This window comes from Podarcis cretensis (assembly GCF_951804945.1).
Source record: "Podarcis cretensis genome assembly, chromosome: 1".
NCBI classification, from domain to species: domain Eukaryota; kingdom Metazoa; phylum Chordata; class Lepidosauria; order Squamata; family Lacertidae; genus Podarcis; species Podarcis cretensis.
The window spans coordinates 66,872,399-66,944,487 of NC_137170.1; the positions used below are offsets into that span (position 1 = coordinate 66,872,399).

Consider the following 72,089-nt stretch of genomic DNA (forward strand, 5'->3'; position numbering starts at 1 on the left):
GTCTCAAGCCCTCAGTGAGTTAAGGACATCCCCTGCATGTGAAGCAGGCTCCAGTGGATTGAATGGGTGAGACCAATAGCAGGTCCAAAGGTCAAGAGAGCAGTTTCTAAGCGTGCAGTAGAGGCAAGTGCGGGACAGATAGGGCTTGTCAACCTGGGAAAGTAGCCCACCTAGGAGAAAGAAAACTTTGATCCTAAACCACCACTGCCTTGCGGGATATCTTCAAGAGAAGAAAAGGCTAAAGAGTAATGTCAGGGACTCAGCGGGAGCGCAGGGAGGAGAGGAGATGGAAAGCGAGGGGGAGCAATCCGAGGGGAGCGTAGGAGAATATGACAGCAGCCCGATAGATTCCATGAGCCTCTCCAGCGAATCGGAAGATTCACAGAAGGGGGCGCCGATGGGCAGGGCAAGGGGCGACACAAGGGGGACACCCCAGAAGCAAGGGGCCAGCGGGGACTCCCAGAGCAGCAGTTGCAAATCAGGACCAGCTTCCCCACCAGAGCGTAGTGGGGGGGAGGAGTCCCAGGTGTCAGAGCCCACACATGCACCACCAGCGAGAGAAGATGAGTCAGGGTGGACCACGCCTCCATCGGAGAGCGAGTTAACGGTTAAGAGGAAAGTTGCAGGCTGGGCGCGCGCGCCAAGTTCAAAGGTACAGGCGAGCGGCACAGAAGGTAGCCCGGATAGGGAACCAGGTCCTAAAGCCCGCCGGAAGGAGGGGCAAGAATCGTCAGGGTCAGCGTCAGAGGAGTCCAGGAAGGATGAGACCCTAGCGGGCAGGAGGGCCCAGAGGAGAAAGGAATTTAGGAAGAGGTGGAGCAAAGCGAGAGTCTTAAACTGGTGTGGAGGGGGAGGAGACTCAGACAGGACTTCGCCGGTCTAAGGTCGGGACGTAGAGCTGCACGCTGCGGCTTTGAAATGGAGACTGAATCTCAATAAAGACTTTTGTACATAACTACAGCCTAGCGTTGGTCCTCTGTGAGCTGGGACCTGGAGGCAGCTCTGACAAGTAAACTCAACACAAATCTGGAGCAGAGTCCCTAAGATGGTGGGATGATGCCTTGTATGCCTCCTTATAGCAACTCCTGCAGCCAAGCTGCTGCCAAAGGTATAGCTATGCTTTTCTTTGGGCCACATCAGTCAGACCAAGATGGGGGTCTTGTCTAGGCAGCCCAGGACCTCCATACTCGCAGTCCAGGCTTGCACCCTGGGGAGGCCACTTCGGTGCTGCTAACACAGCAGTTTGACTTCATTCATTGTGTCTCGAGACAGATGGATGCCAACAACATACACATCCAGATAAATTGCAAGATTTTAAAAAATAATGAAGGGCATGTATGCACCATGTATGCCATATAATATATTATCCATTACTATGGAAAAATCCAATTGGCTGTATACCTGGTCTCCACCCCCATCGTTCACTGAGATCCTCCTCTAAGGGTCTTCTGGTGGTTCCCTCACTACAAGAAACGAAGTTACAGGTAACCAGGCAGAGGGCCTTCTCGGTAGTGGCTCCCGCCCTGTGGAACACCCTCCCTTCAGATGTCAAGGAGATAATGAACTACATAACTTTTTATGTTTGATGTTTTGCTATGTTTTATATGTGCTGTAAGCCACCCAGAGTGACTTATGGGTGGGGTATCAAGAGGAAGAGGAAGAGGAAGAGGAAGAGGAAGAAGAAGTTAATGCTAATAATAATAATATATTTGATGCGTATATCCATACTTTATTATGCACAATGATTCAAGTGCTGGAAATAAGGGACACTTCAGACATTATATTTTTGGGGGTGTATACCTAATGTTTTTGAAGTGCACAACAACAAATGTCCATTTGCAAACATATGTATCATGATGCAGCTACTCTAATCACGGAACGACGACTGGCAACCATTCCCTGTTGAGTGTATAAAGGTAAAGGTAAAGGTACCCCTGCCCGTACGGGCCAGTCGTGTCCGACTATAGGGTTTTCATGCTCATCTCGCTCAAGAGGCCATGAGCCGGCACCGTCCGAAGACACTTCCAGGTCACGTGGCCAGCGTGACGAAGCTGCAGCTGGTGAGCCAGCACCAGCGCCACACACGGAAACGCTGTTTACCTTCCTGCTATAAAGCGGTACCTATTTATCTACTTGCACTTAGGGGTGCTTTCGAACTGCTAGGTGGGCAGGAGCTGGGACCGAACGACGGGAGCTCAACCCGCCGCGGGGATTCGAACCGCCGACCTTACGATCAGCAACTCCTAGGCACTGAGGTTTTACCCACAGCGCCACCCGCGTCCAGTGTATGCTTGCTGGCAAATCATGCATCTTGGTAATGTGTGAAATACATAGGTGAAATGTACACCACCGCTGTAAATTAAATATAATTGTATAAGACAATCATTCCCAATTGAGTATTTTAATCTACAGCTCCTATTATGCCTAGCCATTGATCATGCTGGCTGAGACTGATGGGAGTTGGTGTCCAAAACATTTGGAAGGCACGACTTTGGAGCAGGCCAGTATGAAGAAATAACTTCCTAATATAGTAGTCATTTCATGTTGAGCATTTCCTGAGATTTGAACAGGAGCCGGATAATAATTACCATGCCAAACTTACTAGTTAGAAAATTTAAGTTCAGCATACTTGCAAGGAAATGGAAAACCAATATAGTGTAGTGATTCGAGTGTCTGTGGAGATCAGATCCCCACGCAGCCTCAAAGGTCACCATGTGTCCTTCACACATTTACTCTCTCCAAATCTAATCTACCTTACAGGATTGTTGTGAGGATAAACTGAGATAGCCTAGATCTATGTACACTACCCTGAGCTGATAGGAAGAAATGTGGGATGCAGATGTGGTTAAAAATAAGAATGCACTCGGCCATGGTTGGGCTGGGATTGTGTGGTGATATGATTAAAGTTAGTGAGACTGTAATCCTTATCTGGGTGTAGCTACATTATGTTTGTCTACTCTAAAGTAGGGAAAGATAATTCACAGAAATCAGTGAGACCAATTCAAGTGTGGCCTCTTAAAGGAAAACTGCTGAAAGTATCTGGGAAGAAGAGTGAACCAACTCTCTACAACATAATATGAAATTTGATACTGTTGTCAGTACAATTCCCCAGTGAGAAGGATAAATTGTGGTCAGGACCTGGACAGGTTAACTAGTGGTCATCCCTTCTGGTGGTACCTTTTATATACAAAAAGAGGTCAACACGATTGGAGAAGAAATTTGAAACCTAATACCAGCCATGAAACAAGACATCTGTTGGACTCTTATTTGTTTCTTTTTAAATGGGCTTTAATTGAAAGCTCAGTGAAAAATGCAGGTTACAGTCTTTGTGGTATCAATAGCTTATAGCAACATCTGAACCGTGATGCATCTAAATTATGTTTGTTCACTTTCTAATTTTAATTGTTTAAGAGCAATACATTATTAGATATATATTTATAGACATATATACACCACTTCAAACAATTAATCGTAAATAATAACCCCTAAACCCTGAAATAATATATTTCCTCACATTGGGCATTTATTTTTGCACATATAATTGTAAATGAGAAGACGTTCAAGTCACTTAAGAGCTATTTGTGTAGCTTAAGAGCCATATGTTAATGGAAATTCTGGACCAGCCTCTTCTTGAGTTCAACTTTAACTTTATTTTACACATTTTGCTAGCCATATAACCAGCATGGCTGCATGTTAAACAAATCCTAAACATTTACAATGATACTGACTTTACTTTGTGTGAGGATCTGTATCTCAAAGTGGAATATTTAACATTAAAAAGCTGAAATTTAAACCAGCTCCAAAATACAAAAAAAAAGCATACATTTTCTCTACATTAATGCTGTTTGTGTTAAAACAAGTTAACTTCAATGCAAGATTTTCATTTTCAGTATAGAAAAATATCAGTTCCTCTAACTTTACCAGTTTTAGAAGCAAAGCTAGTGATCCTGCAGATCGTACACACTCTCATAGTCTCTCTCTCATAGTCTCCTATGGGAAGGGAAAGTCCAATGCAACATATTGTTTGAGCTTCCTTAGAAGACTGCAAGTATGCCAGCACTTCTTTCTATTGCCCTTCATCAAGGCAATAGGGGAGGAGAAAGAGAGTCTCCAATAGCAAGACGATGGGGTTGGTTAAAAACCAAGTCATTGGGGTGCAAAATATATTGTGCTCAGTGGTGGCTGGCACCTGAATATAGGAGTCAGATGACTCACATCTTGGCTGCTTGGGAGGACAAGAAGCATCTCTCATTTAAATGTTGCTCCTGCCTAAGGCACATTCAATTACAGTGGTACCTCGGATTACATACGCTTCAGGTTACATACACTTCAGGTTACAGACTCCGCTAACCCAGAAATATTACCTCGGGTAAAGAACTTTGCTTCAGGATGAGAACAGAAATTGTGCTCCGGTGGCACGGCAGCAGCAGGAGGCCCCATTAGCTAAAGTGGTGCTTTAGGTTAAGAACAGTTTCAGGTTAAGAACGGACCTCCGGAACGAATTAAGTACTTAATCCGAGGTACCACTGTACCAGTCTGCATAACAGAGATGACTATACCACTGTATAGGGTTCTCTCCACTTGAGCAGGAATCTTGAAAAACGAAGGTTCCCGATCGGACATAGAGAATCCTATTCATATATACTTTTATGCTCATCGGTTCTGTGCAGACTTTAAACTGAGCATGCACAGGTTGTGGAAGGGCATTGTGCAGTCCTGGCCTCCCCCATATACATCTATTTATTGACTTTCTGAAACCAGCCACACTGGTCCCTTTGTTTTCCCTCTTCGGTGTAAACTATTGTGGGAACTGCACAAGCCTATGTGAATTGTGGGGCTCTGGTGTACATCAAAGTGTGCGTCCAACCCCCAGATGAATTGCATGTGCATATAAGAAACTACTAGAGCACCCATAACTCTGAGGAATGCAAGCAAGATATTGGAATGGTTGACACTGAAGATTCACAGAATGATATAAAATTGTCCCATTTGGGCAGTACAAAGATTACTAAAATTGACTCAATATTTGTACAGGACTGCATCAGTATTTTGAAACTTCAGTGTTTGCAGTAAGCACACAGTATACATGGAACAGACTTTCAAACATACCAATCGTTTATATATGAGCATGACAAAGCACTAGCTTGCACCTGCAAATTTCAAGTAAGAAATAAAAAGTACAAAACCTTTTAAGGAAAGAACAAATATACATAGCTAAAGTCTATTGTAATATTTAAAATATAACATAGTCAACTTGTAATTATATAATAATGTTACAAATCGAGGTTTTGGAATAGGAAGGTTCAAAATTCCAAGCAGAGGCCTATACTGAACATTATCCTACAGTTTAGTTAACTTGTCTCAACCGCATTATGAAGGCATCTGAGATTTCCTAAAGATTCGACAGACAATGGTTGAAATGTTTGCAGTAGTTCATAGGGTCCATCTGGTTTGTACCGACAGTGTGAAACATCTAAAGCGTAAGTTGAAGTTTAGTCATGTTCCTGTTGTGCATATTATGATGACGGACCAATTCATCAGACCGAGCAAATTTTTTTTGACAGCTGGGCCACCGACAACTGAAAGGCTTTTCACCTGTCAACAAAACACAGAGTTATTAAACTGTCACAGGATGATTTTTATCATCTAGGCCCATCCCTTCTTAGCATATAGAAAATGTCAATAGAAGCGTGTCCCTAACTTTTAAACATATGGTGCTCCATCAAGGTCTTTGGAGATGGATGGTGCTTTTAGCTTCTATTACTTTTCGTTTAAAAATATTAATTATGTTTCCACCATTCTCTGCCTCCAAAAAAGCTCAGAGTGCCTTATTTATGCCTCCAACAGATCTTCCAGCCAGGCAATGCTCAGGAGTAGATCTAGTTTGCTTCAGCAGGAGAACTGCTTCATCCCCCTATATATCATACTCTGGGCAATAGCTTCTATTATTATTTTCAATGGGAAATGAACATTCAAAATCTATACAGAACTGAGACTTGTGGAATGATATTCTCCTGTTATCATGTAGTTTAAAGCAGTTATTTGTTTATGATTCGTTTACAGATTTATATGCCCTTATGGGGAAATGCTCACAAGGCAGCTTACAGATAATTACCATTAAACAATAAAAATAACCAAATCAACAATAATCTTTAAGAAGTGCCACTCACTTTTAAACAAAGGAATGGGCAACTTCTACTCTCGGCTAAGCCAGTTTCAGCTTCCTTTTCACATTAGAAGGCAGCCTATTATTGGCCATCCCAACCCCACCAACTTTCAGCAATGAACACAATAGTATGATAACACAACAGTACTGAAGAGGCAACCAGCCTCAAAAGAATAGATCAGCACAAAAGTGGCATAACTAGTACCCTCTGCACCGCAGTTTTCAGAAACGAACTACGTTCTATGTCAATGGTGTATTTGAACCCCATCAGAGCAAACTTTGGTAATATGGCTCCCTAAGCGAGGACAAAAACTACCACCACCACCCTCTATTTCTGATATTTCACAATAATTCCTTTTCGTTCAGTGGCTTTTTATGGATCTTAAAGGGTACACTTATGAATATTGGTTCTTTCAAATTACTATTATTATTTAGTGCCCCCTCGCCTCAGTTCCCTGTGCAGGAAAACCGCCTGGAGCACCCTAAATCCGACACTAATCTCATGCAGCATCAAGGCCACAATTCAGATCAGCACTTTAAGCACAAGGAAGTAGGGTTTAACTCTTCGTCTGGCGGCAATCCTGCGCTGCTGAAAATTGCCCCTACCTGAAGCTGCAACTTGCCTCCAGAGCTGCAGAAAATGGCAGCTTTGGGGACAAACAGAAGCTATGTATTGCGGGATATTATTTTTTACAAGAAAACGGGGCAGGAGAAAAGCTAAATCTCCTCTTCTGCCGATCTGTGGTCCTGACAGAGATATACAAAGCGGGGGATTGATTATTTGTAGTGGCAACACCACTCTAAACTTCTAAGAATTTTTTGTAGATGACCCATTAATGAAAGCAGCAGATAATTTTTACATTCCTTTCCAAATATGATCCTACAGTCTCCAGCTTCAGTGTAGTTCTCACTATTTTTCAAATACTTGATGTTCAGGTGAAGGTACACGAAGCTTCATAGGATGGAGTAAGCAGGATCACTTGTTTAGTACATCTCCATATCACACCAAAAGAAATGTGCCGATATCACCTAGAAAAGCTCTAAAACTTTCAACATTTATTTATATTTTGCACCCTTATTTAAGTTTTACTTTTCCACCATGTGATTGTGATAACTCTAACCCATGCCTCTTATGACATTCACTAATTTCCTGGAACTACCATATGCATTTAAAACATAGCAAAATCAATTCAGGTAAAATAAATTTAAAAATATAAATGGGAAAAAAGTATACGCACTTGTTTTACCTGTATGAGTCCTGGTGTGAGTCTTCAGGTGGTCAGATCTGGAGAACTTTCTCTGACAGGTTTTACACTGGAAGGGTTTCACACCTAAATAGATAAAAGAAGTCTAGTCCCATGTTCCAATACCTTTTCAGAGGAGTGAGGGACACCAGTTGCTTATGACCTCCAAACTATGGATTTTTGCTTTGCGTTTGTTGTTTAATAGTTACCGAAATTAATCTTTCTCTTTGCACATGCCTACACATCCCAAAGGCTTCTCAACTTCATAACCTTTCTTCAACCCTCTTTCACCAGTTAGTGCTTTCACAGTGCCTTTGTTCCTGGCAAAGCAAGCAAGGATTAACTCACTACCAGATTTGTAACTTGAAAAGTAGCAAATGAGGAACACCCTCTGGTGCTGGGGCATTATTTCATTTAAATTTGAAATTTACTTTTGTTCAAGATTCTACATATTTTCCTAATACTTTAAAAAATGGTCCATCAATTATGTGCTTTAACCTAGGAAATTTACTTTCTATATCCAGCAAAGGATATGCTAACCAACAAAAGAGCTAACCAACCATAAAGCTAAGCACAATATTCCATGTCCTTCATCACCAAGCCTAAAGTTTTAATATTTGTTAACAAAATGTTTGATGCCCACACAAAAAAATGTTTAATGGTGTATTTCCCCTAGCAGAAAGCACTTCCACAAACCAAGGCATTTTCTTTTCTTTTATTCACTCCCCACCTAGTTAAGTTCCCCCATCCCTTCCAAAAAGCTGCTGCTGAGGGTTTGGAGACTTCTGGGATAGTATGGAATATGGCATGGAGTGCTGAAGTAAATTGGAGAAACTGGATGGCACACTACCCATTGAAGCAAGGGTACTTAACTTTTTTGGTCTGAGGGATACATTCATCCTTGACCAACCTGGGGAGAGGGGCACATGCCACGTGTGGGCAGCAACATACCTAGGCTCTCTTGCACCCTTTGCAAGGAGTTGTATCAGCACCCATCCATCCATCCCTTGCATCCTTGGTAGGAGATACACTGGGCCAGAAACTCAAAAAGTTTACTTTTTGTTGCCTTCTGCACTCCTCCAGTGATTTCCTCCATGGCCATCTCCATTGGGTCTGCTCCACCTCCCCCCATCCTCCTCCTTCACCGGTTCACCTCCCTCCTTCCCTCCACGCACTGCTTTCCCTTCTGCGTCCTTCCTCCTCCCTCCCTTCCTTTTTCCTCTTCCTGCAACTCTCGCCCACTCTCTTTAGCTTTCTTCCCTCCAAGCCCTGCTGGAGGGGCACTTCTAATAGTGCCCCTAGCTAATTGGAATGGGGCCCCTGCAGAGATGTTGTGATGGTCCACACCAGTGACCAAATTCTTCTGCCAAGGTGCTCAGAGGAGCCTGTGTGTCTCACCTGGACACCCAGAGTAGTGGAAGTCCTGCCCAGGGAGCATGCAGATGGGCGGGTGGGCTTCTACTCACTCCGAGCCACTTTTTGCACCTCCCTGGGCCTGGGCCCTTGGGAGGGGCCAACCTGAGTAACCCCCAGGTATGCCCCTGCTTGTGGGTGTAATTGAAAGTTGGTGTGGCTGCCCCACACTCTCACTTGCAAATGCACAGGGCACATCCCCCTCTAGATTAGCTGGGGGGGGGGGTTATTGCCCCCTTCCTACTCATCACATGATTGATCTGATGACTGAGGAGGGGCTGGATTGTATCACCATCAAGAATGTTGGGCTGGACAGAGAGAGTTAAACTTCACCATCCACCACATCACTGTTTCTACTTTCTTAATTTTTCTTTTTGGCACAACACAAAATATGTGGGGTCTTTGGGGTCCCCCAAAATTTGCTTGGTTACTGCATCAAGCCCCCAAATCTATGGCTAGTGATGCCTGCACTAAGCCAAAGACACTACTGGGTACAACCCTTTATATGTTAACTCCAGAGATTCCAAAATTTGGTACAGAATGTTCTGCATTAGCAAATGTTCTCATTATTTCTTAAAACAAACATATAAAATGCTCAGGATTATTGCCCATTCACAGGACCATTGATTTCCATAGGTCTATCCCAAGTATGATTTGATTTTCAATCCAATCAAAGTGCTGCTACTTTCACATCATTCTGGCCAAACAAATTTGAACCATAACTTCACCTCTACTAACTCTTAAAAGAGTGTGTGTGCCTGTTTACGCACTGGGAAATGGAGAGAACAGAAGGGGGGTCCTTACTTATTCCAACTGATGAGATGAGAAAGAGTGAGAAGGCAGCTTTAGGGTAGCTATGTTAAGAGTACTGCACCAGATGTTCTGTTTTGTGCTGAAGGTTGTTCCCGACGGTGTACTGCTCTGAGCAGCTGAAAATGGTGCCAAATGGAAATGGCTCCTAGAACCAGCCTTTGAAATTCAGGGCTTCAGGGCAGCTGAAAGTTAACAATGTACAGTGCCGTGAAAAGTGCATCTTGCACAAAATTCACTTCTGATGGCCACAGTAAGCACACCCAGTGTCAGGTGATTGGCAGCTGGATGTTTGGGCTGACAAATGCCACCTCATGAACCAAACTAGCCTGCTGGATCAAATTAGACTGGCAGCTCAGAGGTTCCTACTTTCTTCAAAAATACGCCCCAGCATTTTAAATTGGGCCCAGGTGGAAATAGGCAACCAATACTGGTCTTCCAAAATAGGTGTAATATAAATTGCTCTGGCTGTACCCATTAAAAACCTAGTAGTCATGTTTTGCACTAAATGAAGTGTTTAATGCAGCACAGTAGTCCAGCTTGGAGGTTACCAGAGCATAGATCACTGTGGCTAGGCTATCTCCGTACAGGAACAGTCACAGCTGAAGAAGCAGCTATCTCTGATGAAAGGTCTCTCTGACTTTTGCATAGCTTGCATGTGACCTACTGCACAAAGGCATGAGTCACACCCATTGAGCCACCCACTTTTGTGCCTGGCCATCCCCACCACTGGCATGTGTCCCCCAGAAGATTGCCTGTCAGGAAGCATGATCCTTGATCTGATGAAGTTTCCCCATCCCTGTTGTCAAGAAAATCAAGAAAGCAAAATAGCAATATTATCTGCTGCTTTGTTTGAAATACTGAGACACAGACAAGAGGCTTTTTGCAACTGATTTAACAATTCCAGAATAAAGACATCAAAATCCTCAGGCATTAAGTTTGCATTAATAATATATTATAAATTATGCATGTAAATAAAATGTATAAATGCATGTAATGGCTCTCCAAATAACAATGTTTCTACTTGGTGAAGTTTGCATAAGCCCTTTCATAGGATTATTCATCAGGATCACCTGTATCAATGGACAACATATTTGTTATTTGCATTGATTCCTCTTAAAAACAATTGGATTCTCCTGCATCTAACAATATGTACCGAAAACACAAATCTTTTTGCTTCTCCCCAAAACAGAAGTGATAGTGTTGGTAGCCATGCTACAATTTTAATGATACATGAAAATATCCACTGCATATGTTAAATAAACTGCTTTTGTGCAGTTTAATTTTGAATGTATCCAAACAATTGATGACACATGAGCCTATAATCCTGAATTACAGGGGCAAGGAGGAGCGAAAGGAATTAGAATTCAATTTTTCATACTCTAGGTTATGGAAACTGCAAACTGCTACAAATTTCAAAAGCCAAGGCATGCAACAAACCTGTATGTCGTCTTTGGTGTCGTTTGAGTTGATCTGAACGAGAAAATCTTCGTTCACAGTCCTTAAAGTCACACTGATACGGTTTTTCACCTTAGGAAGAACAAGTTTCATTTGAAAAAGGTGAATTAAGTTGGAAAATAAAAGCCCATACGAACACACTAGAACAATTTTCAATCACATACACATTTAAAGCAGGTGAATATACCTGTGTTGTAGCAGGGGTGCTTTATATAAGTCATTTTCAAGGAAAATCTCTGCATGGGAAGAATTGGGTATGCAGTCACATTTGAACTGTGGCAAAGCAGTTTATTTTGCTACCAGTATATGGATACGACAACTTATGTATACTGCAGTTAGCCCATCTGTGTACTTAATGCAAAGTAAGTTAAAATTCCTTTAGGAATGATAATCCTGAAACAAATGTTTGTCGGATTCTGTCGGTTTTCTGCCATCAGGAATCAGTTTAAAAGCTGTTCGGACAACCTTGTAGATTTTAAGTACCAAGGGTGGGATTTTCCAAACCAACCCTGGCAGCAGAAGACTTGCACGAGGACTTTCAATTGCATAATGGAACTTTCAGTGGGCTGGATCCAAGCGAAGCATGAATGAAGGTCCATTGAATGGTGGGGAGAAGGTGACTTCTTCCAGTTCACCTTTCTGCCTGAAGTAGCCCTTTGAGCCCCCTTAAATCTGCTCAGAGGAAGAGGGAACCTTCTAAATGAGAGTGAGAGGTGTTACTGGAGACAGCAGTGTAAGGGGGAATCACATTGAACAGGAGCTTCTGTGGATTCATAGCCCATTCCATGACCAGGACTCTTGTTACTTCTTAATTGCATCTTATGTTTTGAGAATATTCAGTCACTGTCTACCAAATTCACAGCTGGGCCTATGCTTTGTTTTGATTTTGGTTTATTTTATTTTTTATTTTTGAAGAAGGTCAACATGTACTGGAAGTGATTAATAATTCAAGATCACAAGTGGCAATTTACCAAAAATAACTAAGGATAAAGTTACATAAATAATATGCTTATTTTCTTCCAACATTAATAGATTGTGAGACCATAACATTTGTTGGAAGAAAGGCCATGCCTTCATCTTGCCCCAAAATTGTCCTATCTGTGATTTTGATTTTGTTCTCTAGATCTAGTAAAATATGTCAACTTTGCCATAAGGGCATCCTCCCAAATTCTTCTATGGGTGCTTCATTGCTCAATCTCCATTTCTCAGCATAAAGAATTATAGCTGCGACTGGCAAGTAACAAATCATGTCTAATAGAACCTTCCAAATGATTTAGCAATTTTATTAAAAAAATACTGGGGTTCGATTCATATGAGATTTTAGTAGGGCTTTCTACAGAGGCTAGATAAACATCCAGAGTGGTGGCAGTCTTTGTTCTGACCCTTTGCGGGCAACAGGCTTAGGAAATAACTCTATACATGCCTCATTCTGTCACAATAAGTCATTTCATACCAGTTTTCAATCTTGAGACAGAAATGCCATGTGCTTATACTTGTCATGTCCCAACTTTTCAATATTTTGATGGCAAAGAAGGAAAACAGCATACAAAAAAATATTGCATTTAAAGCAAAACAGGCAAATGTGTATTGGTAAGATATTAATAGTCAATGGTCAATTCAGATGTTCAGAAACAGATGAATGCATATGAACCTGTCTTATACTGAGTCAGAACATGGGTGCATCTAGCACAGTTTATTCATTTTGTTGCTTTTATATCCCATCCATCCTCCCAAAGGAGCCCAGGGGAGCAAACACCTCTGTGATTATTATTATTTAAAAAAAGAAGATTAAAAATAAAATGAAAACATATTATACTCATTTTTAAAAGGAATAAAAAATCTAAAAAAAATAAAGCACAATAAAACATATGAATCAGATTTAAGAGCAGGTGTAACACAATCTTGTGTCTGGATTGGCCTGCCAAAGCTGACGTTTTCAGCAGGCATCTAAAAGGGTAGTGATGGTGACTGCCTAATATCAATAGGCAGGGAGTTCCAACGTTCAGGTGCTGCCACCCTAAAGGACTAGCTTGTTACAAATGCAAAGCAGACTTCCTCTGAGTGACAGTGAGTTTCAGGCTGGGTTCCCCTGCATCCCTTTCATCTTCTAGAGATGCTAGTGATTCGGCTTGGAACTTTGTTCATGCAAAGCATATGCTCTGACCACACAGCTAAGAATCCTGCATAGTGCCATGCATTTCTGTATTTCTTCAGGACCAATAAACACTGAATCAGTTCTAGTTTATTCAAGATGTTATATGATTCTTTTGTAAACTAGGTTTATTCCTATTAAAAAGAGTTATTTTTGCTAGCATGCCATAAAGCAACTGCTTTGAAACATTGTTGTGTCTTTTCCAAATGACAAGCGACATCACCCATATTAACTGCTCTTTCACATTTACACTGAAAGCAAGGAGTTCAATATCTAAACGTTTCTGTTGGATATCTGTTAGAGAATCTTTATAGCTTCCTGTGGAAGTCACCCAAAGGAGTTTACTGGCTTTTAAAACCCAAAATGGGTTGTTTCCACGTCCATTCAGATTAATTTATTTATTCAAAAAGTTATATTTGTCACATCTGTTTAAAACGGTTCCTTTTAAATCTGGCCACAAGGTCTCCCGTAGGAATTGCTGTGCCTTAAAACTGATTGTGAGGAAGGCTGAAGCCTTGGCAGGTTTAAGGCAGAGAATGCTGGTGGAACACAATGCACTGAGCAGATTGTAGTCTCCAAAGTTGAGTGCAAATGCAGTTCTAAAGCATGAGCATTTGAGCAGCATGAAGTGATACATTTCACACTGCTTCCACATTGCAAACAAAGGTCTTCTGTTATTATCAGGCTTACTGGAACTGTTATATCTTTCTCAAGTTAAGCTACAGCAACCATCTGCTACAGACCTCTGCTGTCATTCATCTATGTGTGGGAATGTTTTCAAACAGAATATGTCATTTACCCTTTCCAGAATCTTACTTATCTTCACATGTCTCTGCATTTCCGAATAGAAACTTTTGTCATTGTAGGAAATCACATTAGATTTTGATGTAAAACATGCATGAAGCCACTTATGTAACCAAGCAAGTTTCAATAACCCAGGGACCTCATCACACTTCATGAGTTGTATCCAGCTAGGCCATACTCAATGTAGATCCATTATGCTCAATCCATTAAAATCAACTGACCTCCACTAGTTTCAGTGGATCTACTCTTGAGCAATGCTTTTTCTGGGGGTATGCAGGGGTACACATACCCCTAAACATTTTGTGAATCTTTGTACTTTTGCCCATTTACTGTATTTATTTTTGAACTATAAAATGGTGTTTTTCTTGAGAAAAAATGAGAGTATCCCTAAATATCTTTATAGGAGGAAAAGCACTGTTCTTAAATATGACTTAGTCAGATGCAACCCTATACGCCTAAGATGTTTCAAGTTTACACCCATAAATACAAACATGCGTGTCATACAGTTCCCTTGTCAGGAATTATATGCTGAATAGCAAACCATTTACAACGTGTGAATGGCTTTTGGCATTGTTACAAATCTTATAGCTTCTGTGTGTTCTTCTTGAGCTATCACCACTATTATCTGTTATTTATTCAGTGTAAGAAGTATGCTAGATCCCAAGCACTTTGTTGAATGATAACATGGGGCATCTTGTTATGCTTCTGATGCAATTTGTGTCCTGAAAAAAGGGTTAAGAACTTAGGACAGTGTCATGGGAGTTGCCCTGTGGTGTCCTGCAAGGTTACATATTGTGCCCCATGCTTTGTAACACCTACATGAAGCCCCTGGGAGCTGTCATTAGGACATTTTGAGTGAAGTGTCATTATGCAGAAATGACGGGGGCCTTTTGCTTGCAGGGTATGTGCTCTGCCACTGGGCTACTGCCCTCCTCCCTATAATTAGCTACCTATGAATTTCTAGTAAACATCAGGATTGATTCAGACACATGCTGAGATATGAGATGCCAGAAGCACAATGCTAAATTCCGGACACTTTCCAACACGGACTGGGCTCATAGAAAGCACCTGTTCAGCAGCACAGCAGCAACATATGACCTACTGAAAGCCATAGATTATGGGTGACCACCACATATCTATCCATAATGCAGACTGCTGCTACTGTGCATTCATGCTTGGGTGCACAAATTATTCTCATAGCATGGTAAATTTAATGTGCTGAATATCAGAAAACCTATTCTCATCTCTTTCCAAAAAGGTGAAGACAGATTTCATTACCACTGAAAATGTAAGCAACAGAAACTTGTGGAAAGTCACTCAATGGGGAATACCTGATAAACCAGCTATGAAACATTTACAGGAAGAAAGACCATGTGTATTTATTTTCCAAAGAGCTTTGTGGTTATGTAGAAAACCCCATTCATGATACTTTTTTTATACACTAGCTATCTATAAATTTAAACTGGCCTCAAGATTACACTCGGTGCATACATTCCAGGAAATAGCAGATATTCCCCAGAGAGCTGTCTCCCACTTGTTTCTCCTCAAGGCTAAACCACTTCATTCTATTCTGTTGAGGCAGCAGACTGATAAGGGCCCAGAAAAGTGAAGTTTAAGGGACATCCCCATACTGATCACCAGTAAACTCCTTTCCTGCCCCTTTTGCCTTTGGTAATTAGGAAAATACATGGAAGGTTCATCTTCACAGCTATCTTCCCACTGTCTGGTCCCAAATCTAAGGTGCAAAAGACTTGGGGCCAGATTCTGCTAAAGAATTGTGCTAGTGGGAAGCAGGGCAATGAGTTTCACCGGCACAATGGAGATTTCCCCTCTTCTCCTCTCCACTCCCATCAGGTCTGGAGAGTCAGGAGAACCTCCAGAACAGCTCACAGGGAGAGAAGAGCAGGGATCATTCGGTCTAGCAAGCAGAAATGCTTGCATTGATGGAACAATTGTATTAGCTCAGTGTTGAATTCCACCCATTTGCCTGATTGGAAAAGAGTTATGAAGCACAATTGCATCTTCAAGAATGTTTTTCTTATAGGAGGAGAGCGAGAAACCAGTCATACCAAGGAGATGCTGTCTGTTATGTGTAATCAGTGTGTAATTATGGGAATGCTGATCTTTAGCTTAGCTTGGTATGTGCATGCGTGCTTGCAGCAAGCTCAGCAACTTGCATCAGTGCAGCATAGGGGACCAGAAAAGGAAGGTGTGTCTCCTGCACAATTAATAGGTAAAGGGACCCCTGACCATTAGCTTTAGTCGTGACTGACTCTGGGGTTGCGGCGCTCATCTCGCTTTATTGGCTGAGGGAGCCGACGTACAGCTTCCGGGTCATGTGGCCAGCATGACTAAGCCACTTCTGGCGAACCAGAGCAGCGCACGGAAACACCATTTACCTTCCCGCCGGAGCAGTACCTATTTATCTACTTGCACTTTGACATGTTTTCGAACTGCTAGGTTGGCAGGAGCATGGACCAAGCAACGGGAGCTCACCCTGTTGCGGCGATTCGAACCACGACCTTCTGATCGGCAAGTCCTAGGCTCTGTGGTTTAACCCACAGCGCCACCTGCGTCCCATTTAATACCTGTGTATAAAATGGCTTTTCAGCAGGTGTAGGCTGTCATTCAAGCTACCATGTAGCCATCCTAATGTATAGCCGGTGCTGAAAAGTTGGCATGAAGTTTACAGAAGGGTTTATATGTGCTGATACTTTTTCCCTCATAGTATAATACCTCATAACTGGTATAGTTCTCCAAGTTCATGAATATATCCATGGGCCTTGAAAAACATTATTGTTCTGAAGAGGAATGGGGTACTGGATGAGGTTGGAAAGACTGCACACCCAGAGAGTGCGTGCTCACAGAGAACAACTTCATAAGCTAACTCTAAAGGCAATCCTTTAATTGGAAGAGACCAGTCTACAGTGATGGTGGGAACAAAATGGCCTGGTCAGGAAAGAATGTGTAATAAGAACCACAAGACCCAGTATGAACTGGGGTGAGCTGCTCCAGGTCATCAGGTTTGTGACAGTGACTCATGCCAATGATCTGAAGAAGAGACGGTTGTTTAATTTACACACTCTGTATCCTTCCCTGGAGAAGGAGCTGTGACTTTCCAAACAAAATCTTTAATGTAAATTTGTTAAATTAATGACATTTTGCTTTTCAAAACCAGAAAAACTGTTGCAAGAACTGTGCCTGTTATACGGTTGTTTGTTCTGTGCAAAACATTTTTACAGCTTTGCTGAGAAGATAACTCTGATGGGTACAAAGTAGTGCACTTCACTGATTAAAAAACTAAGAGTGGTATTCTACTGATGAGTCACATCAGTGCATAAGGACTTCTGTTTGTGCAATAGGGCTTCCCCCCTTCATCTGGGGGGTGGGATCAGGCGAATCCCTGGAACAGTGCACAGGGGAAGGAGGTGGGGAGTCATTTTGGCTAGAAAGCGCAAAATTGCATTCCTTCCAGACTCCCAAACCGTACACCAATTTCCAGAAAACCTTCAAAAACACAAATCATAGTTGCTGGGTCATGTTAATGTTGATTAAAAGCTCCATGAAATCTTACCACTTAATCCAGTGTATTGTTTATATTGCTTTCCCCCCATTGTATTTCTCAGCTTCCTAATGCTCCAAATCAACCAGATGCCTTTTACTATTATATGTTTCAGTTAATGGTATTGTTAATAACCAGCAAAGCACTCAATAAGCAGTTAAAGGGCACATGAGAAGTCAGCAAAAGCTGTGTTGAAACATTAAGAAATGCTGATATGAATTCCAAATTTTTCTACCCGAGCTCTGCATGTTTTCTAATCCAACTGTGAGTAACACTATCTGAGTGAGCAGTCTGCAGGAAATGTAATGAGCCAGTCATGTATAAATATCTAGGTGATGAGAAAGAGGAATCTTATGGAGCACATCCAGTCCCCCCCCCCGTGTGTGTGTGTGTGTGTGTGTGTGTATTATCAAGCACAATTCACTGGAAAAACATCACATACAAATCATTAATTTGGAATGATATAGAGAAGCATTTTGTTCCTTAAAAAAAAACCCCTTCAAGACTTGTGAGGCCGTGCCTGACAAATAAGGTACTTATTCCGTTGTGCTGTATGTGCAAAGCAACCACACACACAAACACTGCATGCCTATTAGAGGTGACCAGTGAAGGACTATCTTGCTCTTTTTAGCCCAAGGACCCTAAAATGCCCCATGTTGGAGGGATTATGAACACAGCATGGTCATGTATTCCACTGTCGGAAGGAGTCTTCTACTTGAAGGGTCCACTCCAAGTCTAAATTAAAAACCATAGTAGTTCCTTGAAGTTCCCCATCAGCAGTAAGAAGGCCCAAAGGTCACCTAGTCATAGTGTTTCCCATTATATATATTGTATTTCTATTTAAATCATATGAATTTGTATATAAATTTGCATACCTATAAACCTATGCAAATTTTATGCAAATGAGCACTTGCTTTTGCTGTTGGTATGTAAATAGCCATTTTATATGAATGGGTTCAATTCCCAGTACAGTGGTACCTCAAGTTACATACGCTTCAGGTTACATACGCTTTGGGTTACAGACTCCGCTAACCCAGAAATAGTGCTTCAGGTTAAGAACTTTGCTTCAGCGGCACGGCGGCAGCAGGAGGCCCTATTAACTAAAGTGGTGCTGCAGGTTAAGAACAGTTTCAGGTTAAGAACGGACCTCTGGAACAAATTAAGTACTTAACCCAAGGTACCACTGTACAGTAAACACCAAAGCACAGAATCACACTTCTAACTAGGGACAATTTTGCAATCCATTAAAATACTTACCTGTGTGCTTTCTTCCATGCATCTGCAGATGAGACAATTTGAAATATCGTTTATTGCAGCCAGGGTATTCACACATGAAAGGTCTTTTCTCATTTGTGTCACCTGCTGATCTAACAATCATAGGAGCTACTCCAGGTACTCGTCTCACATCCTATAATGACATTAAGAATTTGGATTATTATATGACCAGTTTTCAGAATTGGAAGCAGTGCATGCAATAACTGCTCCAATTATACTACCTTAAACTCAAAACATATCAATTGTAATTAATATTTATTTAATTTGTTTATTAATCTTTTTTCCCCTTCCTGTAAAACAAGCTTTAACATATTACTGCTTAGCAAAAATGAAAATTTCAGGCCTTCAGTTAATAATCACATGTCATCTGACATGCCAGATCTAATATTTAGGAAAGTGCAATGCCACTTTGAAGTTTCCCATTTAGAGGAATATTGTAGCTTGTTCTAATGAAAATTATTTCTGTTGTTTCTTTTTCTTTAAGTCAGCCAATAGTTTCTCACTGAATTTACTACTGATGCAGTGGAACAGTAGAGAAAAGATCCTGTAGAGAGGTGTAAAAAATAATAATGCATGGCATATAGAAAGTAGATAGAGAAAGTTTTTCTCCCTCTCAAAGCGCTAGAACTCATGGACTTCCAATGAAGCTGAATGTTGGAGAATTCTAGGCAGGCAAAAGAAAGCTCTTCACACAGCACATAGTTAAAAGTATGGAAGCCACTCTCACAGGAGGCAGTGGTGGCCACCGATTTAGATGGCTTTAAAAGGAGATGCAGCAAATTCATGGAGGATAATGTATATTAGTGGCTACTAGCCATGATGGCTGCCTCCATGGTCAGATGCAGTAATTATTCTGAATGCCAGTTGCTGGGAACCACAACAAGGGAGAGAATCCTGTCATGCTCAGGTCCTGCTGGCGAGCTCCCTATGGGCATCTGGGACCATGGCCTGATCCAGTTCTTAACTTAAAAGCAGCAGTTTCCAATGACAGCTGGAAATCCATTTATAATTGTACATTTTCTGCAATATACTTACCTGTATTCCTCTAAAGACTCCATGGGTGTGTATTCTATACTGGGCCCCACAGCTGTATAACATAGGGCCTGCATGGTTATCACTTTCATATCCTGTTGCATGGCTGAAAATAAAGAAAGGCCAAAGGTTGGAAATTAACTATACTCTGTTGATGAAGTATTAGCGACAGGCCTTCATTCAATCTGAAAACAACTAAATAGACCAAGGAAAAGTAATGGAAACTTAGTGATTCTGTTTCAAACATAGGTTTCAAAGAGAGAACATAAGATTTGCCTAGTAGTGCTTTAAATTTTGATTACTGAAAAAAAATAGCACAGATAGGGGTGGAGGAACACAGAGAATCAAAAGTTAATGCAGCAGATACGTGCAAGTTATTTATCAGTTAAATGCCAAGTTGGCTATTGCTAATATCTTTGGAATGAGCAAAATGCCTCAGGTTTCACATTAAGTGCAGTGGGTTTTTGTCAGCACCTCATGACTCAGATATAACCAGATAGGACTGAGAAAGTGATGACATTTACAAGAACAGCAGTGGTGCAGCCACAGGATAGGATTACAAATCAGAGTCCTAACTATTTAACCCACATATCATCTTGGAAGATGTACTGTAGCTTAACCTTTAGTAAAATCAACAAACAAGGAAATCGTTACCTTGTGGAAATCAATGATCCCCCTCTGTGCAGCAAGGATGCAACCCAAACATTTCCCTTGAAGTATTTAGGACTTTCAGTTTAAGGCTAAAAATAAGTGAACTTCATCCTGCAACATTTAACTTTCTATAAATATAAACCTGTATTTACCGGACTTCTGATAGCTGAGACACACACTTTTATTCTAAAATGAAACTGGAGAACCATTTCAGTCTTACACTTGAAGAAAAAAGTTTACCTTTAAGTCGTGTAAGAGTTAAGAAATTACACGACACCCATCCCTTGACTTCTGTATCAGTCATTGATCTCAGTGTGCTTCCTAATTGGAAATTCAATGGAACTTACTCCCGGATAACTGTGCAAGGCTGCAAATATGCAGGGCAATAATAATTATAATAATTATAATTTATTATTTATACCCCGCCCATCTGGCTGAGTTTCCCCAGCCACTCTGGGCGGCTCCCAGTCGAGTGTTAAAAACAATACAGCATTAAATATCCTATGCATCCTATGCATGCTTGTTTAGAAGTACATATCATTGTGGCTTTCTCCCTAGTAAGTATGTTTTAAGGACTGTAGCCTCAGGTTTCTTATGTTTCTTATGGCACAACACACAGAATGGAAATTACTGGCATAGATGGAGACCTTTTGTGAGGGGACTATTTGTGCTCAGAACTCTTCTTTACCTTGAAGCTAGGTTACTTGCCCATGGGCAAACTTCTGGGGAATGCATGTCAGTTGTGGGAGCAGTCAAAGTGAATGTAGTTACACACACACACACACACACACACACACACACACACACCCCACTATCTATCCTCCATCCAGGCAAGCAAGAAGTATTATCACAGTTCAAGGGACATTCCAGCCATATGTAGTGGCAGATGCAGAGCATGGCTGTTGAGGGTCATGGCCAGTGGGTGAGTGTCCTGTACAGAGTCCTGAGGGCTAGAAAGTCCCATTTATCCCCTAGGCCTAAGGTGCTCCACCCCTGGTATAATCCAAGGAACCCTCTCCAAATATCACATCCTATTATAATGACCCAACACAAACAACATGGAAAAGGAAAGAGGCAGGAATAAAAAATGGATTCTCTAACCTGCAGAGCAATAAGAAACTGTAGATTTTATCCTCATCAGTCAGTCTTTTAGAAAAAAAGAATGTTATAGAATCATAGAACTGTAAAATTGGAAGGGACCCTGAGGGTTATCTAATGCAGCTCCCTGCAGCGCAGGAATCCTGCCCACAGCTTTCCCTCGGTGGGTTCAAACCACCAACCTTTTGGTTAACAGCCACATGCACTAAACCACAGCACCACAGGAGGGCCCCAAGATGTATGTAACTAGTCAATAAAATTTCCACTGCTGTTCCTAAATAAAAGAACATCCATGTGTCTTTTACTTATAAAGTTGCCTGGGTGGCTTAAAAATTTCCTGGGTGGCTTACAAGCAAGACATTATTTAAAAAATACTGAATTAATAATTAAAATCAATAAAAGACGAAAACTATATTTGCAACAGCAACAGCATAAATAGTCTGTAGCCAACTAAATCCTACTCAAAGTTAGACCCGTTGATATTGATGTAATAAATTTAAGTCCATTGGTTTCAATTGGTCTACTCAGAGTATGTCTTATTTGGATACAACCTACAGCCTGGATTATACTGCAATAGCCCACAGTAGCCTAGAGCAGTATAAAACACAACTGCCAATTCAAACAGTTTGAACACCTTATTTCAAGTGCTAAAAAAAGATGCATTCACAACTGAGAAACAAAAAAATACCCCCAAAATGTTAAGCAAGCATTATATATTTCTCTGTTTAGAAGACCAAAAAATACTTGATCCTTGGGACAGAAGAAATGTAAAATGATTGAGCATAATAGTATATAGTACATCCAAGTCTATTTAAATGTGTATCTTATATAATAAAATGTGTGATGAAAAACAGAGCAGCTCTGAAGAATCATGACAACTTTGTTTTTTAAAAAAATCATAAAAAGTTATCTGAAAAGTATGAATCCTTGAATTACTTCCTTCGACAACCTTTATTTTGTTGCACTGGCATTGTTCGTAAGATGGATATACTAGAGCCCCAGGTTAATAAAGATGTACTAAGCTTTTTCTAGGGAATCCAGAGGCAAGTTAGCAAACATCAGCATAAAATATGAAAACTGAGTGATTCATCACCATCAACCCTGGATGTTTTTTAAACAGTTGGGGGGAGGTGGGGGGAGATTACACAGAACAGATACCACATTAAGCCATAACTTAATAGCAGTTCAAGAAAGAGATCAGGATTTTAGCATGGAGAAGCAGCCAAAAATGTGAGGCACAGGAAATATGCCACTTTCATTTAGGAAAATAATGAAATGATGTTCAATATGACTATTTAAAACAATTGTCATCATAGTACTGAAAAATATACACTGCTGCTTTCTTTGGTAATAATGCTACTACCAAGCAGCTGTATTATGAAGATTATTTACATATTTTTTTTTAGAAAAAGTAAAACTCTGTTGAGGCATTCTCATTGCCCGAGCAAGGCCAGTGCCACAGTCTAGAACAGTTAGGTACTCTTAAGCCCATTGCTTTCATTGAGCTCCGCTAATTGTACCTATTGGGGGACGTGGGTGACGCTGTGGGTAAAACCTCAGCGCCTAGGACTTGCCGATCGCATGGTCGGCGGTTCGAATCCCCACAGCGGGGTGAGCTCCCATCTTTCGGTCCCAGCTCCTGCCCACCTAGCAGTTCGAAAGCACTCTTAAGTGCAAGTAGATAAATAGGTACCACTTTATAGCGGGAAGGTAAATGGCGTTTCCGTGTGCTGCTCTGGTGCCGGTTCGCCGGAGCAGCTTCATCACGCTGGCCACGTGACCCGGAGGTGTCTGCAGACAGCGCTGGCTCCTGGCCTATAGAGTGAGATGAGCGCACAACCCTAGAGTCTGTCAAGACTGGCCCGTACGGGCAGGGGTACCTTTACCTTTACCTTTAATTGTACCTATTAAATTAGCTCCTCCATTTACCCCTTCCTGCTTCATCCCCCTAAACCCCATCCAATCTTGTTGCAAAACGCCCAAAGAACACTTCTACTGGGGAGGGGAAGTTGGGAATGGGGTTCTGCCCATGCATATCCTGATCCACACCTATTGCTTATTGCAGTCTTTGCCTTCTGAGTTCTAATTTGAATTATATTCAGGCTTGGAAACAGCACCAGGCAGCTCCCAGAAAATTTTATGATGGCAGGTACTTGACATTTGCTGGGAGTCAGTGTTCTGGAAATCCTTTTATCCTTTTAACGTGCTGATCATATTGGGAAGTCACCAATTTGAAGAAGAAAAAAACCAAACCTTTTTTTTTTTTTTTTTTTTGCAAGTGGAACCACCATAACCACGAAAAAAAGTAGTGGATGACGGAAATGTAGTTGGGTCATTAGTGTTTAAACTACATACCATGGAAGAAAGTAATTGTCAAAGATTGGCAGTGTTGTATAGATTTAATACACCTTTGTCACGGCTAAAATGGCCGCTGTTTCTTTAATATGAATAAAGCTGAGTCAGCATGAGTCAGCGGCCTGCACCAGGTTGTATATATAGAGTGAGAAATGTTAGTTTGTTGCGGAGTTGGGTTGGTTGGTTAGTTAGTTAGTTAGTTAGTTAGTTAGTTAGTTAGTTAGTTAGTGAAAGCTGGTAGTGTTGGTGTGTACAGTTGGTCAGTTGCTTTTGCACAAAGACTTTTAAGAATAAAACTCTGCAAGGATACTTTTCTCATGGACTCTTTTATGCCGACAAGGGTCTGAGGGCCAGGCTGAGGAGACAAAGGGAGGTCAGAACCCTTTCCTCTTTTTTTTTTCTTTTTTTTTTTTTTTTTTTTTTTACAAACACTGACAACCTTTTCTTTTTTTGGCTTAGATTCAATAAGATCTTTTTTAAGGACCGGCTTTTTTTCAGAAGCCATGCCAGGCTATGATGGGATAGGAAGGAGGTGAGAAAGCCCTGTTGTGAACAAAGAACACTGCATGCACTTCCATGCCAGTAAAATCAGGATAAAGAAAAGGTGGTATGCATCTGTGAACATGTGTGACCTCATCATGACCTATTTGGAAAGAGTGTGAAACATTGCTGATAAGCCCTCGTGTGTTCCGGTTTATGATTAATACATGGCTTTGAACCTCTGCAGTTATTTAAATATAGTTTATTGTATATCGCTTTGGATCTTTTTTAAAAAGAGAAAACCCATAACCCCACTTAGGATGGGGAAGGGGTAGGCTGGCACAATCACCTCTCCACCAGCAGAGAGAAGTGGTGCTGGGTGGGGAGGCAGGTTCTGGGGCAGTAGAAGCTCTGAGTTTCATCCTGGTGTGCGGAATCCAGCAGAAAACCCCCAAACAGGGCATGAATGGGATCAGGGACTGAGGGCACCAAAGAGTTTGGATCTGCTAGATTCAAGTCTCCTCCCGATATGCCATCCTGGAGCTGACACACCAAAACAAAAAACAAAAAAACCTACTGCCTGCACCACCTTTCTGCCTGGCCAGCAAGAGGCAACCAGAGAGGCAGCAGTAAATTTGCCACTCCACATCTCCCTAGTCCCTTGTTAGAATTGCTCTGCCCACACGGCATTTATAAAAACTAGAAATCTCAGCAGTAGAAATATAACAACTTATTCACAGAGCAGGGAATCCTAGCTTCTACTTTTTGTGTGCTTGTAGCATAAAAGAGGGTTGCTTAAAGTGGTAGATTAGCAGATAAATTGTGAAAAAGAAGCAGCAGATGAACCTCCCTTAGAATAACATATCATTTCCTTCTGTAGTTCTTTGTTATTAGTCCCACTGTTGTTCATTGACTTTTACACCACTGGCAAGGGCTTGGCTTTTGTTTTTAATTGTATCTAGAATATTATGCACTTAATAAATAATAAGTCATCATCATAATTTTAAATGCATTTTTGTCAAACACAAAATGAATGGTTTGGTTTAATTGCAATTTAATTTTAGGGTCATGTGAATTGATTATATTTGGAGTGTACTTTTTTAATATGAAAAAGAATTTATCACCCACCTTTCACCAGCAGGTCTGAGGGTAGGTTTGGACAATTTGAGAATCAGTATTAAAAACAGTTAAATATAGCTGTGATTACTGCATAGCAGGGAGTTGGACTACATGATCCTTTGGGTCTGTTATAACTCTGGTTCTATGAAATCACAGTCTCAGGAGCAGGGTTAGGGTCCTGAAAAACACATCTCATTTGTGCATGTGTGATTTTACCGAATGTCATATACATCACTTGATCTGTGTTTAAGGTTTACTCACAATGGAGTACATGAACTTGCTATTATTTCAGTGTCAACGATGCAGTGCCCACAGACACCAGCATGCCTGCTAGTACTTCCTATGGTGAAATGTGTCAGAATATATCTATCTCTTTATACAGTGTTTTACCAAATTTATAAACCTCTTTGCAGATTGAGGCCATCAAAGCAGTGTACAACACAATAAAAAGTAAGATAAATCCAAATTCTAAAAACAATTTAAACCACTTCTGCAAACTCTATAGATGTACAATTAATTTTTCACAAATGACTGGATCACACCTCAGGTGCCTAAACACTGGACACCCATCTCATAATTAATTCCAGAGATCTGGAGCCGCAACACTAAAAGCCCAGTTTGTAAGTGGACTTCCAGGGCAGGTGAATCTGGGGAGCACAGTTGCTGGACAGGGATATAGTGGTGGGCGTGGGGGTGGCTTAGGTAAGTTGTTTATGGTTCAAAAATACATGGTAACATGTTAGTTCTTCCTGCCCAGTTCCTTTTTTCACAGGCTCAGACTCTTCTACGCTGAACACACCCCATTAAACTTCACTGGATTCCAGGATTGGATACCCACCTTCCCATTTGTTTTGAATGGAGGAGAGTTGCAAAGAGTTCCTCTCTCTTGAGTGTGGCAGTGGCTGATTTGGGTACCTTTCCCACTACTTAATGGGGTTGCTGACAGGTGAGTGATATGCCCACACCATGTTATGTTCCCATCTCCTTTTCTGCTCTTTTAGATGTGGTTGCGCCTTCAAAGTATCTACTGTGTGTTGTGCCACAACCATGGAACCATTTTGTGTTGCGTCACACCCCAATGGCAGCTGTTTTATGACTGGTGCCCATGGCACTTCCTCAAAATTCCAAGTGGGGCCCAAAGCTTGGTGACCCTTGAAGAGAGCTGTTCAGAGGACAGTGATTCCAACTATGAGTGTGCACACAGCAATGATGGATGTAGCCCTTTCAGAAAATCATCAGACGTACTAAAACCAAGTGTTTGACAAGTTGGGGCCTAAATCCAGCAACATCTACCTCTTCTGGAAGGCTGTTCCAGAAACTAGGTATGGAGATGATTTCAGTGTACACCACCCATCATTGTGTACTATTAGGGCTATGCCTATGTCCAATCACATATGCCCCCAAGCAGAATCTGCTATAGTACATTTTTAAAAAATCATTTCTCAGATTTTGAAAGCCTTTTCAAACATTTGTTGCAGTATAGTATGGGAAGGAAATCTTAACTGAATCACATAGGAGAATGACAGCAAGTATATAAAGGCTAAAATCTGTGAAGAGATATATAGAAGCCACATATTTCAATGCAAAGAAGGATGCCAATATTCATTAAGTTCTTCAAGAAGGAGGGAAACATCTGAAACACTACACTCCTGGGAATCCCTTATGAACAGTCCATGTATTTTAAAGATGTAAATCTTAGGAAGAGTAGCTTATGTTCATGGCAACTGAAACTGAAGGCGCTGTGTTTTGTAACTCTCTCAGCCAAAGAAGACAGATAACTATTTTGGCTCATATTACCAACGATGAGGCTATGTCTAGCTCTGATTTTCCACAGATTCTACAATCTTAGCCTATACCAAAACATTTAAATTGACTTTACCATAGATCGTTCATCATGATTCCATCTTCTCTTTGCTTTTTCCTCCTAAACAACCCAGGTCGCATCACTGCTAAAAGTCTGCACTTATGGATGCATAGAATGCCATTTATTGTCTTCATTCTACTTTCAATATTTCTGTTTAAGCCAGGGGGTTTCCTCCACCACCACCACTCAGATCCCTAAAGAGTAACCTCTTCCTTGCTTTAATTACTTGGATCTCAGACAAGGTTTATATGCTTCTTCATTTTGCAGGATATTTTCTCTAGAAGAGACAAAACATCATATCTAAAGAGGAAATTGCAGACAATGAAGGAGAAAAGTCCGAAATGGCCTCCAAAAAAAGGGGGGGGCAGAAGTGGGTATTGTATTGAGGTTTTTTTTAAAAAAATCAAAACCATGTAATGTGATGGATTGTTGAGAAACTGGGTATTCTTTCCATTTTTTCTCTCCTGTGAGTTACATGCCAGATGTCAAAGGTACTGCTGGAAACATTGGCCTCAGTTCATTACCATGTTACCGTTACATTTTACATTACTATTTAATGTGAATGTGAATTTTAACCTGCACATTTTATTTTGCAATGTAACAAGTACCATATCTGAATGGGATGCAAGAGTACATTATTATTGTTATTGTTGTTGTTGTTGTTATTTATTTGTATCCTGCATTTTTGCTTGACAGGGGCTCATGCAAGTCTGCAAACACATTACATGGGTCATACAATAATGTTCACCAAGGAAGTAGCTAAAGAATCCTTTAATCAGTTGGAGGTATGTGCTGTTAATATTATTCCCATCTGTGCTCAAACTATCCAGCAGAGATGGGAAAACTGTTATCTTCCAGATGTTGTTGGGTTTGCACTTCCATCAGCCCCAGCCAGTGGTCAGGGATTATGGCACTTGTGGTTCCATTACATCTGGAGGGTCATGGGTTCCCAAGCCCTGCAACAGAGGATATAACAGTTTGCTACATCCTAGGAGTAGGGCTTATTTGTTTTTATAAGCTTACCAAGATGAATAAGTAGCATCATTAACTTCCGTTTATTCGCAACGGATTGCAACCACACCACTGAGATAACTACAGGTTTCGATTTTCAGTCATCTTAGCATGACTTTATATGTAGCAGTTTCCATATAATAAATGACACGTTTTCTCAGTGCTGCCATAGCAACATAAACAATGCGTTCCATCATACTGTTCTCACTGTAAATTTGCTTACTGGCCCAATTTTATTTCCTTTCTTTTTTAAGGGAGGGGGGGTCTCCTGATGTCCAACACACAGAAAATGAGCTGAAATAGAAAAAGTGTTGTTTTTCAATTGCTAGCATATGCAGTGCTGAATCATTTGAAACAAGTAGCACTGAATAAGAGTGCTATCTAATAATGCTACCTCCCCATAATTAGATAGTATACATTTTGGTTAAGATTTCCAGTGACATGTTAGGATATCTCTTGCACTATAGGTTAATCCATTTCTGTTTAGTGTCATGTCAAACTCACATTACTTACACTCTATCTTTATTTAGTTTTCAGCTCATTCCAGGGCTTCTGTATAATAAGTACATACTATGTCTGCACATGCTGGATGGGGGGGGGGGAGAGACCTGGATGAGCAACTACTTCTTCATCTTTATGTCTCCCTTCCCACTTTTTTTTTTTTTTTAGAAAGAATCTCTTGACAATAATTGATTATGTGTGGATGGGGAATGCTCAGATCTAATTTTTCATGCTTCTGTTAGGGCTTGGTTTCAACAAATACACAAAGCATAGTCAGGAAAAACTAATTCAGAACCTCAAATGAGAGGGTGTGGAGGAATTCCAACACAGAGAAATGTGCACTTAACACACGTTGGTCTCAGTGAGACTAAGTGAGACTAACTCTTCCAGTTGCAGCTAGGCTGTTTGAACTGTGGGATTTCAGTCCACAAATAAATATTGTTAAAAGATAGGATAAGGAATTTTGCTTTTCTTCAAACCAAAATTATTTTCAACATGCTAACACCAGAAGGATCCAACTATTAGCTATTACCTTAGGTACTATTAGTACCTTAGGTTATAGACGCCTCGGGTTACAAACACTTTGGGTTACAAACACTTTGGGTTACAGACTCCGCTAACCCAGAAGTAGTATACCTCGGGTTATGAGCTTTACCTCAGGATGAGAACAGAAATCATGCGGTGGTGGTGCAGTGGCAGCAGGAGGCCCCATTAGTTAAAGTGGTACCTCAGGTTAAGAACGGACCTCCAGAACAAATTAAGTTTGTAACGAGAGGTACCACTGTAGTTAATCAATACTGATCTATCTTCTTAAAAATAAAATAAAACGCTGCAACTTTACTCTCAGAAGATGCAAGTAAACACGTTGCCAGAAAAAAGCAATTACCGGTACATATAAATGAAAATAAAGCAATTATAATTATTTAAAATATAGTGAATCATTTTTTTTCATACATTTGTGAAAATGCATTTTCTTATTTTCTCTCAAATGTTGATTTCAAATCTACACACCAGATACAAATATCATTTATAAATCACACAGTCGAAAGGTTCTACTCCACCAAAACATGCTAGCCAACATTAAATTCTGTGAGTTGTCCTCTGGTTGCTATACTTATAATGACCTTCATCTCCCCACTTTGTTCAAACCTCAGGAAAGAAAGGAGTGCACTGTCCAGAACCGCCCCCATATCCTGCCTGCAGCCTCATCAAATATCTTTAGTAGCATGCGGCTCCTTCAAGAAGGACTTCCTGCTTCCAGGGTAACAGGAAACAATTTCTAGGCAAGCAGTGGCCAGACTGGAGCCCACTCCCTACAGGTGGGAGAGAACAACAGTCCGGTCCATAGGGAGGAAGCTAAGGAAAATGGGAGGGACAGCGGAAAAGCAAAGGCAAAGGATGTAAGATCTATGAGAATCCAAGGTAATAAAAGGACGCGAGAGACGGAAAAAGTATAAAGAAATGGGGAGGAAGATTAAAATAAGACATTTAAAAAGGGATGGCGAAAAGGAAAGCGTGGGCTGTGGCATTGTTACTGTAAGGAGCCACTGTGGCTGGAACCGGGAGCCACTTTGGCTTTGACCTGAGCTCTGTTGCTCTTTGTGTGAGCAAGCAAGGCCACAGACTAAAATCATCTCCAGGCCCATAGTCCTGCCTCAGGCTCCAAAGTGACACAGCCCATCCAAGCAGACCACTGGTCTCTTCTGACCTGGCAAAGCTGTAAAAGCTTCCAGATCAGCTTTAGGGTTTCCCCTCTTTGGGGCCAGTTGACAGAAAATTAAAGGGCCAAACAAGGTTTTCCCCACCTATCCACCCTCCATTATGTATCATAAGTAAATAAAATCCTGTTGTATTGAACCTTGCCTCCACACCCTTTCCAAACTGATGAACTTTAGCACTTGGGTCCATTCCAAACCCAGAGAACTCAATTCCCCAACCCCAGGCATCACCCAGACCCCAACATCTGGTATTCAGGCTTGGGTTTATACTAGGCAATAGTCAGCTTGGCCTTTTCTATGTGGTTACTATGCCCAAACTTTATTTTTCTGTCTGCTGGCCCTGTTCCTAGGTACTCTCCATCTCGCCAGCTCCCTGTGAAACAGCCCTGCAGTTTTGGGAGGGCTGGATGCAGTAGGCACAGATTTTGATCAGGTCCATTTATGGAGTTATTCTAAAGAGCTGCAAGTTTATTCAAGGTGTATGGTTTTGTTAAGAAATGCTGGTGAAAAATAGTGTCATTGTTCTGAAAGTCACCCCCAAAATAAAAAGGCTGGTTAGGCCAGAATACCATCCAGATCAATGAATGAATGCTGTCACAGCCAAGGCATCTATGGGACTATCAGGCTGCAGTCATATATGTTCTTACCTGAGAATAAGTTCAACTGAACTCAATGGGACTTACTTTTGAGTAGACATAAATAAGATTTCACTGTACATCAATGGATACTGTAAATCTACACGATTACACCAGTGTAAGTGAAAGCGTGATTATCGGAAGTGCTTATGACTGCACCATATTTTTTTCAAATGTTATAAAATGAATGCAATCCACACCTATAATGTGTTATGTAAAAAGATTCTAGCTCATAACAAATTAGATAATATTGCTCTCTTGTGCCCTTTAACTGCTTAATACGCTCAAGAAAAAAATGGTTTTATTGAGCATTTCAAAATCTAACACACACAAACATAAACAGCCATGTCAGTGACAAATATCCACATGCTAAGAAGTTTAATATTTTGATAAGTCGTTTTATCAAAAAATAAATTACGGTATTTCATAATTCTGCAATATAAGATTGATTTAAAAACAAAACAAAAACATAAACCTTACCCCTTAAGTTGAGATCCCAAGTTCATTTGATTCCATGTCATGCATTCAAGCTGTGAGGTCATTTGGTATAAATTGTCACTGTTACAAAAATATTTAAAGTTAGAACTAAAGTTATGTGATCCAGTTCAAATAATTTGTTTTAACTGAGAAGCAATATTCTTATTTTCTTCTTTAAAAAAAAATTCAAAAATAAAGGTAAACCAGTTTAAAGTAATTTATTGCTTTGCCAACATGGTGCTTATCTGTAAGGCTGAATTAAAAAGAAAGAAAAGAATGAAAAAAGAGGAGAATATCAGAGGAGAATATATCATACTACTTTCAGGGTAGCATTCAACTAAGTTTTATTTAGAATAGACTCACTGAAATTAATGAACAAGACTAAGTTAAGGTCATTAATTTCAGTGGGTCTACTCAGAGTAACGCTTAGTTGAATACTTCCCTTATAGTGTTTTTAAAATGTCCATAAAATATGATATAACGAAATTAGTTCTGCAAAGAAGAAAAACATTACATGCAATTAAATTACAGTATTTATAGACCCATAACAGCAAATTATTGCTTTGGGGGAGCTGGGGTGGAATTCAGTATCATGCTCTTTTGATCTGAACTCCCCTCTCCTTCCCCCATGTGATATTCTGGGGGTTCTCCAGGATCCCTCCTCATCAACTTTTAGGGGTGTGGGGGTATGGAGGAGGAGAGGACGGAAAGCCCTATAATGCAAGCAGAAGTCCTTCTGTAGGGCTTCCGCTGATGGGGCTTGTTAGCTCAGTTCCACCTATATTTTTTTACTCTTCAATGAAGACTGCAATAGTTAATTAACTGAAACAGCTATAGGGATAGGTGATTAATATTGCTTCATAAAGTAGCTTGACTCCAAGTAAAAAAAATCCATAAGAACCTGAACTTCAAACTGGGCTCCACCAGCTATGAAGTTTGTGAACACAAATGCTTTTTATTGTTTCACTTTTATTATTATTAAAACATTCTTAGACAACATCACCTTAATGTTATTAATATAATATCTGGTGACTATTCTTGGGGCATTGACGTGGGCAAAAGGTGGTATGTAAATGTTTCTATTTTTAAACAGGAGAACTAAAATAGCTGCAAGACACATTACATGATTGTCATTGGACACTTCCACCCCATAACAGCAGGTTAGTACTGTAGTGATCCAAGCAAATACTTACTGCACATAGGTGCTAACTCCCTGAGGTACCTGGGTGCCCAAGCACCCACAAAATTACTCACGAAGGGGCCATGCACCTACAAATTTTGGTTCTAGGGTCATGCATGCTGCATGGGCACCCATAGCCCCAGGTACCCACAGTCACAGGCCAAGCTGGTGCTCCTATTCTTTCAGAGGACTAATTATTACATGGAAATGCTCCCATTTCCTTGGAGCTCTTAGGAGAAAAGTACTGATGTACAAACAGCTAAGATCAACTTTTTTACAAGTTGCTAAAGGAACCTTCCTGACGAAGGAAAAGAAGTTACCTTCCTTGATTCTCATTCATACTTGCATCAGGGGTAAGATAACTTAAAGCCCCAGGGCCATATCAGGCACCCCAAGGCTTTCTTGCAGCCTGCACATAGCCCTGCTCTGCTATCAGGCATCCATTTGCCCCTGTTCTTTGTTATCAGAAAACATTACTCTGGGGAAAGTCTTGGTGTGCTGCTTGTTCACTGTGAATTTTGAGATACAGATAGATAGAGGTAGAGACAGATACACACAAACACACACACACCACTATAAATCACCAAACCTTTCTAAATTTAATTAGAACTAATTTCACTCAAATATATATTTTTATACCATTTTCCCTTCAGATTTCACTGGACCGCTTTTAATATACACCCTTAGAAGCAAAGAAATAAAGTTAAATGACTTCAGCTGCGAAGTATGCGTAATATCATTTGTCATTACCGCTGAATACTATTATTCATGAGAGTGTCTAAACTGCTATTATGTGACTACAATGTCCTGCATATCAGCTCAGAAATTGTTAAGACTCTCCTGCAGTTTCCCCATTTGCAACAGCAGCTCGTGCTGGTCTGTGCCACTACATCTTGCAATTCCATGAATTCTTCCTGTAATGCTGATGTAATTAATTCCTCCAGGGCCCTGATTTTTATTAGAAGCGCCAGACCTCTGCATTTACAGCAGGAGATTTTCCTTTAACTTTATTTCATTTGACAGTTCATTTATAAGGGCCTCCTCCACAAGATCTCCTTTTTTCCTTCATTTGCTTTTTCATCAAGTAATACACTTACTCATCTTGTCACCAGCAGAAAGCCACTCAGGTTGCCAGGTCCAGGCCCTGAAATGACTTGTATGTATATTTTTATGAGTTACACTGAATGAAGATTTCTGCTAGGGCAGCATTTTCATCTTGCAGTGCAGTAGTGACAGGAGTAGCCAGACCATATGCGGTTTTTGCTTGAATGGAAAACCCATTTTTATATATGTAGATACAGGAGAGGGCAATTGCCAAAAGGATTTAGAACTCAGGACAATTTTTGAACTCAGGCACAGATTGCAGTATCTTAAGAACCTAAGCAGAAGTCTGCTAGATCAAAGCAGGGATCCATTGAGTCCAGCATACAGCTTCCCACAGAGGCTAACCAGATACCCACTGGGAAACCACAAATAGGTCATGAAGGAAGGCAATACATCTCAAACTGTTGCTTATGAACAAGCAGGTTCCAGGTAGCCATCATAACTAATAACCATTGATAGAATGACTCATGGAGCAAAATCAGCCTAACTTGCCTTTCAAAGCCATCTAACCTAATGGTTGTCACCAAATTAAATAGCAGTGAGTTCTATACATTAATTACGCTTTTGTGGAGTACCTAGTTTCTCCAAAATCTGCTGTAAAATAGTTTCATTGAGTAACCTCAAATTTTTGGTATATCTCCTTGTTTCTCTAGTCTGTGGACTTTGCAAGTGAGGCTGTGCAAACTGGTTCCTGCAGAGCATTGAAGAACTCTGGATTGTTTGTTAAAGTACAGCAGTGGAGGATTAAAAAAAAAAGTTTAAAGCATCATTGACTTTTTAAAAATCCTGTGTTGCTCTGCTTTAACACACACATAAAAACAGAGCTTCATGCTTAAGGTCTGTTGGAGGCCTGAGGACACAAGCAAGTCCTGGATTTATTTATTTTTAAATGTACAAGGAAGAATATACAATACTTGGCCACCTATTAATTATTTTAAGGTAAAAAAGAGCAAAAAACAAACCTCTCTCCCTCTGTTGAAAACATGATGTTAATATGAATAGTGGAGTCCAAACGGCCTAATAAAGATATTGCCCTAATACAGTTTTTATAGAGGAAAGCTCCTGACAAAAGCACCTTGGCCAATATGTCTGAATTTTGGCAGACTTAAATTTGTGCCTGTAAATTTCATCCACTTTGGACAAAAGGGGGGAAAGGAAATCACAATTTTTAAATTCCTGATTATGATGAATGCGGACCACAAAGCTTTGTTTTACGCAGAATGGCTCAGAACTCAAAGCAGAGATCAAAACTTGATAGAGCACAGAGCGGGGGTGCCAACTTGAATAAACTATTGGGGCACCCAGGTAACCCCTGTCCCACATAATTGATCGTAAGACGTGGAGCATGCACACCATTTGAATGGCAATTCCGTTCAGCTTGGGGGGTTGGCCCCCTCAAATATTTTATTGGGGGGAGCCGAAGGGACCTTGTTGATAGGAGTTGGCTCCTATGGCACAGAGTGAATGAAAATAAGATCAGCTTTTTTAAAAAATGCACAGATACTAGGCCAGTATTGGGTCTTATGCACACATCCCTAACCACACGCCACAAACAAGCACTGTAGCAGACTTCTTTGTTTCCATGATGGGAAGGACCCTGTGGGCACATGCAATGTCTCTGTGGATGCATGTTCACACGCTGGTGCCACATTGGCCACTCTTGAACTATGGACAAGTATTGTGGCACATGGCTGTGTAATTCATTGAAGTCTGCCTCCCAGAAGAAAAAACAGCTGCTGTTGAAGTGAGCAGGCTGTGAAGTGGAAGGCAATGCACAGGGGTGTAAAAGCTGCAACTGTGCAGACTCATTAACATACGTAATATACACTTCCGGGTTAGCGCCATCGGCAATGGCGGAGTTCCTCTGACTAAGAGGAACCCGCTCCGTGAAATTCGGTTCTTGCCGCCGCGGCGAAGGCGGAGACCCTTTAAAAACCCCAGGCGGAGGAAGCCTGGGAACGTGGAATTCGGCCGACACCAGGAGCACCCCCCCTACCCGCAGGGAAACCCCTTTTTGGGGGCTTCGAAACGACATGGGGTGAGCGGCGCGGTGTTTTGAATCGACGGCTATTTTTACGGAGTGAAGCCGCACAGCCGTTGCCGGAGAGCGCTGACTTTTTCTTGTGGACAATTGGATTTCAAACAACAACCCATGAGTAGAACGGGAAATTAGGTTTTTAAAACAATTTAATTTGGCAAGGAACGGGGGAAGGTCTAAACAGGAAGTCCACCTCCCCCTTTTGTAAATAGACTGAAGCAAAGAGTTTGTTAACTAAGGTCTTGGAAAGCTCTACGTAAAGGATTAAAACTTCACTGATTGAAACTATTGCCTACACTCCCTACACTCCCTTTGGAAGCAGGGGAAGCCTGCTGGAGAAGGTAAAATTTAGGAACTGAAGCGTCACATCTCCAAACCCGGGAGAGGTCCGTGAGGAGCCCATCGACGGTGAATAGAAAGGTTTGACAGCTGTCAAATTTGACAGCTAGCTGTTAAGATACAAAGAAAGACTTTGTTTCCATTGTCCATTTTTGCATCTAAAAAGAAGGAAAGGTAACTGGAATTGTTATTAATTTACTTTTGAGACTTTTGGGACTGTGCTGGAAGGATTGATAGACTGCTTTCCGCTAGAGGGAGTTTTGGGACATGGTCATAAGAACGCAGCTGGCAAATTAGCCTAAAGATAAAAACTCTGAGAAATTAGCTTTGACCTTGGACATTTCAAGGATGTCGGCGGAGAAAAAAGTTATGCTTGAATTGAATAGACATTTTATCTGTTGGGAAAGCTGCATGAACAGATAGATACCATGGCTACCAGCATTGATATTTTGGGAACAAAAGTAGGCATCAGTAAAGAACTCGACAAGAATCCGGCACAAGAACCTTTCTCAATTGAACAAATTGAAGAACCAGAGAAGGAGAAAGTTGTTGTTAAAGTGATGCAAGGGGGAGCTTTAACCCTACAGAGACAATTGGAGGATTACAAGTTGAGGCCTTACATGACTGTAATTAGGAGAAGCCAGTTTTTGGAGATGGGAGCCTGGCTTGATTTGGAAAATGAAAAGTGGAGAGATCACCCTATGTGGGGATCAAATGACTTTTGGGATATGAATTTGAGTCAGGAGGGGACCGAAGTTTCTGGGGCCTTTGGACTCGGAAGAAGTGTGAAACAAGATCAGGAATACTTTATGGGCCCTATCTTTAATTATGGAAATCTGGCAGACTTGATAAGAAGGAATATGACCATCGTTGGGTTGGAGCTCCCCCGAGAACTGTTGCTTAATATTAAAGATTATCAAGAAGATTGGCAGATGAGACATGAAAAAGACTTAAGAGCCTCGGCTGACTTCCGGTCGGCGCCAGCGCTTAATGGCGGTCCGAGCCTCGAGCTCCGAGGCAGGACTGCTTCGCTAGTTCGGGTCTTACCCGCTACGGCAAGCGGGGGACCCCTAAAATCACAGGCGCGGAGCCTGTGAACAAAGGAGATTCGGTGGGCACCTTTCGCGCCCCCCGGCACTGTGAGGGAGCCTTTTTAAAGGCTTCTGAGCGGCATCGGGGTAAGCGCGGTGCTGAGAGTCGTCACCCAGCTAGCGGAGTGAAGCCGCGTCGCCATGAGCGGAGAGCGCCGATTCCTTCCTGCAATTGGATTTTGACCACAGCACCCGTGAGTAAGATTGAAAAAGTAACGGGACATTAAATAAGAAATTCGGCTGAAAACGGGAAAGGCATAAATTAAGGAAGTCTGCCTCCCCGGAGCTGCATGAGAAATAAAGCAACGAAAATCAAGCTGCATTTGAAGGGAACCCTTCTTTTTTTTTTTTTTTTAAGCTGTCAAACTGACATCGGACTTAAAACTTCCCCCCAGATCGGCAGGAGAAGGGGGGAAGGGATCGGGACATTGTTAACCTGCTGGAAAATTATTGGAAAATTAAGACCTTCCATTGCCAAACCCCCCTAGGTCGGGCTGCCCAAATAAGACACCGGGATGTGGACTGTCAAATTTTGCGAAGTGGGGGTTTGCTCGTAACAAAGTTACCGGACCTTAGATTTACCCTGTTGCATTTTGGCTACACAGAAGATAGAGACGTTGCGGTTTGGATATTGGAAACTTTTGGCTACTGTTATACTTCCTTGCTTCTTTGTTTTTCTTATCCTTGCCACTTGGATACAATTGAATGCTCCCTCTAGAGGGCTTTAAGTGAATCTGTTGCAATTGGAAAAGTAACAGTGGGATTTTCCACTTAGAAATCAACTCTGTGAGAACGACCTTGAGGATATGAGTGCCCCTACAGAAGAGATAGTAACAAGGCAGAAAGCAAAACAATCTCAAAAGAAAAGGGGCTCTATATCAGGAACTGTTCCAGCTGCACAGGAAAAAACACCAGCTTCTATGGATCCTATGACTCAGGCACTACTTAAAATAAATCAATCCCTGGAAGCATTGACAAAGCTATCGACAGAGAACTCTAAAAAATTAACAGAGTTGACAACAAGATTGGATGTGAATACAGCTAGTGTAAAATCTAACACAGATTCTATAAATAGATTAATCCAGGAAAATTCAGAAACACGAAAGATTGCAGAAAGTGCAAAAACAACGGCTGAAGAGACAAGGGAAAAGTTTGGGCCTATTATTAAAAAAGTGAATGAGCATGATGCAGCCCTCTCCTTATTGGAACTTCAACGTAAAGAGAAGAACCTAAAACTTAGATTGGTGCCTGAAGGGGAAGGGGACAACCTTGTGCAATTCCTTACAGAGAACATTATAGCTTTTTGGCAGGAGGAATGGGAGGAAGAAGATGAATTTGAGATAACAACAGCCTTCCGACTGGGCAGAAAGCAGGATAAAAAACCAAGGGATTGCCTAATCACATTGAGATCAAAAGAAGAAAGAGATAAAATATTGAATCTGCATTATCAAAAGGCACTGGTGATCCAAAATTGTCAAATACAGATTTTTAAGGACATTCCCAAATACATTTTAGAGGTGAGAACATATTACAAAAGCCTAGCAGATTTGCTGAAGAAAAACACCATACCATTCAGATGGGAGTTTCCACAAGGACTGTCCTTTAACTTTAAAGGAAGAAAGATTAAAATAAAAACAATTCAGGACAAAGAACAATTTCTGGAGAGATACTTGGAGGATTTGCAGAAAGGAACTGTGGAGGAGAGGGAACCACCTGATATAGCAAATCTGTCATTTGGACTTTTACCACCACCATCGGAGGAAGAGCAGAAGCTTGGAGCAGTTGGAGGAACAGCTACTTAAATACAAAATGTCTCTGCAACTTCTTAGTTGGAACTGTAATGGCTTGAACCTTCCTCGGAAAAGACGACAGGTTTTTCACATTTTGAAGAAAGAACAATTAGATATAATATGTTTGCAAGAAACCCATATTGCCAGGATACACAGGAAATTATTGATAAACAAGAGACTTGGTCAAGAATTTATCTCATCAGACAAAGTGAAGAAAAGAGGTGTGGTGATCTATGCAAAGGAAAAATTGGCTCCAAAATTGATATTTAAAGATGAACAAGGAAGATACCTGGCAATTGAAATACAAATCCAAGGAGAAAAGATTTTGATTGTTGGAGTATATGCCCCAAATGAGGGGAAGGCCGAATTCTTTAAGAAGTTGCATGAGACACTAGTTGACTTTATAGACTATAAAATCGTAATGATGGGAGATATGAATGGAGTTGTCTCAACAAACATGGATAAAGCACAGAGACAAGTGATCTCAAAAGAAGGGAGACTACCAAAGATCTTTTTTGAAATGACTGAAACTATGGACTTGATTGACATTTGGAGAACAAGGAATCCTCTAGAGAGAGAGGGAACTTTCTTTTCTGAGGCAAAAATGACATGGACAAGAATAGACCAAATTTGGATTTCTAGCAGTCTGGCGTCAAGAACAAAAAAAGTAGAAATATGCCCAAAAACTTGCTCCGACCATAATGCTGTGAAGATGGAGATGAAACTAACAACAACTGGATCCTTTAGATGGAGAATGAATGACACCCTATTTAGAGATGAAGAGATTTACAAGAGGCCCTTAAAACATTAAAAGACTATTTTGAGATCAACAGGAAAACAGATGTGGAAAAAAGAATAATTTGGGACGCAAGCAAAGCCGTGATGCGAGGTTTTCTAATTCAACAAAATTCTATAAAGAGGAAGCAACAAAATGAGAAGAAGGAAAAATTTTTTAGAAAAAATAAAAGAAGGAGAGAAGAAGCTGAGATCCAAACCAAAGTCCCATGAGATTTTGAGAGAAATAAAGTTTTATCAGATGCAGTGCATGGAGCTTATGAACCAACAAATAGAATGGAAGATAAAGCAAATGAGACAAAGAACTTTTGAATCAGCGGATAAATGCGGGAAACTTCTGTCATGGCAACTGAAAAAAAGGCAGAAAATGAACACTGTAACAAGTCTAGAAATGGATGGAAAAATTATCTACAAACCCAATGAGATAAACAATTGTTTTCAAAGTTTTTTTAAGAAATTGTATGCACAAGGGCCAATCAACGAACAAGAAATAGAAGAATTTATCAGAAAATACGGTCTACCAAAAATTCCAGAACAAAGTAAAAGGATCTTAAATGAGGAAATAACAGAACAAGAAATAGAGGGTGCCATCCAAAATATGAAATTGGGAAAATCACCAGGACCAGATGGCCTGACGGCCAAATATTACAAAATGCTGAAAGAATGGCTGATACAACCATTGAAGGAAGTTTGCAATGAAATTTTGAAGGGGAAAAAGGCACCTGAATCGTGGAAAGAGGCTTTCATCTCACTTATACCGAAAACAGAGACTGAGAAGAACCAGGTCAAAAACTACCGCCCTATATCTTTACTTAATGTGGATTACAAAATTTTTGCAGACATTTTGGCAAAAAGATTGAAAAGAGTGTTGATAGAAGAGATTCATAAGGACCAAACAGGCTTTCTCCCAGGTAGACATATGTCAGACAATGTGAGGAACATTATAGACATTTTGGAGTTGCTGGATGTTGACATTAACAGGAAAGCAGTTCTGATTTTTGTGGACGCGGAGAAAGCCTTTGACAATATCTGTTGGACTTTTATGAAAAAGAATCTCCAAGGGATGGGGGTAGGCCAAGGTTTTGAAAACGGTATAGGTGCAATATATTCTCAACAAAAGGCCAAGTTAATTGTAAACAATGTGGTAACAGAAGAAATACCTATAGAAAAAGGTACACGGCAGGGATGCCCAATATCCCCTTTGCTTTTTATATCAGTCCTGGAGGATCTCCAGGTTGATGGACTGTTGTAAGCCGATGGAACTGTTGGCAGGGGCCGAGACCGGGGAGGGGAGACGATGAAAGAAAATTGTGAATTTAAAGTGTATATATTGAGATTTTTTTTTAATTGCTTTTAATGAGAGATGGAGAAATTGTGGAATGGAATTTTTATGACCCTAGGGGAAATGTCTTAAGAGAATAGGTTTAAATATATCAGTTTTAATGAGAAATAAGATTAAATAAAGTAAAAGTGGATGGCTAATTGGTGAAAGAGAGAATGGAAAATTACAGTATATTAAGATAAATTATTAGGATAAAAATAAAGATGAAGGATTTGCTGAAATATCTATTTGAACTAGAAAACAAAGAGGGGAGGTGTGAGGAGGTCAAGGAAATAAGTCATAGGGGGGGGGAAATTATGTAAAGGTTTAACTTGTTTTTTCTGTTTTGATTGTATGTATTTTCTAATTATTATTTTTTCCCCTTTTATCTGTTTTTGGTTTTTTTTTGCTTTTTTATTTTTTGCATTTTCTCTTGGAAATGTTTTGGGTTTTTTGTATTGTGTTTTCTGTTTTTTATGCTGTAATGTTTTAAAACCTGAATAAATATTATTCAAAAAAACAACAACATATGTAATATAACCCTAAGACTGCAATTTGAAGAGAAGAGTGTCTGAATGGCTAATGCACAGTAATTGATTGCAACAGAGCACCTGCGGATACATGTATGGAAAAATAACAAAGAGATAGTGTCAATGCAACCTCAGGTCACTTCTACAGGAGGACCTTTGCCTTAGAAGATACCTCTTCTGACCAGAATGATCAGATTTTCCCCCTGACCATGCAGTCCATCTACTTAGAAGTAGAATTAAAGAAGCCCATTAAATAAATTGGGAATTGCTCCAAGGTAAGTGTGTATAGGAATGCAGCCCAAATATGCTGTTGCTAGTTTCTGTTTCTACTCCAGTCATTCATGACAATGAACCAGAATAGAAGCCTGGAAGATCCAGAGATTGAGCGAGTAAGGAAATAAATAAATACTGTTTCTGATTTATGAGGGAGCAGAAAATAATTCCATGAGCCCTCTATGATGGCTAGAAGAACTTCTGTCATATAACATAGTGTTGTGAGTGGTTGAGGGCTTAGGCTGTATGCCTGAGTGCCTTCTAATTCCTGGATGCAGCTGGAATAGCCAGGCCAGCTTCTTGGTAATGCCTCACCAAGCATGTAGGTATGCCTCCCCTCCCTCAACTGGCTGGTAGTTAGAAGGACAAAAGCCAGAGTTTGTGAAAGAGAGCTGGGCTAGAAGCAGGAGGCAGGCAGAAGCCTGAGGGGGAGAGACATACTTGATATCTGCTTGAATCCAAGGCTGTGACTATGGAAGACACAAGTCCTTCTTGGGGCATTAATGCTGTGAGCCCCTCCATTGTAGGCACAGGTTGAATATATGTGTAAATAAACCATATATCATAAAGACACCCCAGTCTCCGCTGTCCCTCATTACGAGGAAACCGAACCCTGGGTCAGTGCCTGCAACCCCTGGAATCTTGCGCCACTCATAGATTGGGATGGCACACAACAATATTCACATCTCATTAAAATTGGCTTACATATCAACATGCAATAGAATACATTTTTTGAACCAATGGATCTATTCAAATATCTGCTTTAAATGAGTCTGAAGTACTAGAACTAATTGGAAATAATTGGATTGTTTCAATTATTATGAACTGAACCTCCTAAGCCACTGCAAAGAAAGTACTACAAAAGTCAGTCTTCCCTTCCAGAGATGTTTTGAAAATGAAGTAGGGGGAGGGGAAAACATTCATACAACAGGGATTAATGTCAGTTGGAGTGAAATAAAAGGAAGTTAACTTTAAGCAAAAAGGGGGGGGGGGGGCTTAAAAGGAAACCAGTAGTAGATCATATAGAGTTTGTTTTGGCCTGTACTGCTGCCTACGAGTTCTTGACCTTGGTGCAGAAAGAGCTATAATCTGCGCTGCAACTCCTCCACTCTTAAAGTCTTTGTAAGTGTGACTCATAGTAAATTTTCAGCATTAAACATGTTTACTACATCAAACTGCATCAAACTGATACAGAAAAGTTCACAATGTCATTTTAATAGATCCGCAACTGTTGGATATCTAATGCATGTTTGGAGTCGGTGTTTCTTTGCCTTCTGCGCCTGACCATCAAACACCAACACAACGTTCTTGAAAAACAGATATTATGTTGCAGCTAGGGTTGCCAAGTCAACAATGAGGAGATTCCTGTCTGTTAAGGGTTATATAGAACAAACGAGTATTTTTTTTCCAGATACAGCTTTCCTACTTAACAGTTCTGCTATGACAGGAGAAGCTGTATTTGGACAAATTCCCCTTTTCAAATATTTCACTCATGCAGCATAATCCCATGCAAGTTTTTCAGACTCTCTCAGTTCAGTTCATAAACTGCGTATACAAGTAGCCTTTCAAACATATAGGGCTTGTTTTTTCACAGTGTGCTTTTGTATGTAACGTTTTGCAATTGTACACAATAACTTCCTCTAAGGCAGCAGCTAATATCTGTGTTGTCTATGCACACCGGTGGGCATGTTTTCCAACTAGTGCACACTGGTTTTCTCTAGACCCCTCTCCTCAATTAGTATGTCCGCTGAGTTCAGGTACTTTTTGCCCTTTCGAAAGAGAGAGGTGGAAACTGGTGTGCTGATACACTGGTATTCAGAAGTATACAGAGGTGAGTAAGTCACTGTACTGTTTCCTGTTTTACTTATTTCATTCATTGACAAGTTAAACATTGTGAGGGAGAGTGGCACAGCCCTGCAATGTCAGTAGGTCTGCCCCAGTAGGAGGTGACCTGACAAAGCACTCTCTCTGTACACACGTCTGCAGCAAGCGCTTGAGAAGTGCATGCTAGGCACAAAGCAGATTACAGCGGTTTTAGCAAAATGTGCTTTGGATTGGCAAATAGTGCAGGATGGGGATGGCATTGGGATGATGTCATGAATACAGCATTCCAAAAAGGCACCTGCATCCAGCACTGGCTGCATGTTATCACACAGTGTGTACACACACTCATAGATAAAGGAGCTATCTTGGCAACTGTTCTTGCTACAAGGAAGAAACGTTTACTAAAACAAAAGCAGGACACACACACAAAAGTCCACCATAATATTTGTACTGTGAAAAGTTATAGGATTCCGGTAGGAAGCTAGGGACATGCACAGATTGAAAATGAAGCTTCCTTGAAAAGGGACGAGGTAGAGAGAGAGAAAACGGCATGGTGCATCTGCAGCAGCACAAATCAACACCTTCCAGCAGTTTTATTAAAGTGCTAACCAAGTCAGTAGGTGCTATGGCTTTTTAATACTTTTTGAAAAGTACAAAAGTACTTTCACCCTATGCTTTTGGGTACTTTGACGGAACTGTTTTTAGAAGTTGTTTCTTTGGCCATGGATGGATCAAGCTGTTAAATGGAGGGACAGTGAGTGATACAGATTTGAACAGCTCTGCTCATGTTATAAACTGCAAAATGTATCTGCTTAGTACATAATCTGGTTGCTTTGTCAGAATTATGAGAACATCAGCGTTAAATAATGTTTAGTCCACAGTTGCAAATAAAGTTATGAAAACACACTGTAAATGATATTTTAAACCTCAAAAACAAAAAAATGGTATAAATTGGGGCTCTAAAGATTAGATTTTTAAACAGGTCCTTGTCCACAGTACTAGGACTCCACGTGTGCAAATGCACATGCCAAGCTATGGTATCCCCATTTCCTGCTTCTTAGCAACGTATGCAGAGAGCTGTCATGCCCATTGGTATAGTGGAGCAGGAACACAGGGGAGCAAAGCTCTGATACTTCTCTGCATAGAAAGAGCAGTGGTGTAATATGCCAGGACTTCATTTGCCAGAGTTGTAAGGGGTTTTTTTTGGGGGGGGTGGAGGACAGAGTGGAAAAGCTCACCCAGTGACTAGCTCAGGTTCACTCAGTGAGTTTGATGTCTGAATGGAGATGTGAACCTAGGTCTCTCCAGCCCAAATCCAACACGCAAACCAGTACACACACACACCCGTTGCCAGATCACTATTCTATGACTGCCATAGCTGATCTTAATAAAATGGGTTTTATGCTATGTACTGTTGCTCTTTGGTGGGGTGGAGGTGTATCAACAAGCTGCTGCATTTTTGCATTTTCTTCAGGGAGTGTGGCTGTGGGAACTGTCATGAGAAGCTCCTGCACTTCAAAATGTACTGCAACTTGTTATGCCATAGCCTTCAAAATGGAAATAATGGAAGCATCAGAGTAAGGACATGATGTAAGTGAGTGGAAGCACACCACTTTCTTGCTTAGGAACCAAATCTTCTGGAGCCTGTTCCCCACTCCTTTGCTACTGGCCATTCTGCACTGTCTTGGCATCAAGGAGTTTTCCATAGGAGGGTGGTTCTGGTCCAAAGAGGGCTCCTGTGCAGCTCAGAAGGCTTACTACCCAGTTTGATCAACAGGACTACTATCTCTAAAATAATGAAAGTTATCTTATTGAAATTCTAGCTGTTATTAAGTCAGGAAAACGAAGTATTAATATTTTTTCATAAACAAGTTACTGTGGTCACTGACAGGAATTGTGCTCAGTGAGTGAATGTCCGGCCAGCCAGTCATTAAATATTATTAATTGTGCTTCCAAAGATAGTATCCTTGAGAAATGTAGTCATTTCAGTTTCTCAGAGTTTGCTCCTAAGTTTTCGTACTGAGTATCTTCATATCTACCACAATGGGAAGGCAAAACTAAACAAATTCTCAAATGAATGAAGAAGTAGGTTAAGGTGGTAGAGGCATTTTGATAACATGCATATTTGGTTTGAAATAGTAAGTCCCATTGAAGTGGTTCTATGGAGCAACATCTTGACTTGTAGTACCTGGGTGTAAGCAAGGGGAGAGAGGTGGCGGCCCCTCAACCAATCCAACCCGAAGGCCAGCTTATGAAGAAAGTAGTTTGCAGAAGGCTGATGCCACAGCGAGGCCTTTGGAGTCAGCAAATCATGGTTCTGCAAGAAACTCTTGGGCAACCTAAACCAGAAAACCGCGCGCATTATGTGCGAGGCGAATCAGGTGAGAGATGCGTTACTTGGGCAGAAAAGAGCTAACCTTAATCCGACAATAATGAATGGGACATAGAATCTAGGGAGCCTATTAGAGCCGAAGTCTTGGCTACACAATGCATCTCTTTCCGCTTCGTTTGCTGCCGCATTGCTTCTGGCACCGACGGGTGAGCGACAAACAGAGCCTAGAGGATACTTTGTTCGGTTCCGCTAACGGCTGACACCCCAGCCCTGCTCCACTCGGATCTCACTCATTAAGCTTAATGAAGCAAGCGCAACGCTCGGCTCCGCGACTCCTGCAGAGCAACACCTCCCAAGGAGGAGAGGCGCTCAGGTCCGCGCGCCCCTCCCCGCCCCACCTTGACCCTCCTTACAGGACCCTTGTGAGGTTTCGCGGGGCGGAGACCTTTGATCTGCCCCGATCTGAAATAATGTGAGAGGCACAGAAGTCTCCGCAGCCCCGATTTACTGGAACCATGTTCAGGAGGTTACCCGACGCAGGCAGACTTGGGACCAGGCTCCTTTAGAAACAGTGGAACCAGTGGCGTAGCGTGGGGGGTGCAGGGGGCCGGCCGCACCGGGCGCAACATCTGGGGGTTAGGGTTAGGGGGCGCAAATCCACGGGTTAGAGGGCGCAAATTACTTGCCTTGCCCCGGGTGCTGACAACCCACGCTAAGCCACTGAGTGGAACTGACTGCTAAACACACCCAGCAAAGAAAGAAATCGTGGTCGTGTCCCACAGAGGTGCGCACTGCGCAGAGGAGATTTGCTCCCCACGGTTATTCCTGTGCAACGTCTCTCTCTCTCTCTCTCTCTCTCTCCATCCATCCATCCGATCCATGCACCCCATTTTTCCCGCCTCTCCTCCTTCAATGACTTCAAGTCAGGCTCACTAGCAAAGGGGCTTCTAGAACCGAGCGGCACAATATCAATCAGTAGAGTTAGAACGAAAGTCCGCGTCGCTCTCCTTTGCAGGAGTACATTGTTTTTGCGCCGAACGTTTCTTAGCAGCTCCCTAGACATGGGACTGGTTCCAAGTTCACCAAAAGTTGAAGCATAGGTGGGAGAGAGCGGAGTGGAGGGTTTTGTTCAGGCTCCTAAACAAGCTCAAAACAAACTTAAAAGGTGCTTCGCTCTTCTCCCCTCGGCCCCGGACCCGCTCCACCATCGCTTCAAAGCAAAGGGCAACAGCTACCGGTCCCAAGGCAAAGGGTAGCAGATGGGGGTTGTTTTGATTTTTAAGCGCCTGCTGGACGGGCCACAAAGCTAAGCCCGGATAGAATGGAAAGGGACGGTTTTGTTTAAAATCAGCACAGTGTGGATGGCCTTGAGCGAGGTACGTTTTCAACCTCGGTTCCCCCATCGGCAGGGAAAGAAAAAGCTTTTTAACTACCAACATCTCCTGTAGTGATGTTATTTCAGGTACTGCATCCCGCATCCGACTTTGAAAAAATGAGAATATTATTTTGCTGTGAAACCCCGCAGTTTGGTCTTTTTTCTCACAATTGGTATCCATCTCTGGTAAGAGGCCCTTTGCGCTGATTAAACTTTACATCCCCAGAATTCCGGGATGGTGCCTATCTCAGGGACGCCTTGACATTTTGAAGTGGCTCCTGTTTGGTCCTGCCATTCTGCGGTGGTGGAAAGAAACACACCCGGGTAACTCCCTTCCTCCTTTCTGTCAGACAGATGGACTTTTGCCACAGACCAGAATGGAGAAAAATTAAGGAGCGCATCCTTTCCTTCGGCTTACTAATTAACAAATGAACAAGCTCCTTAATTTTCCATATCACTGACAGACCAGGCACAGTTAAACTGAGTAATACTTCTGTGTCCAGCCAGATTGGTCCCATTAACTTCAGTGGACCCTAAACTGAACTTGCTTCCAAGGTCCTAGTAAACTGGACTGTGAGAAAAGGGTCGAGTTCCTTTCTAGATCTGAATGCAGCTTTATCAGAGGACAAGACACAAAGCCTTGGATGAAACACAGAATAAACCCAGTTGTTCCAGGCTTAGCACCAAATACAAGTAATTAATGCTCTATACAAAATACACCCATTTTGTGTCAGAAACCATTTTTTTAAACTGAAGAGGTTGGCTGGTTAATTGGGACATGAAACCTTGGGCTACCATAAATTTATTCATCTTTAAGGGGCAACAAGGTTCTTTTTTTGCTTTTGCTGCATTATATCATCAAGACTAAATCCACTTTAAATGGTAGCCACTGTTAACAAATATGGGCCTAGAGTCACAAAATCCTTTCAGTGAGAATTGAATGGGCTCGCTGGAAGGAAAGGTGGGATAGAAATCTATGAATTTATTTATTTTTAAAATTGCAACAAGAGTGGAGTGATTTAAAATAACAAAAATAGATACGGTGTTTGTTTCATTTATCTACCACCCTTCATCACGAGATCTCAGGGCAGTTCGTAGAATAAAATACTTGTTTACGAGACGGCAGGACTAGAATCAAGGGTAGAAACTGCAAGGGAATAGATTTTGGCCAAACATTAGGAGACACTTGTTCCATAGTGGATGAGACTGCCTCCAGTTGTGATGGGCTCTTCTTCCCTGCAGGTGCTTAAAGCAAATGCTAGAAGGCAGTCTGCCAGGGATTCTGGTAAGGAAAGGCATGGCAGATCCTGCATTAATCCAGGGGCTTGGGCTAGGTGCTATCCAATGTACCTTCCAATAACATTGCCACATCACATATATTTTTAATAACAAACAAATATGAGCATCTAAGAGCAACACGGTTTTCTGTCCTTGCGTTTTAATATTTACGGCTATATTTTGTCAACTTTAATTCTCTGAAAGGAGAATTAGAGACATGCTAAAGTGAGATGTTTCTCATGTTATTGGAGGCCTAAAAATGACAGTTTTGTATAAATAAAGTCTGGTGCGGTGAAGAAGAAAGGAGGAGGTATAGGACAGCAATTCAACTTCGGAGGCGTTTGCACCAACAATAAAGCTGTTTTGCCAATATATGGGAGGTGAACTGTACACAAAAGAACTGGAAGATGAAGAGACCAGAACTAAAGGCTTCGCACCTGTTGTATGGGGTCCTCAGGAGCAAAGCCTGGCTGCCCGTGTAACTGTCCGTCGGGGTGTGGCAGCCATAAACAGGAGGAGGCACCGAATATTGCTGGTCACCTGCAGACAAACCATAGAGAAGTTACTACCCCACTGCAGGGCTGATTTCCATGCTCAGAAGGGTTAATGTCACATCCTGTAAGCTAGAGGAAGGGCTTTTTCTCATGCTCAGGAGTCGATGGGGGCAGGGGGCACCTGAGTCTTCAATAATTTGGAACTGATAATTATTTCCATTTTCAGTAGATATTTCATCATTGAATAGAACAGAGCTAAGGCTTATAGTTATTCTAAGCTGTGTAGCCGTTGACAAAAATCTTATGGAAAACAAGCAAACACTTTGTTTTTGCAAGTGTTCCGTCTGATCTCCAGTTCTGTGTGAGCTATCGGATGATAAAACCTTCAAATCTCCCTTCAACCATAAACCTGCAAAGTGCTTTTTTCTCAGCCTCCCATTTGTCACATGAAAGTAAGACCATAGGAAGCTGCCCTATACCAGTTCAGATAATTTATCCATCTAGTTCAGTATTGCCTATAACACTACACTGACTGGCAGTGTTCTCCAGGATTTCAGAGAAGGAGCATTTCCCACCTCTAGCTATAGAAGCAAGCTAGAGATTAAATTTGGGACTTTTTGTATGCAGCACGATTACTCTGGTGCAGAGGTCAGCAAACTTTTTCAGCAGGGGGCCGGTCCACTGTCCCTCAGACCTTGTGGGAGGCCAGACTATATTTGGGGGGGGGGGATGAACGAATTCCTATGCCCCATAAAAAACCCAGAGATGCATTTTAAATAAAAGGACATATTCTACTCACGTAAAAACACACTGATTCCTGGACCGTCCATGGGCTGGATTTAGAAGGCGATTGGGCCAGATCCGGCCCCCGGGCCTTAGTTTACCTACTCATGCTCTGGTGCATGCAGTAATACTGGCCAACTTTATATGGCTGTCCTGAAGATGACTTTATTAGGAATTGCTCCCAGGTAATTGTGTACAGGATTGTAGCATTAAGACTTCCAACATTTGAAACACCTTTTGTAAATGCTAAGAGCATCATCCAAACAAAGGGCACTATCAAGATTGAAATCCCAATATAGTTTCAATGGGATCTGCTTGATTTTGACTGCTTTATGCCCTGAATATTTAGTCAATAATATCACAATAATGACCAGCCAGTAATATAATCTAGTCACACAAACTAGAAGTGTCCACTTAGGTAGGAGAGGGCTTAGATTTTTGTCCATAAGCATGTGTGTGTGTGTGTGTGTGTGTGTGTGTGTGTGTGTGTAAAAGTTGCACTTTCAATGAAACCTACTACTTATAGTGCACAAGCATGTTTATTCAGAAGTAATCCTTACTGTATTCAATGCAGGTTATTCGACTCTTAAACTGGAATAAATCCCACTGAACTCATTGAGACACTTAGGAGCAGTCAGGCCTAGGTTTGCACTATTGAAGTCATATGAGCTTCAGAAAATCTACACTTGTCTAGGCTATGATTAATGTACTTTTATGTGCACAGGACCACATTTGTGTTCCGTTATCAATGGTATAATCTCTGAGAAGGTATTTTGAACAGCAGCGGAGTTTTTATGAGTACACATAAGGGCAAACCGATGCCATCCTGATCATGAATATCAGTACCACTAACTTGTTCGCTACTTATTTGTCTCAAAACTACTTCCGTTTGGTTCCTAGAAGCCTAAGTAGTTACCTAGAGACGTCTGCTGGACGATGGGATCCTCGTGCTTGAAGGAGTGGTTTGTAAACTGCGCTGCGTGGTGAGAGGGGGTGTGGCCATAACTTGGAGTTCCATCAAACGCCACCGTGCCGTAACCTGCCAAGAGAACAACATTGTCAAGAACCAGGAGTTGAATCGCCTGCCCTTGAACTTTCTCATGAAGCGGCTTCCTGCAAGAATGTCCCCACCCGGGGCTGGCAGGCGTCGAAAACCTGAAGCCCCCGCTGGTGGCTCCTTCCTTCGGGAAGAGAGAGCCTGCTCAATGAACCCAGATAAACCCACGGCGTGACCAAAATAGTTCTCTCTGTGTTTATGACTGTGGTGAGAGTCCTTTCTAAATCTGGTCTTTGGGGCTGTTTGCGTCACTTTCTCCGTCACTCCTTAATTCCTGAATTAGCATCCGAGCTCGGCCTAGTGGAAGGTAACTCTTTCTTTCCATAAACATCAGCACACAGGCTGCTGGTGGCCAAGAACTGCTGAGGGGAATCATTGGGTGTTAAGAGATCCATTAACATCCGAGGCGCACGTCCAATTACTTTCCCCACGATGTGCCTCAATTCTCTTTTTGTAAAATGACGGCAGTGCCGCTTCTCTCTGGGAGCAAGGAGGACTGAGTAGGAGGCTCTCAGGCACGTGCTGCAGGAGCTGTGGGCAGGGGGGAGAATCTTACAGTTCCAAGCACTTTTTTTAAAAAACGTTGATCTCAATGTGACTTGCTGCCAAGTCATAACGAGATCATAAGTTTGTTTACTTGGAAATGACTTGTGTTTGGGAATCTAGGTGCCAAGTAGGCTGTTGGGATGGCGAGGCTCAAACGTTGTTGTCAAGACTAGTCAAGCCTGGGATCGATACTTCGGTGGGAAATTAGGAGCCAGGAGTTTTGGCTACGCCTGGAAAGGGCAGGCCGGTCGCTTCTCGCAGTGAGCGATGCTTTCATTAATTCTTCCTCATATTTAAGGGAAAGTCCCCCGTCTGTTGAGCAAACTAGTCTGCCGTTTCACATGTAAAAGGTACCCTTTAATCTCGTTCTCTCTTAACTTCTCACTTATTTTATAAGATTAACTTTCTGAAGAGCCTGCAATAAAAATGGCAGGCCGTTAAATGAAAAATAGCCTCCTACTTTAAGCGAAAATTGCTCGCTCAAATAATAATAAACAGCCTATTTAAAAAGAAAAAAAACGGAGTGAATTCAGATGGAAACGGATCGCCTCTAGTGACCTCAGGGTGACACCGAATCGTAAATCAGGCGTTTGGACACCAACTTTCATTAATTACTTGGAGTCAGTTAAACAACTTCAGCTAAAAAGTAATTACAAAGTAATATTATCTTTGAGGCTTCTCGGCTCATCAGCATTTACCCCAAGACCAAAGAATGTTTAGTGTAGCCCTTATGAGATCTACCCTTGGTTTCCCAACCACACGTTATGTTGACTTAAAAATATATTTTAAGCTCTATGCTTGCAAAGTTCTTAGGTACATTTAAAGACTAGCGTCTTCTCAACCCCCGCCCCGCCCCGCCCTCTTTCAAGACCACCGTTTCTTTCAAGAACACCAAACTGGCGGCAGGGGGGCAGGCAAGATTGTGCAACGCACGCAGAGATAGCAAGCACCGCTGCACACTTTTCTGTGACATGAGCTTTCCTAGGGCAACAGCCTACTTCGCTAGATGCATCTGGCGGACTCCCGATAGAGTGACCGTTCTTTCAATAAGCAGTAGATCGGGGGTGATCATGATGGATGTTAGACAGAATGTGACAGAACTCGGGAGAGAAGGGCGAAAGGGAAATTCTTCCAGATCCCTCAATAACAACCCAAATAAAAGCAGAAACACATAAAACAAAGAAGGTTCTGGTAGAAGACAATTTAGACCTGTATTGCTAAACACATATCTGTGTACTGAGAACAAATATACTTAGCATGCTTGCTCAGAAGTACTATTGATTTCCTAAACGTGATCCCTGGTAAACATGCCCACGCTTCAACCATCCTTGACAGTAAAAACCCATTGAAATTCATTGGATGAAATCTGGAAGCCACCCGCGTTGGTTTATTCTGCCTGTGAACCGTTTTACGTACCGATTGGAACGGAACTTATGTTAATATTTACAAATTTAGGTAATCGGAGTACCGGGCCCTTTTGCTTTAGTGTAAATAAGACCCGGAACGTGAAGGCATTTGCTTAAGAAGTAAATCTCACAGCTTTTAACGGAACTTGGCTCTAGAAAACAATGATTGGATCGTAGAATTAAGCTCTTGTCCTAAAGTACAGTTGTGCTGGTCTCCTGGAGTGCCACATTGATGCCAATGGCGCTGATCCAGAAGAAAATTATGTACGCGGATTGCAACTCTTTTGCTTTAGGGTCTCAGTATAAAGTAGATTGGAGTACCTGCTTCCGGTAGAAAACGTTTGCAGTGGCTCCTATTCTTGCAAACTTTTACAGTGAGGTAGATTTTACAGTGAAATAGCTAGATTTGAATCGACCGGTTTCCACTGAAGTCAGCAGGACTAAAAGCCGGTCCCGATCCTGAACTTATTTCTGCTGAAATGAGTCTAAAGGCCGCCTAGTTGGAAGCAAGTTTCTTTGTAGCACGATATTTCCTCAGCAACCGTTTTCTCGAAAGCCACTGTGCTCAATGGGGCTTACTCTCGAGCAAGTGCGCATAGCGCTGCAGCTCCAGTATATCCTAGATCTGAATGTAAGCGGGCTTAAATCACAGTGTTTACAGTGATATGGAATGGGCTGCATTCTTATCTTGTCCTCTCTGGAAAACGTGTTTTCCTGAAGCGCTTTTGGTAACTGCCCTTCCCCACCCCTATCCCTGCCACAGGGGTGCAAAAATGTTTGAGCCTGAAGGGCGAGGCAGAGAGTTCCCTCCACAAGAAGCGAAGGAAGGTGCCCAGCACTGTTTTCCCCTTGCCAGTTGGCCAGCGGTGGAGCAGAGAGCGAGAAGCGCCTCTCCAAGGCTGCTGCGTGCGCCTGGCGCGTTCTGTTGCGCGCAGCCTTCCTTTTTCCCCCCCGGCGCACGGACGGCGTTGACAGCCGGTGCCCAACCCTTGCACTTCCCTGCTGCAGCTGTCCCGGGCTTCTTTATCTCCGCTCATAACCCACAAAGCAAAGGTTTGCCTCCTCCCTTTCTCCCTCCTCTTTCCTTTTCAACTTTCCCCGAAGCATTGACACTTCAGATCTGTTCGTTACTCTTGGCCCAGCGTGCAACTTTATTGGGTGACCTTCACAATTCGACTCGGAGCAGAATGATGTTTTGGCCACATTTCCCGGTGTTGCCTGACCCACAGCTTCAGGAATGCGATAAGGGGGCTGAGTTCTGAACCAGCCCTCTGATAGCGAGGGCTCTTTAATTAGGACTTTATCGGAGGCCGGGCTGATTAAAATGTGCTGAAAATAATTGAGATCTGGACATCTGGCGGAGAAGGCAAATCTTCTGAAGGGATACAATTGTTGGAGGAGCACAGCTGCATGGAAGAATAGAAGCGGCGGGGAGGGGGACGCGGACGGGGCAAGAGATTCAAAGCAGGAAGGTTCCCCCCCCCCCCAAGCCTTGGCAAAACCGTCAAGGTAATATCTTTCCCACGGCGGAAAACTCGTCTGAAACCTAAACTTCAACCTTGACTGATTCAAAGCAAGAACATTACATTCGTGCACAAAACATTGTTTGCCAACTTCTCCAAATTCTTCCCAGCCACCCAATGAAACCTTGGTGTCCTGCCTTAGTGCTCTCACTCCCCTGCCCTCTCTTGCATTCGCCTGTTTCAGCTAGAAAGACGCTTGTGGTTTCTTTTTATTCTGGATTATCGTTAACTTTCTTCTCTACAATTTTTTAAAAAATCATACTCTTCCTCACCGTTGGTCTTGTGATGCAGTAATTAAAGCAAACCAGCATATTGTTATCATCAGCTTTCTCACTTTCGAGTATATAAAGATCGGGGATCTAAGTTTGAATCTAAGGTATCTGGACGAACCTGTCACTCATCAGGACCAAGACTCACGTTGCCAAGAAACCCATATTTATCAATGCGCCCTTTTGAAAATCAAAAGTACTGTATGGATATTTATTTTCATCATATCAAAACAGCAGTTATAAGAACTCGAATTCTTATTTTACAAGCATAACTGCCCTACCAAAGTAAATTATTTTCTTTCGCTATTCTGATTTAATATAATATATAGCCTCTGGCTTCTGACAGAATTACCGTGTCTCGGACGTAGGACGTATGGACAAAATGCACGCCTCCAAAAGCGATTTCTCATCACTAAACAAGGCGAGGAGAACTAATTCAATTGTGGAACTTCTATTTAGCACTTTTCAACAACACTAATCTGATTTGTTAAAAACAGAATATAAAAGTTGCCGTTGATTAATATGTCCACGGGAAAGCAAGGATTTAGGATAAATTGTGCTAATTTCCCCTGCATTCTTTTAATGTTAACAATTACATTTATCCTGCTGTCATTCGAACTCTTTCCCTATATCTATACACTTCAGCTAATCTAGAAAGATTCTTTTGCAACAACTAACAATAACTGACAACAAACATATTTCTGGTCTCACACAAAAAAAGGTGTAAGAAGGGATGTGAATTTTAATCGACACATGATAAAGTGATATAATGCAAAACAATTCTAACTGCAATGAGATAATTCCAAAGCAATGTTCTTCAAAAAAAAATTACTGTATGTATTATATATGTATATATGTTCACAGGTATGTGCATGCATACATACAGGGAGAAAGATACACGAAGAACATGCAATTGGATCAACATAGCAAGAGAAGTACTCTGAGGTTCTAATCACTTATATCTGAGTTTGCTTATTTCCTTCTCCTTCCCAATCAATTTTCCTTTTGTGTTGTGTATTTTCAAATTGCAATTCTTTGTCTGGGAGCCTTTTTTGAATGAGGAGTGGAATAAAAATAATATCTAAATGAAAATAAATGAAAATCAACTGGTGGTGAACAGGTTGGCAGTTCACATCAAAAGAAATTGAATTGCACTTCTGTTCCATTCTGACAGTTCTGATTAATTTAACTACCCTCCCCCATGATACACAGAAACCCACACATTATATAGGAAACATCATCATGTGGAATTCGCTAAGGAGTCAGAAATTGTCAGACCCAATAACCAAACATCAGCATTCCAGTAGAGCAGGGTCCATAAAAAATTACTATTGACCCAGATGCAAGAACTTGATTGGGGGGAGGGAAAGGTTAACTGCTATTTAGAAAAGGAGTGGCTTCCCAAAATAATGAAAGAGATTGCCTCCCTAACCTAACATTTTGCAGAACAAAGCTCTAGGTCTTAAAAGCCTCCAACAAGGTAACACTTCCTAAAAAGGATTTTAAAAAGTTTTCTCTCTCCTCACTTTATCCATGGAAGTGTTACAAATGCTGATTTGGTAACTTCCTTAAAATAATGATAAACTGAGTGGTTTCGTGCAAAAGTAAAACTTGGCGAACTGTATGAACTGTGTGAACTACTGTTAATTCGATTAAATGAATTCTTACTGGAAATTAATCATACTTTGGGCTGCTCTGCATTGTTCCAGAACCGCATTTTCAAGGGACGATTGCAAAGTAAGCGAAAGGAGGTCCTTCGCTTTTCTACAAGATGCGTTCCCTCCAAGACGCTCTTGAGACCCTCAGTCGGCGTTGTATCGCAACAGATCAAATTGCAGAAGCAAACACGAGTAATTATGGAACTCACAACAAATAATTCTCTGGAATTCACCAATAATTATATAGTACTTCCACTTCATGCATCTGCTAAAGTAGGCTATTGCCTAGGAAAACTAGTCAACTAGTCAAGTCAACTCAACTCAACTCAGGGCGCAATAAACTGTTCAGGTGACAAACAATCCACCTGGATGTTCCCCCGAATTGAATTGGAGCTGCAGGGTCTAAGGTTAGGTCCCACTAATTTCTCAGTAGAGGACACGCCTTTCTCTTCTACATATAGGAATCTAGATGAAAACAAGAACAATTTAGCAGTTTAGTTGAATAATTGTTTCAAGCTGCTTCCAGTTTTACAGTCACCTGTTTTCCTGTTCCTAAATAGAAGAGCAGCCAGAATAAGAATATGACTCGATTCGAGACAAATTTCCTTGAGTCAATGGGATTCTACATATTCTTATTTGGACGTGTCTTCTACCGAAATCAATAGAATTTATATGTCTAGGTCAATTTATTTGTTTAGGGTGCAGCAGAGGTTCCGAACTTAACTGTTCTTATAAACTCCCGAGTCTAAAGAAATAATAGTGCAGTTCTACACACGTCTTCTCAGAAGTAAACCCCACTGAGTATCTTGCTACTTACTCCCAGGAAAGTGCGTTTAGGATCGCAGTTTGAGTCCTATGGATTTCAATAGAACTTACTACCACACACTTATTGCTGAGGATGGGAGGGGTTACTGTTTAGTACACCGTTCCCCTGAGAACTTACACCTTTTAGACTATAGCTTTAATATATTCCTCTACAATATTGTGTAAAAATTGTTATTCAGCCAAGCTCTGCGCGGAAAAAACCCCACGCGTTTCAGCACAAGGCATTGCAGGTTTAGCGTCTCAATATGAGCAGGTCAGCCAAATGTCTAATGTTACCTTTCTCCCACCCCCAGCCCTTAAAAAAGAACGTTGCAGGAGGAAAGCCATTATATGATAATTTCCACCATCTCCAGTGCTTATAGACTGGCAGAAGAATCCTGCATGCAAGCTGCATAAGGTAGTTTATGGAATTTAGTTCCAGTCAAATCAATCTTAAAATTCCTCTTGGTAAGTGTCATTCCCGCGGTTTGGTTTCTGTAACATTAACCAAACATTTCGCAGGGTAATCAAGAGCGCCATTATGTACTTTGCCAGGATATCTCCAAGTAGCACTACAACCTGTTAGCTAAAAAAGGAACGAAGTGGGCGTGTGTTCAGAGCACGGATTTTAGAGTTTTACTAACACCAGGCACCACTGGAGTGAGAATAAGTAAACGAACGCTAACTGACAGGAAGACTGATATCCCAAAGAACTGTTAAAGATAGTTTACACACACATACACGGGGAATTTTTTGCACATGGGGTAAGGCAATAACAGCGAGTCTTCTCATAAACTCATTTAGGCTGCAATCCTATGTACACCTACATTCCTTAAGTACAGTTATTAGAAGAAAGTAAGTCCTGTTGAACTCAGCATCGCTACTAGGGTGGAGAAGTTTGTTTTCCTGAAACACCACTGAATCTACCTCTTTGAAGGCCGCTAGGAAAAAAGAAGTCTGCGGAGTTTATGCTCATCCGGTACTTGAACAGCCCGAAAGGCTAACACTAAAAATGGCAGCTACCACAAAATCAGTGCTAAGTGTTCCACTGACTGTACAGTAGTGAATCTGTATCGCAGCACCCAAAGAAGAAGCGCCGGATAACTTCCACCCCCTTCCTTCCAGCTTCATGTGGGGCGTTAAATGTCATAATTGTTACACATGGCGAATACTTCAGGACCACAATTGATTAGAAGCTCCGACGCTTTGAATTGCAGTTTTGAAGCCGCAAACCCTCAAAACGCTTAATCTCGTAGTAATTTCTCTGCATGTGTGTTGGGGGGGGGGAACGACTATAATTCACAACGCAACCTGGATAGGACACAATTAAAGACATGCCCCATTGTCGCCTATCAGATGATTTTTTTAAAAAAAGTTAGAATTATCGTTTTAAATTACATGGGGTGAATGCCACTGGCTTCTAATGCACCCCAACACCCAGCTCGAAAGTATTCACCTGCCGCCTGCTTAATCTGGTACCTATTGCTTTCCCCGTAGTCTGAAATCGGAAATTCCAGAGCAGCCGAACCTCACATTTCTAGCAACCCGATTTTTATCTTCCTTCAAAAGCAACTCCCGTTCGATTCCACATAGACACGGCTGTCGTTTGGACTGAGAAGGGGTATATTTACAATGCAGTCAAACCAACAATGCACATCCCTACAATGGTTAAGATTGCTGGCGTACTCTCAGCGAAGTACGGCTGCAATCCTAGGCGCACTCCCTCGGAGGAAGGCTGCAGGGTGACTTGCCCCTTGACCTCGGCGGTACTTGCTTTCGCGTGGACTCGCATTGCAGCACGTGTGCGTCGGAGCACACGTGTGAACGGAACACCCGTGTGAACTTTCCCCCTGAAATATCTAGATATTTATACACAGGCCGCCGTATATACCAACTCTTTATGTATGGCTAAATGCGGAGAGCGGGGATAGCTCAGCAGACCGTCTGGTTCTGATTCGGGTTCCCACCGTCCGACGGGAGCATCTTCCAGCCCTTGCTGTCAATCAGGGCGAGAGAGGCGCCGACGCGGCGTGTCCAATGGACGCGGCGGCCTTACCTTGGTTGCCGATGGCTTGCTGGCTCTCCAGGCAGCTGGGCAGGTAAGGGCCGCTGGGAAACATCCTGGCCTGGCTGGCGGGCGCTTGGCTGGGCGGCGGCGGCGGCGGCGGCGGCGGCGCGAAGGGGCCGTAGCGGCAGGCTCCGGCGGTGCCGGTGAACTGGCCGGAGAAGTGCACCGTGAAGGCGCTCAGGCACTGCTCCTCGTGAGCCTCCGTGGCGCTCCAGCTGGGCTCCTGCTTGATGAAGGCCGAGTGCGGCGCCAGCGAGCCGTACGACGCTCCGGGCGGGAAGTCCAGCACAGGCGCCCACTGCGCCGCGCCGCTCACCGGCATGGGGCAGTTGCCGTTGCCCGGCAGGGAGGGCACGGCCGGAGGCAGCAGCGCGTTCAGGTCGCGCACCTCCGAGCCCATGGCGTCGCCGCAAACTTTCCGCCTGGCCGCCGGGAACCACTCGCTGCTGCTGCCGCTGCCGCCGCTAATGCCGCCGCCGCCGCCTCCTCCTCCGGCGCCGGCGCTGCACTTGCTCCAAGCGCTCTGGCCCCTGCCCGGGTCCGGCTGAAGGCACCAGGCGGCCGAGCCGAGCCCTTTCGGCGACGCGGGGTCCGGGTTGGGCACGCAACTCCCCGGCTCCAGCCCTGCGGGAGCGGGCAAAAGCGACAGCGCAAGGTTGGTCTCCAGGGTCGCCTTCGGGTCCGGCGGACAGCGAAGTTGAGGAGACACAGACAGAGAGAGAGAGAGAGAGAGAGCGGGTGTGTGAGGGAATAGAAAGGCGAGCGAGGCAAAAAAAAGAGGCGAGTGCGGGACTGGCGGGAAGCGGCTGAGGGGAAGACCTGGCCTGCTGAACTGGCTGCGCGGGAGGAGGGAGGCGCGAACTGACTGACTGAGGAGCCGCCTTGAACTTCTTACTTCAGCGGCGGCTTTGCCCTGAAGTCCCCAAAGCTCAGCTAATTGAGAGGGGGGAGCCGCGCGAGGCGGCAGCGGCAGCGGCAGCAGAGGAGGAGGAGGAGGAGTCAGGGGCGGCAGCAGCAGCAGCAGCGCGGGCGCTCCCTTCACACTTCGCTCGGCGCCTCCGCCGCCTTGGCGCGCCTCAGAAGCACTCGCAGCCCCGGGGGCAGGAGCGGACAGGGCAGACGCCTCTCGCTGCGGCTCTCCCGCCATTTCGCGGGCGGAGGGGCGGGACACTTACCCGGGTTTCTTTCCCAGGTAAGCTGGAGGCTGCTGAGGCGAAATGCTCGGAGGCTGGCTTGGCTCCCTAAGCGGCTTAGTTTGCGAAGGGAACTTTGACAAGGCTCAGGGAGAGAACAGGCGCTTGGAAGCAGAAGGTGCCCAATCCAGCGCCCGGCCTTTCCAAGGAAATGTCCCTCCCTGGATGAAACCCTGGGAGACAGGGCGGACCACGCTGAGCCAGGCAATCCCCACGTGCCCACACAACACCTCTTCTCAATACTCGTCCTGCAGTGGTCTTGTAGCATGGCAGTCCTTACACTTTGGAACTCCCTGCCCCTTGACATCCGTCAGGAACTTTCGGAGAGCTGCTTAAGCCAGCGTGTCCGGACATGGAGAAGTTATGTGTGTTTAGCTTATTGCTGATTTTACTTTTTGAATGTTTTGATACCGGCTTTTACAGTCAAGCGGTGCACAAAATTTGTGAAATAAATAAGACGGACCCGGAGTTTTAAAGCACGCCCCGCGGCCCGCAATAATTCTAAACAGAAGGTCCTGGGAATTGTAGCTCTGCGTGAATTGTAGCTCTACAGTTCCCAGGTTTCTTTGGAGGTCCTTTAAATGCATGCTGTGTAGCAGCCTGTGCCTTCGGAGTATGTCCGTCCATCATCTAGAAGCACACAAGGATTGAAGTAGTTCTTAAATTAAAGACATCTGATTGGGTCGCAGATTCCCCTAATGCGCCCAGTGTTACGTGGCACAAATATACTCCGTCCTCTTCTTCTTCATCTCATATTCATTAGGCTGGCCGGCTGCCATCCGAGAGTGCTTCTTCCTGAATTTCACTGGAGGTCGAATCCTGCTTTAGGGCTCCCCTGCCATGTGCTTTTATGGAAGCCGGTCTAGCTCACGATGGCCTTAAGGCGCTGGTGAAGCTCATCTTGCAGCTCTACCTCTGAGCTGCGGAACAGGAAGCCTCCGATTCGAATCTCACCTCAGCCAGGAGGTCTCCCTCCCTCAGCATACGTGGGTGCCCATCACCTTCCGAGCCAGCTAGACGAATTACAACCCGTTTCTAAGAACGATCAAGGGCACTGAACAGATGCACAGATGTCAAGAAGGTGACATCGGCTGAAAAGAGGGAAAGGGGGACTCTGGCGATGTTCTAACAGGAAAAGTAGAACGAAAGGGAGAGCGACTTTTAAAGTAAATCACCGCTTCCTTCGCACTTCGTGGTTGTGTTAATATGCATCCAAACAGTAAAACAATGAGGGTGGATTCTCACTTCAACAGGGTTTGAAACAGTTGTTGGCATCGGTGGTCTGTCCCGGGAGACAAAGGAGTGCGCCTCCGGGGATGAAGTCACACCGCTGGAGGATCACAGCGCTTGCTGTGGCTGCAGAGACCAGTAACTCATAATTGCTGCCTCCCGTGTTGCTTTTGCCATCCAGCCGTCCCAGGGACTCATGATCCTGGATGCTGCAGACCTAAGGCCCAAATCATAGTGAAATTGCTCCACCAAACAGCTGAGCTGAACAAAAGGGAATGGGGGCACCATTTCCACGCTTCTGCCATCATTTCTTCCCAGACCTTATTATTGAAATGCCCTACAGACTACCTTCCCTACTAAATCCGCCTCTTCTTCCGCCTCTAAGGGTATGCACGAATAAGGCTGCCATCCCAAGCACGCCTTACTCGGAAGCAAGTCCTTTGAAACCAGTGGGACTGACTTCTGAGTACAAATAATGAGGCTGCCTAAGAGAGCTCATTTGAGGAAAGTTTCTTCTTCTAATCCCGTGAACTGAAGAAGAGCTTGAAATTCACAGCATCAGCTGAGGCGGATCTGCCCTCTGTGGCTGGATCCCTGAGGTTACTTGAAGAAAAGTCATTTTTCACAAGTACCCCCCACCCTCAGTTCATTTTGCCCCTCCTGATTTTATTTTTATATCTGGTGTTGTCCCTGGTCGTCTGTATTGACCTATCAAGGATCTCCCCGCTCTCTTGCTTCCAGAATCGACTCGACACACTTTTGGTATTTGAGCCGAAGGGGTGGTGACCCTCCCGCTTTCCACATAAGTCATAATGTGCCTGAACCAGCAGGTGGATCTCACCGCCACACTAACAATAGGAAGACGCAGCAGGTTCGCTTATGGGGAAGCAGGGCAAGCTGCCTCTACCCTCTCATTGATGCTCCAGGCATTCTAGCATCTGCTGCCTGAAGCACTGCCTCCCTCTGCCTAATGATAGGGACCCGGTTCACTACGGAGACCCTCATTTGAATCCAGGCCTTCTCAGACCATGCCTTCCTCAGTCCACTACACCGTGCAGCAGGCTCCTTTCTGAAATACAGGACTCATACCCTCGATCGAATTCGAATGAGGAAAAGGAGGATGTTGAGGACATAGTATATATTATTTACGGAGAGTAGTTGTGTTACTCCGGCAGTAGAAACCACAGAAGAGTCTTAGGGGCACCACAAAGATTTGACCCCTTTTTTCATTGTGGCATAAGCTGTTGTTGATTAGAGTCAGCTACGCTAGATCATGTAGCAACTGTATGTTATTGCTTCTACGACACTTTTCAGTGTACAGAGTGCTTGACATGCACCTAATTCCTCAATGCAGCGAAAAGGATTTTCGTGGAGATTTTAAGGTCGGTCCAAAACCAACTCTCCAGATAGAGTGGACTTTAGTCTTTCCGACTAAACAGCCCCTTTGGTTCTCCTTCACTGTCCCTTCACTGCAAGAGATTGAAGGAAGGCTGTAAGATGGCAGACACTTCGTCCTAAGAACCTTTTGTCGCTCATTAGGGAGTTTGATCCGGAGCGACTCTGAAGAGGAGCTGCAATAAAAGAAACCGTGATTAGAGGGTGTTAGAGGGTGTTTGGCCCAGTAGCGGTCGCTCAACCCAACCTACTGCACAGGGTTTGTTGTAAGAGAAACGGCGAGTGATTTACTACAAGGAAATGTAATAAACAATACAGTTTAGTGGAAAGTGGAGTTCTGTGTGTCATGTACTTTATCTATTTAAATGCCCGCCAACCAGCAAACAGCTTAAGAGAAGGACCGCATTTGATTTCAAAACAATGAAAGTACTGTGTTCATGGAGTATGATAAAACTCATCTCCAAATCTCCACGTAGTTAATATTCAGATTTTATTTAGCACCCAAGCCCAAGCTTGTGCATTTGTCTACACTCCAACTAACCTATATAACATATAGAGGTGATGACTTTCTCTCCAAGCAACTAATTCCCGCAGAGACAGGGGGAGGCAAGCAACACCCCCCAAAAAAATCTCACCTCCCACCTGCCTTCCCATTTCTGAACTCCTGTCATTCATATATGCTGCTATTTTTCTTTGTCGCCCACTTAGAAACACACTTTGTCCTTTCTGTGCCCACCCTGATATTTTTCCCCTGGTCCCGCCACTGAACTCCCGATCCTTAAAGGCGGCGGCGGGGGACTTTATTACGAGTGAAAATAGGAGCAGACGCTGACGCTAATAACATCGACTCGGAAGTAAACCGCGCTGAGACCAGTTGCACTTTCGCCGAGAGAATCTCAGCCTCAAGATGGCAGCCTGAGCCGTTTTTGACATCTGGCTCTGATGACAGCTCCTAACAGATGAAATTTAATGCAATAAACTTACCGGTGTATATTACAGGAGAGGAAGTAAAACGTTGCAAATCACTCTTCTGGTGTCACGTGCAGTTTTTCAGCAGGTATTAAACAACCTAGTTAACATAACCCTCTCTAGGGGACAGGGTTACTTGGTACATGAAAAGGGCAACATCTAGAATTTCAGACTCAGCTTATGTGACTTTCTTAACATTCAAAACTAGTGCAGCAATCTATACGTTTTGAAAGGATCTTGTAAAGTTTGGATATGCATAGTTACTTGCATATACACACACACGCACACATAATGCCCAAGTTTGTTTTGTTTGCTGATTTCTTTATTCATTGGACTATATAGTGCCCGGAAAGTGCAGCATTGCCAAATATCTTCATTTTAAAAATAGCACCCATATATTTCTCAGTTAAAAGCAAGTGCCGAATCAAACCAAGTCAGCAAAATTATTTTGTTTCCTGATCGTGTCTCTGTGTGCGTGTGTTTAGCTTCAGTATGGGATATGGTTTGTAAAGGACCTTTCCTTCTCCTTTACACACAAAGAAAGAGACACAGAGAGAGAGTGTTTTGGACACATAATTCCAGAATTCAACTTTGAATGACTTTGGTAAGTTTATACCTTTTCCTTCGTAGACTGAACTCAGTTGCAGAGTGACAAATCACCTTTGCTTTCGGAGAGTGGTAAATGGTACAGAGTTCAAAAGCGCCCAAGCCTCCTTCTGCTCCTTACACAAGCAGTAACAGGTAGGTGTCTATTTAACCGCTAGCCATCGCTTTCTGGGTTTCCCCTTGTTTCTGCCAATTCATTCCGATCTGCCGTAATATAGCACGTAAAACTGCAGTGGTTTAAATTGCAATGCTTGAGAAGTCCGATCCGTTCTGATAACTGGAAAGTTCATTTTAAACCCGGACACCGTCATCTTTTCCTTGCCAGACCGCACCATCTCAAAGAAATCCAGGTAGCATTTTTCTCAGCACGGAATGAAAGATACTGAGTCAGAGCTTACCGGTATCTTTTTTAAGTACAGGAGGAGAGGCATCGCTGTTTTTAAACCACTTAATGGTTGTTGTTGTTTTTTAAATCTCCCTACCCTAAACTATTGCGAAATCTTTAGCAATTCCCATTTGCTCTTCCCTCTAAACTGGCAAAGGCTCTTTTTAAGTACCGTAGAACGAACCGAGATAATACCATCTGTCAACGACCCGTATCCCAGGTTCGCCATCGGCACTAATGAACGACCCCTGCGGCCCTAGATGGACCAGAGCTCTTTGCGAGGGCCATTGTTGTCTTAACCCTGTGTTAGCTTTTTTTTTTTTTTTTTTGTCCAGATTATAAATTGGTCGACCTTTTCTAGGTTAGCTTTTGTCTATTTACATAATACAGTTCAGAGTTGTTATTGAGCTTTTGGCTTTCAAAGGAGAATAACCCGCCCTCAGACCTCTGGAAGGAGTGGGGAAGAATGAACCACACAGCCACTGGTTTTTAATCTGATTTCCGTCTAACTGAACGAAATACATTCAGATCAGTGTGGTTTGGCTGGAGCTCAACATGGGTCACGCTGACTGATAAATCCCCCCCAAAAACATGAAGTGGCAGGATCAAATTTCCGCCCCCTCTCGGCTAAGTTCTCCTTAAATTTTCCACTACCCCTTTGAAATGGATGGAACTGGCTTCCAATGGCACTTGTTGCCTACGTCGAGGAGAGGCTCAGAATTTCAGGAATGGAGACCATAACAGGGCTGGATGAAAGCCCATTGGCCGGTCAGTTTCCCCAATGGATCCCGTGTAAGATAGTCCCATCTCATGTTTTGCTTCTAGATCCTCATTCGCAGCATTTAAAAATAACTCCAATAGCAGATACAGTGGTACCTCGGGTTACATACGCTTCAGGTTACATACGCTTCAGGTTACAGACTCCGCTAACCCAGAAATAGTGCTTCAGGTTAAGAACCTTGCTTCAGGATGAGAACAGAAATCGTGCTCTGGCGGCGCGGCAGCAGCAGGAGGCCCCATTAGCTAAAGTGGTGCTTCATGTTAAGAACAGTTTCAGGTTAAGAACGGACCTCCGGAATGAATTAAGTACTTAACCCGAGGTACCACTGTACACCGGGTTGATTGGATTTCTCCTTTGAGCTTGAAGGCCAAGAGAAAGATAAGACAAATGCTCGGTTCTCTAAACAACAATAGCAACAATAAGTGGCCAATGACGCGCCCCCTCTCATTTTTTATTTTTTATTTCATTTTTTATTTCTCATTTTATGGAAACCAGCAAATTCCAAAAATATTTGGGAGGGACAGCCGTAGAAGCAGGGTCTACCGACGCCTCCGGTGGGGAGAAAACATTTCTAGATGTTGGGAATCTTTACTTTGCTATTGCTCTGGCATTCAGTCACACGACTCGCTTAACCATTGGTTTAACCCCACCACTTTGGGGAAGACCGGACAGACACGCGGGATGTCGCAGGAGCAGCATTCCAAACCCACGTCCGTAGAAAGCGCCCAAGAAAAGTGGGAACGAAAGTGTCGTTCCGGCACTCTCACTTTCCCGCTTGCACACACAACCGCCTCCCCCACTCAGCTTCGGAAACGATTTGATCTCGTTTAGGATGGGCGGAGGATGTATGATGCAGGATTCAGACTGCAATCTTCCTTCGTCATGTCTATTCGGGAGCAAAGCCCACTGAGACCAAGCGGGGCTTACTCCCTGGTAAAGGAGATTCGAAGGAATGCGGCCTGAATCGTCAAAATAAATGAGCTCAGGGACCGCAGCCTTCAAAGAAGTGGAGCGGGGGGGGGGTGGGGAGAGAGAGAGATCGAGATCCAAGCGCATTTCTGTGCCTTTTCCTCGCTGGTGAGTCTCAGCAGAGAAGCAGGGGAAATATCTTTCTTCTCACTCAAGGGTTTGATTATTTAAAGTGCCAACCCCGGGAAAAACAAAGCTGTGAACCATCTCCAGGCAGGAGCCGCGGAGGGTGAAGGGAGCAGCGAGAGCTGCGAGGAGACAGAGAATCAATCACCGGCCGCCAGTCCCCCATTCCCAGGAGCGAACCTGTCACCCAGCGCGCCAGGACGCAGGAGCTGCAGCTCAGAAAGCGCAGTCCCGGGCGGCAGCGCTGTACAGAGCAGCCTTCTTGTTCTTCCAAACTGGGCGCAGCTTCTCTTACATGGATAGACCACCTTTCCTGCAAGCAGCTCAAGGCGGTATACACTGCTTTCCCCCTCTCCCCTTTTTCATCTTCACAACAGCCTTGCGGGGTAGGTTAGGCTGAGGGGCAGTCACTGGGGCAGGCAGAGGCTTCTGGGAGAGCAGCACAGAGTTCTTCTGAACTGGGGCCGGGTGCGTGTCCATTTTGCCTGGTGAATCGGCTGAAGCTCCGCTATGCCCAATATCCGGAGCTCAAAGGTGTCCCTTTCCCGGTCGAGGATTCGAGAAGGAAGCTTCAACAGCCGAATGGAGAAGAAAGGGGCTGTTCTGGCTTCTGGCCCCTTCCACGCCAGTCCTTCTCCCCACCCTGGAAAAAAAATCTGAAAGAGACCTGCTGGGATCGTCCATTGGACCTTTGGGCCAAGAAAGTGTGCAAAGTGTGCAGGCTTTCCGGTTTCACAGAAGCCTTCGTCGCGCGCGGCAGCCTAGAGGGCGGCAAACCTACAAACACAAGAAGCTGGGAAACTTAACGTAATTTGTGTAACTGGAGATGATTGCGACTATTTTGAGTTCTTCAGCTGCGGGGGGGGGGGGGCGGCACGAGAGACGCGACAATAAGTCTTGGTCGCCTGCAAAAGATGTGAAGATGTACACAAACCTCTTCCCAGGAAGTCCAGGCGTTAGATCTTTCTCTCTCTCTCTTCCTCCATGTCTCCCTTGCTAGGTCACACCTCCCGCACAAACAAGCGCCTTAAGCGAAAAACCCCCCAATTGCTGTGAACGTCGGCGGAGCCCCGGCCATGAAATCCATCCCGCCTCCGCTAGCGCTATAGGCTGCGTTCTCCACCCCCACCCCCTTTTCCCCATACCAAACCGGCCTAAATCTGTCAGCTTCAGCTCTTTCCAGGTGGGGAATTCCTGGCACCTCTGAAAAAAATACATGTTTAAAAGGAGATGTTTCCACCCAGCTTGTGAAAAGTGTGGAGGGGCGCGGGGGGGGGGAACCCTGTGCTTAAAGCAGGGCTGGCGCAGAAGAAGTTGTTTGGGTGGAACAAGCATTCCAGAAAAATGCACATGCACACAAACACACACCGAAACGCCCATCGCGCTCTACTGGAGAAGGGAAATGGGCACATTTGTCTCTGTTTTGCACTCTGATTTCCGGGCTCATCGGAGATTTTTTTTTGGGGGGGGGGGGAATCCATCGTAAGCAACATAAACCAGCGCTATGGGAGCGATGCGCAGCCATTGAAAAGTTCAGCTCCAGAAAGTGGGGTGGGGGTGACAAGGAGCGATTTCGCCGGCACAGGAAACCAAACTGCGTAAAAAACCATAATAATACGAGTCACCACTCGCGCTGATCGGCGTGTAGACATATATTATTCGGAGATCAAAAGAGGCGTGCTGCAAAAGGGAGAGGGATTCCCTCTGCCCTCAGACTCCTTCCTTTCAACTTCGGCGTGTTGTCCTCCCCATCGTTGAAGGGGGGGCTGTGAGCAAAGAGGGAGAGAGCGAGAGAGAAACGAGCCGGGTCTCTGTTAGCTCATCCTCGCCAGGGAATTCTCGGCGCTTCGAGCCCGTCTCTTCCCGCTTCCTCTGTAACCTCACCAGCAACGCGCAACTGTAAAAACAGACAAGAGACGAGCTATCTGTCAAGATTCATGGACTCCTTCGAGCGAAGGAACTTAGGCAAGTAATAAATAGCGCCGCTGACCTCCCTTTGGCCTCAGCCAGTGCCGAAGTATGCATTATGAGATCCCAGGGCAGGCCTGCCATTGGGCTGCCGCGCCTTGGCAATCCCAAGATGTGGACCAATGAAAAATGAAAGGGAGCCGGGAGAGACTTTAATTCATGCGCGTCTTGCTCCGGGAGTTCAGCGCGGCGGGGGCAGCGAGGGCGAAAGGGGGCAAGCTCGCATTCACAGCCAGAGCTGCTCGGTGGGGAGGCGCTCTCTAACCCTGAAGGACTGAAGAGAAAGGGGCCTTCGGCTGCAGCCCTAAACCCACGCACATGTTTGAAAGAAAGACCCATGGAAATCAATGGATCTCACTCCATTGTCTGGAGTGAAGCCAACAGGAACAGTTAAGGAAGTAATCCTGTACCCACTTACATGGAAGTTAAGACTCCACAGAGCAAATTTGAGTTTGCTTTTGTGTAGACATGAATAGAACTATGCTGTGTGCGGGGGCAATTCTAGCTTAGTACAGTATACTTGTTTGGGAGTAAGTGCCATTTAATATAGATGATTAGGATAGGGCAGTAAGATAAAGATCATTATTTCAGGAGCAAATGTCTGAAACTAATGTAGAACATAGGGGAGAGAGGAACAGGCCGAATTCATGGAAAGAGAAATGCACAGCATCATATTCCAGCTGATTTTAAGCGGACAGTTGCGTGAATCGATTGAAAACAATGGCTCTTGTTACAAAGGAAATGTATTTAAAGAATGGGGGAGCCCGTCCAACTAAGACAAATGAGAATAAATGCCCCCCTTTGTAAAATATGTATTAATGTTCTTAACCGTCAAAGGGCACGATTCATGGAAAGCCGGGCTATACATTACACACACACACACACACACACACTTAACCAGATTGTGAATCAGAAACTAACATAGATAAGTTAAGCGTTTGTTAACAATATATATTTTAAATCAGAAACTTTTCTGAAATTTTAAGAGCAGTCTTAAGTTTCCCGTCCTCAGACTTCTTAGTCTCGAGTAAATGCGCTCTAGCGGTTCCTTCGGAGAGAAAAAATTACCCGATTATAAGAATGAGCGCGTGCCTAAGGAAGAAGGCAAATAGTCGGACCCACTGGATCTCCACCTCCAGCCCCCCCCCGCCCCCATCTCGGCTGGGAAGTTCACCCCGGCCTAGTCTATCTTAAACCTCTTGCAAACACAATGAGGGCGTAATGCCCTTTGTTTTGGGGATGCTTATGGGAATCTGCCCAATATGAAAAGAAAAGAAAACATATTTTCCTTCCTGCATCTGACAGATCCCAGCCAACAGTGAAGAAGACTTTTGATTCTTCTTTTTTCTTCTTCTTTTTCTTCTCCCCCTAATGCCTCAACAAATGAAATGGATTTGTAAAAATGTTACACGAAAAAAAAAAAAATACGAGGCATTACACTTACACTGTAAAACAAGAAAACCCTTAATAAAATATATATTTTTTTAAAAAAGAAGACTTTTGATATGTTGTTGTGTGGTCTCGGGATATGACCGCTATTGCTTTTAGGTGTCCAACTCATAGCCTGTGTTGTAAATTTATTGTGCTGGATTATTAATTTTAAAAATAAAAAAAGACTTTATGTATCCTTCCTTGGGACTAAGCCCTGTTGAGCGCAATGGGGCTGCACGTGCAGACGCTTGGTCTGTCTGAGTTCCTTTGCTGGATCAGACCAAAGACCCTCCCATTTCCATCCGGGGTCATGGCGCCGTTCCTGCTAGGAAATGGGGCCAGACAATGGAGGGGTAGCCGTTTTCTGTGGCTTGATCCCAGGGGTACCACAGCTGAAACTACCGGGGACCCTTTGGGGCCTGGTGGATAGATGAGACTATCGGGCTGCAGTCCTATTCCCACTTGGCTGAGAGCAAACCCCACGCAGTGCCACTTACTTCTGAGTAAGCATACGGAGGCTTCCGCTGGAGAACTTTTTCAAGCTGTCTTAAGCCTCCCTGCTAGCACCGCACCTCCTGGCAGTTAGAAATGCCTTAAGAAGATTGTTCTCTTTTGCGGGGGTGGGGGTGAAAAAAGTAGGGGGCTGATTTAGGCTGTTGGGAGTGTGTGGACCTCCCTCTAGTAGGCAGACCGTGGATCCTTTACTTTTAAAACCCCCCACACAGAGAGCAAATTCCATAAAACCAGTGGGACTTATTTAGTTCCAAGACCCAAGATTATTATGCACGTTTACTCGGAAGTCAGCCCCAGTGACTTAAATGGGGCTGCTTCCCAAGTAGGCTTGCATAGGTTGTGCTGTGCTATGTATCCCGCCCTCTTCCTCCTCGCCCAACTTATAAATATATGGCACTCTCTCGTTCTGAGTTCCTTCCTAGCTTCATGCACTGCTAATGGTTTCACTCCCATACCAGCAACTCATCCGGAGTCCTGGCTCCCTCTTCATCCTCTCCAGTGCCAACTTTGCGCAGCAGCAGCAGCAGCAGCAGCAACAACATCTTAGCCAAATCACTCTCCTCCTCCTTGTTCGGTGGTAGGAGGCAAAAAAAAAAAATATAAAAAAAATCCCCAGCTTTTGTGGAGTTTGCTCTATTATTTTACCGTAAATCTTGGGCAATCCTGGAACTAATTATCGAGAGGATATGTCTCAATTTGTTCTGCATTAATGCCACGTTGGGAATGGAGTCGGGGCCACAGCCAGAGCAGACACTCGAGCACATGAAATTGATGAACTGAGACTTGCTCCGAGTCCTGAACACACCATCTGGAATTCCAG

At 43.1% G+C, this 72,089-nt stretch overlaps 1 protein-coding gene across 3 annotated transcripts; it reads right to left on the bottom strand.

The window, feature by feature from the left end:
- Positions 1-4,747: 4,747 nt before the first annotated feature.
- Positions 4,748-60,592, bottom strand: WT1 (WT1 transcription factor). 3 transcript variants are annotated; one of them, XM_079969945.1, is made up of 9 exons: positions 59,692-60,592; positions 51,289-51,411; positions 49,533-49,635; positions 31,829-31,906; positions 19,920-20,022; positions 18,867-19,017; positions 11,074-11,163; positions 7,414-7,497; positions 4,748-5,595 (listed from the first exon to the last, which is right to left on the bottom strand). In XM_079969945.1, exons 1-9 carry the CDS (start codon positions 60,101-60,103, stop codon positions 5,474-5,476), a joined length of 1,266 nt encoding a protein of 421 aa, XP_079826071.1. In that variant the 5' UTR covers positions 60,104-60,592; the 3' UTR covers positions 4,748-5,473. The 3 variants fall into 3 exon arrangements, with proteins under 3 accessions (XP_079826071.1, XP_079826070.1, XP_079826072.1); XM_079969944.1 differs by having other exon boundaries at positions 7,405-7,497; XM_079969946.1 differs by lacking the exon at positions 31,829-31,906 and having other exon boundaries at positions 7,405-7,497.
- Between the last annotated feature and the right edge of the window lie 11,497 nt (positions 60,593-72,089).

What these genes read in the sequence shown, in the direction of transcription:
- WT1 (XM_079969944.1), bottom strand. Translation starts at nt 60,103, where the DNA reads ATGGGCTCGGAGGTGCGCGACCTGAACGCGCTGCTGCCTCCGGCCGTG. An exon ending in GCAAGCCATCGGCAACCAAG is followed by an intron (nt 51,412 to 59,691) that starts GTAAGGCCGCCG and finishes TTCTCTTGGCAG; the next exon opens with GTTACGGCACGGTGGCGTTT. An exon ending in GACTCATACAGGTAAAACAA is followed by an intron (nt 5,596 to 7,404) that starts GTGCGTATACTT and finishes TTTTGTTGACAG; the next exon opens with GTGAAAAGCCTTTCAGTTGT.